This window comes from Lampetra planeri, chromosome 79, assembly GCF_965212315.1.
Source record: "Lampetra planeri chromosome 79, kcLamPlan1.2.h2, whole genome shotgun sequence".
NCBI lineage: Eukaryota > Metazoa > Chordata > Hyperoartia > Petromyzontiformes > Petromyzontidae > Lampetra > Lampetra planeri.
The window spans coordinates 493,758-564,803 of NC_136184.1; the positions used below are offsets into that span (position 1 = coordinate 493,758).

Sequence of the window (71,046 nt, forward strand, 5' to 3'; positions counted from 1 at the left end):
GTTTGTGGTTGGAGGCACGGAGAAGGTGGTGGTTATGTTTGTGGTTGGAGGCACGGGAGAGGTGGTGGTGGTGTTTGTGGTTGGAGGCACGGGAGAGGTGGTGGTGGTGTTTGTGGTTGGAGGCACGGGAGAGGTGGTGGTGGTGGTGTTTGTGGTTGGAGGCACGGGAGAGGTGGTGGTGTTTGTGGTTGGAGGCACGGGAGAGGTGGTGGTGGTGGTGTTTGTGGTTGGAGGCACGGGAGAGGTGGTGGTGGTGGTGTTTGTGGTTGGAGACACGGGAGAGGTGGTGGTGGGTGGTTGTGGTTGGAGGCACGGGAGAGGTGGTGGTGGTGTTTGTGGTTGGAGGCACAGAGAGGTGGTGGTGGTGGTGTTTGTGGTTGGAGGCACGGGAGAGGTGGTGGTGGTGTTTGTGGTTGGAGGCACGGGAGAGGTGGTGGTGGTGTTTGTGGCTGGAGGCACGGGAGAGGTGGTGGTGGTGTTTGTGGTTGGCGGCACGGGAGAGGTGGTGGTGTTTGTGGTTGGAGGCACGGGAGAGGTGGTGGTGGTGTTTGTGGTTGGAGGCACGGGAGAGGTGGTGGTGGTGGTGGTTTTTGTGGTTGGATACACGGGAGAGGTGGTGGTGGTGTTTGTGGTTGGAGGCACGGGAGATGTGGTGGTGGTGTTTGTGGTTGGAGGCACGGAGAAGGTGGTGGTGGTGTTTGTGGTTGGAGGCACGGGAGAGGTGGTGGTGGTGTTTGTGGTTGGAGGCACGGGAGAGGTGGTGGTGGTGTTTGTGGTTGGAGGCACGGGAGAGGTGGTGGTGGTGTGTGTGGTTGGAGGCACGGGAGAGGTGGTGGTGGTGTTTGTGGTTGGAGGCACGGGAGAGGTGGTGGTGGGTGGTGTTTGTGGTTGGAGGCACGGGAGAGGTGGTGGTGGTGGTGGTGTTTGTGGTTGGAGACACGGGAGAGGTGGTGGTGGTGTTTGTGGTTGGAGGCACGGGAGAGGTGGTGGTGGTGTTTGTGGTTGGAGGCACGGAGAAGGTGGTGGTGGTGTTTGTGGTTGGAGGCACGGGAGGAGGTGGTGGTGGTGTTTGTGGTTGGAGGCACGGGAGAGGTGGTGGTGGTGTTTGTGGCTGGAGGCACGGGAGAGGTGGTGGTGGTGTTTGTGGTTGGAGGCACGGGAGAGGTGGTGGTGTTTGTGGTTGGAGGCACGGGAGAGGTGGTGGTGGTGGTGTTTGTAGTTGGAGGCACGGGAGAGGTGGTGGTGGTGTTTGTGGTTGGAGACACGGGAGAGGTGGTGGTGGTGTTTGTGGTTGGAGACACGGGAGAGGTGGTGGTGGTGGTGTTTGTGGTTGGAGGCACGGGAGAGGTGGTGGTGGTGTTTGTGGTTGGAGGCACGGAGAAGGTGGTGGTGGTGTTTGTGGTTGGAGGCACGGGAGAGGTGGTGGTGGTGTTTGTGGTTGGAGGCACGGGAGAGGTGGTGGTGGTGTTTGTGGCTGGAGGCACGGGAGAGGTGGTGGTGGTGTTTGTGGTTGGAGGCACGGGAGAGGTGGTGGTGTTTGTGGTTGGAGGCACGGGAGAGGGTGGTGGTGGTGGTGTTTGTGGTTGGAGGCACGGGAGAGGTGGTGGTGGTGGTTTTGTGGTTGGAGACACGGGAGAGGTGGTGGTGGTGTTTGTGGTTGGAGGCACGGAGAAGGTTGGTGGTGGTGTTTGTGGTTGGAGGCACGGGAGAGGTGGTGGTGGTGTTTGTGGTTGGAGGCACGGGAGAGGTGGTGGTGGTGTTTGTGGTTGGAGGCACGGGAGAGGTGGTGGTGGTGTTTGTGGTTGGAGGCACGGGAGAGGTGGTGGTGTTTGTGGTTGGAGGCACGGGAGAGGTGGTGGTGGTGTTTGTGGTTGGAGGCACGGGAGAGGTGGTGGTGGTGGTGTTTGTGGTTGGAGACACGGGAGAGGTGGTGGTGGTGTTTGTGGTTGGAGGCACGGGAGAGGTGGTGGTGGTGTTGTGGTTGGAGGCACAGAGAAGGTGGTGGTGGTGGTGTTTGTGGTTGGAGGCACGGGAGAGGTGGTGGTGGTGTTTGTGGTTGGAGGCAACGGGAGAGGTGGTGGTGGTGTTTGTGGCTGGAGGCACGGGAGAGGTGGTGGTGGTGTTTGTGGTTGGCGGCACGGGAGAGGTGGTGGTGTTTGTGGTTGGAGGCACGGGAGAGGTGGTGGTGGTGGTGTTTGTGGTTGGAGGCACGGGAGAGGTGGTGGTGGTGGTTTTTGTGTTGGATACACGGGAGGAGGTTGGTGGTGGTGTTTGTGGTTGGAGGCACGGGAGATGTGGTGGTGGTGTTTGTGGTTGGAGGCACGGAGAAGGTGGTGGTGGTGTTTGTGGTTGGAGGCACGGGAGAGGTGGTGGTGGTGTTTGTGGTTGGAGGCACGGGAGAGGAGGTGGTGGTGTTTGTGGTTGGAGGCACGGGAGAGGTGGTGGTGGTGTTTGTGGTTGGAGGCACGGGAGAGGTGGTGGTGGGTGTTTGTGGTTGGAGGCACGGGAGAGGTGGTGGTGGTGGTGTTTGTGGTTGGAGGCACGGGAGAGGTGGTGGTGGTGGTGTTTGTGGTTGGAGACACGGGAGAGGTGGTGGTGGTGTTTGTGGTTGGAGGCACGGGAGAGGTGGTGGTGGTGTTTGTGGTTGGAGGCACGGAGAAGGTGGTGGTGGTGTTTGTGGTTGGAGGCACGGGGAGAGGTGGTGGTGGTGTTTGTGGTTGGAGGCACGGGAGAGGTGGTGGTGGTGTTTTTGGCTGGAGGCACGGGAGAGGTGGTGGTGGTGTTTGTGGTTGGAGGCACGGGAGAGGTGGTGGTGTTTGTGGTTGGAGGCACGGGAGAGGTGGTGGTGGTGGTGTTTGTAGTTGGAGGCACGGGAGAGGTGGTGGTGGTGTTTGTGGTTGGAGACACGGGAGAGGTGGTGGTGGTGTTTGTGGTTGGAGGCACGGGAGAGGTGGTGGTGGTGTTTGTGGTTGGAGGCACGGAGAAGGTGGTGGTGGTGTTTGTGGTTGGAGGCACGGGAGAGGTGGTGGTGGTGTTTGTGGTTGGAGGCACGGGAGAGGTGGTGGTGGTGTTTGTGGCTGGAGGCACGGAGAAGGTGGTGGTGGTGTTTGTGGTTGGAGGCACGGGAGAGGTGGTGGTGGTGTTTGTGGTTGGAGGCACGGGAGAGGTGGTGGTGGTGTTTGTGGTTGGAGGCACGGGAGAGGTGGTGGTGGTGTTTGTGGTTGGAGGCACGGGAGAGGTGGTGGTGGTGTTTGTGGTTGGAGGCACGGAGAAGGTGGTGGTGGTGTTTGTGGTTGGAGGCACGGGAGAGGTGGTGGTGGTGTTTGTGGTTGGAGGCACGGGAGAGGTGGTGGTGGTGGTGTTTGTGGTTGGAGACACGGGAGAGATGGTGGTAGTGTTTGTGGTTGGAGGCACGGGAGAGGTGGTGGTGGTGTTTGTGGTTGGAGGCACGGAGAAGGTGGTGGTGGTGTTTGTGGTTGGAGGCACGGGAGAGGTGGTGGTGGTGTTTGTGGTTGGAGGCACGGGAGAGGTGGTGGTGGTGTTTGTGGTTGGAGGCACGGGAGAGGTGGTGGTGGTGGTTTTTGTGGTTGGATACACGGGAGAGGTGGTGGTGGTGTTTGTGGTTGGAGGCACGGGAGATGTGGTGGTGGTGTTTGTGGTTGGAGGCACGGAGAAGGTGGTGGTGGTGTTTGTGGTTGGAGGCACGGGAGAGGTGGTGGTGGTGTTTGTGGTTGGAGGCACGGGAGAGGTGGTGGTGGTGTTTGTGGTTGGAGGCACGGGAGAGGTGGTGGTGGTGTTTGTGGTTGGAGGCACGGGAGAGGTGGTGGTGGTGTTTGTGGTTGGAGGCACGGGAGAGGTGGTGGTGGTGGTGTTTGTGGTTGGAGGCACGGGAGAGGTGGTGGTGGTGGTGTTTGTGGTTGGAGACACGGGAGAGGTGGTGGTGGTGTTTGTGGTTGGAGGCACGGGAGAGGTGGTGGTGGTGTTTGTGGTTGGAGGCACGGACAAGGTGGTGGTGGTGTTTGTGGTTGGAGGCACGGGAGAGGTGGTGGTGGTGTTTGTGGTTGGAGGCACGGGAGAGGTGGTGGTGGTGTTTGTGGCTGGAGGCACGGGAGAGGTGGTGGTGGTGTTTGTGGTTGGAGGCACGGGAGAGGTGGTGGTGTTTGTGGTTGGAGGCACGGGAGAGGTGGTGGTGGTGGTGTTTGTAGTTGGAGGCACGGGAGAGGTGGTGGTGGTGTTTGTGGTTGGAGACACGGGAGAGGTGGTGGTGGTGTTTGTGGTTGGATACACGGGAGAGGTGGTGGTGGTTTTTGTGGTTGGATACACGGGAGAGGTGGTGGTGGTGTTTGTGGTTGGAGGCACGGGAGATGTGGTGTTGGTGTTTGTGGTTGGAGGCACGGAGAAGGTGGTGGTGGTGTTTGTGGTTGGAGGCACGGGAGAGGTGGTGGTTGTGTTTGTGGTTGGAGGCACGGGAGAGGTGGTGGTGGTGTTTGTGGTTGGAGGCACGGGAGAGGTGGTGGTGGTGTTTGTGGTTGGAGGCACGGGAGAGGTGGTGGTGGTGTTTGTGGTTGGAGGCACGGGAGAGGTGGTGGTGGTGGTGTTTGTGGTTGGAGGCACGGGAGAGGTGGTGGTGGTGGTGTTTGTGGTTGGAGACACGGGAGAGGTGGTGGTGGTGGTGTTTGTGGTTGGAGGCACGGGAGAGGTGGTGGTGGTGTTTGTGGTTGGAGGCACGGAGAAGGTGGTGGTGGTGTTTGTGGTTGGAGGCACGGGAGAGGTGGTGGTGGTGTTTGTGGTTGGAGGCACGGGAGAGGTGGTGGTGGTGTTTGTGGCTGGAGGCACGGGAGAGGTGGTGGTGGTGTTTGTGGTTGGAGGCACGGGAGAGGTGGTGGTGTTTGTGGTTGGAGGCACGGGAGAGGTGGTGGTGGTGGTGTTTGTAGTTGGAGGCACGGGAGAGGTGGTGGTGGTGTTTGTGGTTGGAGACACGGGAGAGGTGGTGGTGGTGTTTATGGTTGGAGACACGGGAGAGGTGGTGGTGGTGGTGTTTGTGGTTGGAGGCACGGGAGAGGTGGTGGTGGTGTTTGTGGTTGGAGGCACGGGAGAAGGTGGTGGTGGTGTTTGTGGTTGGAGGCACGGGAGAGGTGGTGGTGGTGTTTGTGGTTGGAGGCACGGGAGAGGTGGTGGTGGTGTTTGTGGCTGGAGGCACGGGAGAGGTGGTGGTGGTGTTTGTGGTTGGAGGCACGGGAGAGGTGGTGGTGTTTGTGGTTGGAGGCACGGGAGAGGTGGTGGTGGTGGTGTTTGTGGTTGGAGGCACGGGAGAGGTGGTGGTGGTGGTTTTTGTGGTTGGAGACACGGGAGAGGTGGTGGTGGTGTTTGTGGTTGGAGGCACGGAGAAGGTGGTGGTGGTGTTTGTGGTTGGAGGCACGGGAGAGGTGGTGGTGGTGTTTGTGGTTGGAGGCACGGGAGAGGTGGTGGTGGTGTTTGTGGTTGGAGGCACGGGAGAGGTGGTGGTGGTGTTTGTGGTTGGAGGCACGGGAGAGGTGGTGGTGTTTGTGGTTGGAGGCACGGGAGAGGTGGTGGTGGTGGTGTTTGTGGTTGGAGGCACGGGAGAGGTGGTGGTGGTGGTGTTTGTGGTTGGAGACACGGGAGAGGTGGTGGTGGTGTTTGTGGTTGGAGGCACGGGAGAGGTGGTGGTGGTGTTTGTGGTTGGAGGCACAGAGAAGGTGGTGGTGGTGGTGTTTGTGGTTGGAGGCACGGGAGAGGTGGTGGTGGTGTTTGTGGTTGGAGGCACGGGAGAGGTGGTGGTGGTGTTTGTGGCTGGAGGCACGGGAGAGGTGGTGGTGGTGTTTGTGGTTGGCGGCACGGGAGAGGTGGTGGTGTTTGTGGTTGGAGGCACGGGAGAGGTGGTGGTGGTGGTGGTGTTTGTGGTTGGAGGCACGGGAGAGGTGGTGGTGGTGGTTTTTGTGGTTGGATACACGGGAGAGGTGGTGGTGGTGTTTGTGGTTGGAGGCACGGGAGATGTGGTGGTGGTGTTTGTGGTTGGAGGCACGGAGAAGGTGGTGGTGGTGTTTGTGGTTGGAGGCACGGGAGAGGTGGTGGTGGTGTTTGTGGTTGGAGGCACGGGAGAGGTGGTGGTGGTGTTTGTGGTTGGAGGCACGGGAGAGGTGGTGGTGGTGTTTGTGGTTGGAGGCACGGGAGAGGTGGTGGTGGTGTTTGTGGTTGGAGGCACGGGAGAGGTGGTGGTGGTGGTGTTTGTGGTTGGAGGCACGGGAGAGGTGGTGGTGGTGGTGTTTGTGGTTGGAGACACGGGAGAGGTGGTGGTGGTGTTTGTGGTTGGAGGCACGGGAGAGGTGGTGGTGGTGTTTGTGGTTGGAGGCACGGAGAAGGTGGTGGTGGTGTTTGTGGTTGGAGGCACGGGAGAGGTGGTGGTGGTGTTTGTGGTTGGAGGCACGGGAGAGGTGGTGGTGGTGTTTGTGGCTGGAGGCACGGGAGAGGTGGTGGTGGTGTTTGTGGTTGGAGGCACGGGAGAGGTGGTGGTGTTTGTGGTTGGAGGCACGGGAGAGGTGGTGGTGGTGGTGTTTGTAGTTGGAGGCACGGGAGAGGTGGTGGTGGTGTTTGTGGTTGGAGACACGGGAGAGGTGGTGGTGGTGTTTGTGGTTGGAGGCACGGGAGAGGTGGTGGTGGTGTTTGTGGTTGGAGGCACGGAGAAGGTGGTGGTGGTGTTTGTGGTTGGAGGCACGGGAAAGGTGGTGGTGGTGTTTGTGGTTGGAGGCACGGGAGAGGTGGTGGTGGTGTTTGTGGCTGGAGGCACGGAGAAGGTGGTGGTGGTGTTTGTGGTTGGAGGCACGGGAGAGGTGGTGGTGGTGTTTGTGGTTGGAGGCACGGGAGAGGTGGTGGTGGTGTTTGTGGTTGGAGGCACGGGAGAGGTGGTGGTGGTGTTTGTGGTTGGAGGCACGGGAGAGGTGGTGGTGGTGTTTGTGGTTGGAGGCACGGAGAAGGTGGTGGTGGTGTTTGTGGTTGGAGGCACGGGAGAGGTGGTGGTGGTGTTTGTGGTTGGAGGCACGGGAGAGGTGGTGGTGGTGGTGTTTGTGGTTGGAGACACGGGAGAGATGGTGGTAGTGTTTGTGGTTGGAGGCACGGGAGAGGTGGTGGTGGTGTTTGTGGTTGGAGGCACGGAGAAGGTGGTGGTGGTGTTTGTGGTTGGAGGCACGGGAGAGGTGGTGGTGGTGTTTGTGGTTGGAGGCACGGGAGAGGTGGTGGTGGTGGTGTTTGTGGCTGGAGGCACGGAGAAGGTGGTGGTGGTGTTTGTGGTTGGAGGCACGGGAGAGGTGGTGGTGGTGTTTGTGGTTGGAGGCACGGGAGAGGTGGTGGTTGTGTTTGTGGTTGGAGGCACGGGAGAGGTGGTGGTGGTGTTTGTGGTTGGAGGCACGGGAGAGGTGGTGGTGGTGTTTGTGGTTGGAGGCACGGAGAAGGTGGTGGTGGTGTTTGTGGTTGGAGGCACTTTTACGTAATCAAAATGCTCCCTTCCTGAATTCCTCACTCACCTCACCCTTCCACTCACTCACCTCCTCACTTATTCTCCATCTCATTCACTCACTCACTCCACCCTCACCCTGCCATCCACTCCCTCCCCTCCATTACCCGGCACTCACCGCCTGTCCGTGACCACCTCTCCCGTGCCTCCAGCCACAAACACCACCACCACCTCTCCCGTGCCTCCAACCACAAACACCACCACCACCACCTCTCCCGTGCCTCCAACCACAAACACCACCACCACCTCTCCAGTGCCTCCAACCACAAACACCTCCTCTCTCGTTCCTCCAACCACAAACACCACCACCACCTCTCCCGTGCCTCCAACCACAAACACCACCACCACCACCTCTCCCGTGCCTCCAACCACAAACACCACCACCACCACCTCTCCCGTGCCTCCAACCACAAACACCACCTCCTGCTGCTGCTGTCGCGGTCTCCACGTGGCACCGCGGCTCCCCCCCTCCCGCTCCTGGCCCCTCCCTCTGGTCCCTCCTCCTCCTCCCGCTCGCGACGTGGGGTGGACTCAGCCCTGCCCCCAGCGTCCCCCCCCCCACCCATGTTACTAAAATATGGGCCGTTACCATCAGCCCTACAAAAACAAATCACCTCCCTGGGCATTTTACGTAATCAAAATGCTCCCTTCCTGAATTCCTCATGTATTTGGGGCAGTTGTGGAGAGAGTGGAGAAATTTCAATACTTGGGCAGTGTGCTGATGACCAACTCCGTTTTGGGAGCCGAGGTCTCACTTCAAATCATTCGAGCAGCATTATATTTGCATCAGCTGCTGAACACTGTGTGGAAGCTACCTGGCATGTCACTCCATACAAATCTTCATGTCTTCTCGGCCACAGTTATACCCTCCCTAATCTCTCTGGAAAGGAGCATCTGCGTTGGTTCGAAACCTTTAGGTTAGCTTGCCTACGATCTATCCAGGGTTTTACCAGACTGGACTGTGTGAGGAGCTCACAGATTCCTGGAATATCTGGACAAATCCTCATCTGTGGGCTCCTCCGGCATGCGAGGCTGCGTTGGTTGTGTCATGTAGTCCGTATGCACAGCCACCGCATCCCCAAGCAGCTTCAATTTGGCTGGATAGATGGCGCTAAATGGGCGCGGTACCGGCTCGAGAAGAGATGGACTGATGTGGTACAGAAGAATGTGGAGCTGATTGTACTTATTGATGACTGGTATCAGCAGTGTCACGATCGGCTTCTGTGGAGGAGGTCCATGAAAGGCGCTGCTGCGGAGGTGGAGGCAGTCGCCCTCCAGCAACAGCATAGAGCAGAGGAGCGAGGCTCAAACAACGAGCAGAACGCCAGAGAACTGAAACAAATAAAGTTGGCACAGTGGGGAGCACGGCTGTTGCATCTGCGAAACATCTTCCTAAGTCAATCCATGGCACCTGCGTCTATTACATGACCTCCTGCCAGCTAGCCTTCGACACTTCACGTGGCCTCAAAATGCACCGAGCATGACACAAGTGCTGTGGTGATGTCACCGCCACATAGGGGTGAACGATAGTTGTTGTGTTTTTGTTGTGCGTGTGTGCACGGACGCATGTACGCCAGTGAGTCTCGTGTATGGAGAGATAGAAAGGCAGCCGGGCGTGGTGCTGGACATTCACCCCGTGTGCCATTCCGGGCTTCATAGGCGCTGCTCGCTAATAGCACTTGCCCCAACATTCTGGTAAGGCTATACGGGGGATGATTGTCGCGGTTGTGTGTGCGGGCGTTCACACCCCTCCCCTTGCCCCCGTGTGCAGTTATAGGGACTCATTATGCCCCCTCCCGACAAGCAGGCAGCATCCGGACTAAAGGTAAGTGAAAATAAAAACGTTTCTTCCCATTTACGTAGCTGAATGTTTTGTTTACGATACAGTATTTATAACAGTGTTGCATGCAAATGTACAATATTTTGTCTTCTTTATGACTGACAATGCTTCCATTTTTTGGTGAACCGTAATACATCTTACAAAGCGTAGAGAATGTGGATTTAAATACAGTACACTTGTATTCAGACTTATGAACCGTTTGACTTACAGTTCTCAGGAATGGAAACCACAAGTTGTACTATTCGCTAACAGCACCTCCCATTAGTATGGTTGACTACATATGATGCAAAGTAAGTTCAACATAGATACATATATTGTACAGCACTTTCCCCAATGGTCTGTTGATGCTCTATGGGGTACGTGTGTCTTTGTGAGAAATGTTTTAATTGGGGCGGTGTCATTTTCACAATTTCCCCAATGTTTTTAAATGGCCGACTTGCGCTTCAACCATTTTCGGACCCAATGGATACATCTCTTCATCTTCTTGGGCTTGGTGGCAGAAGTGGTGGTGGAAACGGTTGCTATGGTGGAAGCTGTGGCAGCGATGGTGGAAGTGGCGTCGGTGGTGGTGGCATCATTGTACATTTGAGACACGGCGCATTTCAATTCTTTCAGCTGGCTACGGAGATGCAGGTTCTCTTCGTGCAGCCTCTCTTCCCCATGCCACATGTCCTCGTGATGCACCAGCTTCCCACGCAGCCTAAACTGTTCCTGCCCTCTCTGCGGATTCAGGAAGTTCAATTTCCTCAGGTGGGCGTGCAGCGACCTACGGAGATCTGCGTTTTTACAGCGCAGCGACATTTGCCACTGCGCTGCATTGCAGTCTCGGAGAAAATCCGCACAGAGACACGCACGCTCCCAGCAAGGCACTCTCGTGGACTCCAGCTCCAACTGGCGCTCTTTAAGCTGTTGATCCAGGCCCCTGTTCTCTCTCTGGAGAGTCTCTCGGTTCTCTATCAACTCCTCCTGCTGATGCTGTAGCTTCAGATGGAGCGTCTTGTTCGTCTGACAGAGCTCCACATTCTGCTGGCCCATCCTCTCCGTTTGCAGCGTCGTGGTCTCGCGGTAAAAGTCTGAGATGGAAAGGGTAAAACGACGTAAAATGAAGATCTCCATCCAAAGCAGGGCCAAGACCAGAACGCCAACGATCAGCAGCGCCATGCTCAGCTCGTGTTGACGGCACGCGGGACAGAAGCAAGTGTGAGGCACGTCACGAAGGGGCGTGTCATTTATCGTGGCGTCATCACCGGATGTGACGTACACTATGACGTACCAGCCTTCCCTGCCCGCACTTCCTGTCAATCATTGTGCACCACGTGACTCCACAGCCCTATCCAGAACCGCACAGCTCCTCCCCCTACTCTTCCTCAGTCTTCCCCACGTGACGGGAAGCGAGCCAATCACGTGAGAGGCGGCGCGCGGTAGGCCCCGCGTCCGTTTCCCGCCATTCTTGCAATGGGCGGCGGGGCCGCGCAGGGTGGGGGGGACCGAGGGTGGGGGGACCGAGGGGGGGGGGGGACCGAGGGGGGGGGGGGACCGAGGGGGGGGGGGGGGACCGAGGGGGGGGGGGGGGACCGAGGGGGGGGGGACCGAGGGGGGGGGGGGGGACCGAGGGGGGGGGGGGGGACCGAGGGGGGGGGGGGGGGACCGAGGGGGGGGGGGACCGAGGGGGGGGGGGGGACCGAGGGGGGGGGGGGGGACCGAGGGGGGGGGGGGGGACCGAGGGGGGGGGGGGACCGAGGGGGGGGGGGGGGACCGAGGGGGGGGGGGGACCGAGGGGGGGGGGGGGGGACCGAGGGGGGGGGGGGGACCGAGGGGGGGGGGGGACCGAGGGGGGGGGGGGGGACCGAGGGGGGGGGGACCGAGGGGGGGGGGGACCGAGGGGGGGGGGCTGAGTACACCCCACGTCGCGAGCGGGGAGGAGGAGGGACGAGCGGGAGGGGGGGGCGCCGTGGCGCCACGCGGAGACCGCCACAGCAGCAGGAGGAGGTGGTGTTTGTGGTTGGAGGCACGGGAGAGGTGGTGGTGGTGTTTGTGGTTGGAGGCACGGGAGAGGTGGTGGAGGTGTTTGTGGTTGGAGGCACGGGAGAGGTGGTGCTGTTTGTGGTTGGAGGCACGGGAGAGGTGGTGGTGGTGTTTGTGGTTGGAGGCACGGGAGAGGTGGTGGTGGTGTTTGTGGTTGGAGGCACGGGAGAGGTGGTGGTGTTTGTGGTTGGAGGCACGGGAGAGGTGGTGGTGGTGGTGTTTGTGGTTGGAGACACGGGAGAGGTGGTGGTGGTGGTGTTTGTGGTTGGAGGCACGGGAGAGGTGGTGGTGGTGTTTGTGGTTGGAGGCACGGAGAAGGTGGTGGTGGTGTTTGTGGTTGGAGGCACGGGAGAGGTGGTGGTGGTGTTTGTGGTTGGAGGCACGGGAGAGGTGGTGGTGGTGTTTGTGGCTGGAGGCACGGGAGAGGTGGTGGTGGTGTTTGTGGTTGGAGGCACGGGAGAGGTGGTGGTGTTTGTGGTTGGAGGCACGGGAGAGGTGGTGGTGGTGGTGGTTTGTGGTTGGAGGCACGGGAGAGGTGGTGGTGGTGGTGGTTTTTGTGGTTGGAGACACGGGAGAGGTGGTGGTGGTGTTTGTGGTTGGAGGCACGGAGAAGGTGGTGGTGGTGTTTGTGGTTGGAGGCACGGGAGAGGTGGTGGTGGTGTTTGTGGTTGGAGGTGTAGTGGTGGTATTGACGTGCGCCGACTGTGACAGTGATGGATCACGGGGCGGCGCGGGGTGCGGGGTTGGGCACGCGTTGTGGGCGTGGTGTGGACGCGCGCGCCGGGAGTGACAGATGACGAGGCGGCGCGGAGTGAGTGGTGAGGCACGATGAGATGTGGGAAAAGAGGATCGTAGCCAGCACCCGGCGATTGGTCGAATAAGTGGGTGCTCGCAGCGACGTCCGCAGGTGGGGTATAAAGGGGGACGCGCGAGAGCACTCGGGGAGGGTTACCCAGTTGAAGACCCGAAGACGGAGCTGAAGACCTAGTGAAGCCGAGTAGCTCAGTGGCGTTAGTCGCCGAGTAGCTAAGTGGATGTTGGTCATCCGAGTAGCTCAGTGGCGTTAGTCGCCGAGTAGCTAAGTGGATGTTGGTCATCCGAGTAGCTCAGTGGGCGTTAGTCGCCAAGTAGCTAAGTGGGTGTTTGTCACCCGAGTACTAAGTGGATGTTGGTCATCCGAGTAGCTCAGTGGCGTTAGTCGCCAAGTAGCTAAGTGGGTGTTTGTCACCCGAGTACTAAGTGGATGTTGGTCATCCGAGTAACTCAGTGGGCGTTAGTCGCCAAGTAGCTAAGTGGGTGTTTGTCACCCGAGTACTAAGTGGATGTTGGTCATCCGAGTAACTCAGTGGGCGTTAGTCGCCAAGTAGCGAAGTGGGTGGTTGTCACCCGAGATACAAAGTAGGTGTTAGTCACCTGTAACCAAGTTTGATAAAATAAAGAGTGTGTTACCCGTGAAGTCGTCTCCCGTGGAGTTACTACATTACAACTGGCGTCAGAAGTAAACCTGTCTTCAAGAAGTATGGACACAAGGAAGACTACCCGTACCCACGAGCGAGGTCGGGATGACGACTGCGTACCGGGGACACCGACCTCGGGAGTAGAGGACGAGGAGTTGCCGCCGATGCAGCACTTCGCGGTGTTGGCCGACGCTCCGCTTGCCTCCGACACCGGCCTCCAGGACGCGCACGCCCGCTTGGCGGAGTTGCTACTCGCCGCCGCCGCTGTCTTGGCCGACATCTCCGTTCCGGCGAGCGGAAAAAACGGCTGCGGGGGTCGTGGAGGAAGCGACGGTGGAGGATTCCCGCCAAAGGGCGCTTCGCGCCAAAAGCCTGGAAGTTGCCGCCGTTTTTGGGGGGCCGCCACCGATTGGCGGGAAAGACGGACGCCACGTGGCCGGACACCTCCGCGCAGCGCAGCCCACGTCATCGGCGCGCGCCGGAGCCCTCCATTTTGCGCCTGACAACCGAGCCGACATTTTACACAACTCCAGCGGAGCGCGGGAAAATCTCTCCGACGTCGACGACGATCGGGTCCTCCAGCAAAGATTGCCCGCGCTGTCGGCGTTCAAGGCGGATGGGGGCGACTGGGGAGCCTTCCAACGAAGGTTCCTCGCTCATCAGGAGATGTCGGGGTGGTCCGACACCACTGCCCTGCGTGCGTTGCCAGCGATGCTTGACGACGACGCGCTTGCAGCCTTCACATCTGCTGCAAGGTCGTCCCGCTCTACGCTCCAGGCCGCACTACACCTGATGGCGAAGGTGTTCGGGCCGCCCTCCACGTGCCGCCACCAGTTCTACGATCGGCGGAAGGTGGCTGGGGAAACGACGCTAGCCTACCGCACGGCACTGCTCGCCTTGGCGGACGCGGCTTTTCCCCGCATGGATAAGGAGGGGAAGGACGCCATGGTGACGGAGCAGCTGCTGGTGTTGGCCCACGAGTTGGGGGTCCCCATCAACGTGGCAGACGAGATGGAGATCTGCTCCCTGGCGATCGCCACGAGCATTCACGCGTACGAGGTCCTCAAACGCAAGCCGGGGGTCGTCTGCAAATGGCCGGGGAATGCGGCACTGGCCGCCACGATCGCCGAACCTCAGCCAGCTGCGGTGCAGGAGTGGGCCTTCGCTGCACCGTGTCCGGGGGAGTGGAGAACGGGAGGTCGTTCACCCACACGTTCGCCCCGCAAGCTGGAGCAACCAAAACCTACGACGTCCGTCGTCTGCTACAACTGCGGCCTTCGGGGTCACGTCGCAGCCGGGTGCCGGGCCCCGCGTCCGCGCACCGCAGGACCACGTCGGGACGACGACCAGGGCCACAAGTCATCCCAACAAAACCCGGCAAGTCGCGGCACCTCACACGTTCGGTCCACAAACACGGCACATTCGGGTCGCCGCTTCGCGGTGGGGGGTTCGCGGCTGGGTGCCGGGGGTTCAATTCGGCGGGGGGGGTCCGTACGCGGCCCGCAAGCAGTCGAGTGGTCCGAATTGGCCCACAGGATCGTGGCTGCGTCAGCCGGGTCGTCCGTGGTAACGGGGTTCATTGACGGGGTTGAGGTCCGGGTGCTTGTTGACACGGGTGCGTCGGCCACCATCATCTCGGACCTTATTTATAACATCCTTCCCGTCCAAAGTAGACCCCTTCTGCCGGTAGACGTGCCATTTTATGCGGCGAATGGGGGATCCCTGGGGATCATCGGCCAGATTCGGGCGACTATTTGCATTGGGGACATTAAATTAGCGGGCCCTATTTTTGTATCATCATCGCTGGCCGTTCCCTGTTTGCTAGGTACGGACTTTTTGTCAAAAATGCCCATCAAAATTCTTATTGATCAGGCCTGCATAGAGCTTCCGTCAGGTCGGCGGGTTGCCTTCTTGTCGAGCCCTATCAAAGTGCGCACGGTTTGTGCGACGGTGCAGGCGCTGGCGACTCACACTGTACGGGTACCCCCGGGATCGCAAATGTTAGTACCCCTTCGGTTCAGGAAGCCACTCGAGGTGGGTGCGGAGGCACAGGGGGTGCTGTTGGGGCCGTCAAACAGAGCCAGTAAGGGCCTCGACTTAGCGGTTGCTCAAACCATGGTGAGAGGGGACAGTGAGCCGTTCGTAATGGTCCTGAATACGGGGTCGCGGCCGGCCGTAATTGCGCAGGGAACGGTGCTGGCTCACGCCGCGCCGCTGCCCGTTGAGGAACGGCTCGTGGCTCAAGCAGATTTTACTGTCGAGTCGCATCCTCAAAGTGATGAGGGGACTGAGTGGTTGGACTCGCTGTGTGCGGGTTCTGCTAACTTGTCCGGGGTGCAATTGGGAGCATTGAGGGGTTTGCTCATCGAGTTTGCTGACGTGTTCAGCAAACATAAGTACGATATCGGCTGCACTGACCTGTTGCGCCACCACATAGCTACAGGGGACGCGGCCCCTATTCGTCAGAATCCTTTCCGGCTCAGCCCGGCCGAGAAGGAACATGTGCAATCGGCGGTTAATGATATGTTGGCGGCCGATATCATTTCGCCCTCTTCTAGTCCGTAGGGTGCTCCTATTGTCCTAGTAAAGAAACAGGACGGGTCCTTGCGGTTTTGTGTCGATTTCCGCCGCTTAAACAAAATCTCGATGACGGATGCGTATCCGCTCCCCAGGATGGATGAGTCGCTGGATGCCTTGGCGGGAGCGCAGTTTTTTTCCACACTCGATCTGCTTTCTGGATTTTGGCAATTGCCACTCGATAACGAGTCTAAACCTAAAACTGCTTTCCGCACACCTGGGGGCCTTTTTGAATTCAACCGTTTGCCCATGGGCTTACATTCCGCCCCCGCCACGTTCCAGAGACTCATGGAATTGGTTTTGTCAGGCCTCCAATGGGATACCTGTTTGATTTATCTTGACGATATTATCGTCTTTAGTCGGACTTTCGAGGAGCACCTCCAGCGACTGAGAGCGGTGTTCCTCAGGATGCGTTCCGCTAAGCTAAAATTTAAACCGGCTAAATGTTTTCTGCTTCGGGAATCTGTCAGGTATTTGGGCCATATCGTGAGTCGTTCAGGGATCTCGACGGACCCTGCTAAGACGCATTGCGTCAGCTCATGGCCAACGCCAACCTCGGTCACGGAGGTTCGTAGTTTCATTGGTTTTGCCTCCTATTACCGTCGTTTTGTCAAGCAATTTGCCACCATAGCCAAGCCCCTGCACGCTTTGACGGCTAAGGGTGTGAGGTTTCACTGGGGGGCAGAGGAGGAGGATGCGTTCTGCTCCCTCCGTGACGCTTTGGTGCAGGCTCCCCCCTTGTGTTACCCCGATTTCACACAACCGTTTTTGCTTGACACGGACGCCAGCAATACGGGTATCGGGGGGGTGCTCTCACAGTTGGTCGGGGGGGTTGAACGGGTGGTCGCCTACGGTAGTAGGGTTCTTTCCCCCGCAGAACAACGCTATTGCGTAACTCGTCGTGAATTGTTAGCCATTGTGTTTTTTACACAGCAATTCAGGCCGTATCTTTACGGCCGTCATTTTACGGTCCGGACGGACCATGCGGCTCTACAATACGCTATGCGCGTGGCGCAGCCATCGGGCCAATTGTCCCGATGGTTGGAGGTCCTTCAAGACTACCAATTCACGACGATTTACCGAAAAGGGTTGCGGCACTCAAACGCGGACGCCTTGTCGCGGTTGCCGCCGTGCACGGACTGCACATGTTTGTTGGGATCAGCGCGGTGCAAACCCCCGGTCGCCGGCGCCCCGGGAGTTGCGCTCGCCGCCACTGACACCCCGGGAGAGGACGCCCCCACGGGGAGGGATTCGCTGTTGTCGTTGCCCCTCATTGAGTGGGGCCGCCTCCAGATGTCCGACAGCTCCCTACTTACGCTGCGTCGGAAAGTTGGCGCTCCCGAACAAGGGGAGGCGCGGGTCGGTTCCTGGGTGTGCAGACAGGGCCTGTTGATGAGGTGGGACAACATGTCCCGGCGTCACGTGCTCGTGGTGCCTGTTGCTATGCGGGGTAGGATTGTTCTGGCAGCTCATGAACGGCTCATGCATCTGGGTTTTCACAAAACGCTCGCCCTAATCCAGCGAGACTATTATTGGCCGGGGATGGGTAACGACGTGGCGAATATTCTTAAGGGATGCGTAGAGTGCGCCAAAAGGAAACCGCCACCATTGGCGGCTAATCCACCGCTGCAATCCATTCAGGTTTCGCGTATAAACGAATTGGTAGCGTTGGACATCTTGGGGCCCTTTCCGGTTACACCAAGGGGAAATAGGTTCCTGCTGGTTGGCGTGGAATACTTCACCCGATGGCCTATGGCATGGCCGCTCGCCAACCAGTCGGCTGCGGCGGTGGCGGACGCCTTTGTCCAGGGTTATGTGTTGGACAAGGGCGCCCCCGAACGCTTGCTGACGGATCAAGGGAAGAATTTTTCGAGCGTTTTGTTGCGCGAGGTGTGCGACCTGTTGGGTACAAAGAAAGTGCGTACTTCCCCCTACCACCCGCAGACTGACGGGATGGTTGAGCGTCTGAACAGAACGATTACGTCTATGTTGTGCCAACAGGTCTGCGACGATCAGGTTGATTGGGACTTACAGGTGCCGGGGGTACTCGCGGCCTATCGAATGGCCCCTCATGCGGCGACAGGGTTTTCCCCATTTTTTCTTATGTATGGGCGGGAGGCCGATCCGGCCATGGACGTCCAACTGGGGATTTCCCAGCCACGTGCAAAATCTAAATTGGCAGACCACATCAAATTTAATATCGCCAAATTGACTGAAGCGCGGGAGGGGGCAAGGTTGAATTCGCGGTCGCGGCAAATTGCAAACGAGAAATTGCATGAGCGGAGGGTGCATACGCATGATTGGAAACCAGGCGATAAGGCCTGGCTGCATTGTCCACATGCACCGTTGGCTACGTCCCCCAAGTTGTTGAGACCTTGGAGGGGACCGGTGGAAATTGTGCGGGTTGCACGGCCCCAGAGTATACAGATTAAATGGGGGAAACGCCGTTGGTATGTGCACCCCTCCCGACTGAAGCCCTATGCGGCACCGTGTGACCCCGTTCTGTGCCGTGACGACCGGGCGTGTGATGTGACCGTCGACGCGGGGAGGGAGGTGTCGCAGGCTGATCCTCACGTGTCTCCACCTGACCCACCCCCAGGTGCCTCGGGCTTGACGGCTGCTGACCATCGAGAGCCTGAACCCCGGGGCACGCACGAGTCCTCGATGCCTGGCCGATGTCTTCCTGAACCGCCGGCACCACCGGACGTTCAACCGCGTCTGGTGCCGTACGACGGACCGGCAAGGCGGACTCGGGCTAGGTCTCAACAATTTTCATGAGGACGGGTTTTTTTTGTGCTCTACACCGAGCTCGCCCGGTGTTCCCCTCTGCCGGGATAATGTCCCGTTGTAGGGACGCTCGGAAGAAAAGGGGACACTGCACGAGTCGAAAGAAAAAAAAAATAAAATTTCCATTTATTTTTTTTTGTATACACATTGCTATTGTCACTCGCCGGTTTGTATATATTGTTCTGTTGTCGCGGTGGCATTGGTTGAGGGTTGCGGATGGTGGTGTTCGCGTCGTGTTGTGTTGTTAGCTTAGTGTTGTTCTTGTTGTTGTGTTGTGTTACGGGGCACACAGGGAGGGTTTGTAATTTTTGTAGCAGCCGGGGCGGCTGCGAGCTATGTGGTAGGGGGTGATGTAGTGGTGGTATTGACGTGCGCCGACTGTGACAGTGATGGATCACGGGGCGGCGCGGGGTGCGGGGTTGGGCACGCGTTGTGGGCGTGGTGTGGACGCGCGCGCCGGGAGTGACAGATGACGAGGCGGCGCGGAGTGAGTGGTGAGGCACGATGAGATGTGGGAAAAGAGGATCGTAGCCAGCACCCGGCGATTGGTCGAATAAGTGGGTGCTCGCAGCGACGTCCGCAGGTGGGGTATAAAGGGGGACGCGCGAGAGCACTCGGGGAGGGTTACCCAGTTGAAGACCCGAAGACGGAGCTGAAGACCTAGTGAAGCCGAGTAGCTCAGTGGCGTTAGTCGCCGAGTAGCTAAGTGGATGTTGGTCATCCGAGTAGCTCAGTGGCGTTAGTCGCCGAGTAGCTAAGTGGATGTTGGTCATCCGAGTAGCTCAGTGGGCGTTAGTCGCCAAGTAGCTAAGTGGGTGTTTGTCACCCGAGTACTAAGTGGATGTTGGTCATCCGAGTAGCTCAGTGGCGTTAGTCGCCAAGTAGCTAAGTGGGTGTTTGTCACCCGAGTACTAAGTGGATGTTGGTCATCCGAGTAACTCAGTGGGCGTTAGTCGCCAAGTAGCTAAGTGGGTGTTTGTCACCCGAGTACTAAGTGGATGTTGGTCATCCGAGTAACTCAGTGGGCGTTAGTCGCCAAGTAGCGAAGTGGGTGGTTGTCACCCGAGATACAAAGTAGGTGTTAGTCACCTGTAACCAAGTTTGATAAAATAAAGAGTGTGTTACCCGTGAAGTCGTCTCCCGTGGAGTTACTACATTACAGAGGCACGGGAGAGGTGGTGGTGGTGTTTGTGGTTGGAGGCACGGGAGAGGTGGTGGTGGTGTTTGTGGTTGGAGGCACGGGAGAGGTGGTGGTGTTTGTGGTAGGAGGCACGGGAGAGGTGGTGGTGGTGGTGTTTGTGGTTGGAGGCACGGGAGAGGTGGTGGTGGTGGTGTTTGTGGTTGGAGACACGGGAGAGGTGGTGGTGGTGTTTGTGGTTGGAGGCACGGGAGAGGTGGTGGTGGTGTTTGTGGTTGGAGGCACAGAGAAGGTGGTGGTGGTGGTGTTTGTGGTTGGAGGCACGGGAGAGGTGGTGGTGGTGTTTGTGGTTGGAGGCACGGGAGAGGTGGTGGTGGTGTTTGTGGCTGGAGGCACGGGAGAGGTGGTGGTGGTGTTTGTGGTTGGCGGCACGGGAGAGGTGGTGGTGTTTGTGGTTGGAGGCACGGGAGAGGTGGTGGTGGTGGTGGTGTTTGTGGTTGGAGGCACGGGAGAGGTGGTGGTGGTGGTTTTTGTGGTTGGATACACGGGAGAGGTGGTGGTGGTGTTTGTGGTTGGAGGCACGGGAGATGTGGTGGTGGTGTTTGTGGTTGGAAGCACGGAGAAGGTGGTGGTGGTGTTTGTGGTTGGAGGCACGGGAGAGGTGGTGGTGGTGTTTGTGGTTGGAGGCACGGGTGAGGTGGTGTTTGTGGTTGGAGGCACGGGAGAGGTGGTGGTGGTGTTTGTGGTTGGAGGCACGGGAGAGGTGGTGGTGGTGTTTGTGGTTGGAGGCACGGGAGAGGTGGTGGTGGTGGTGTTTGTGGTTGGAGGCACGGGAGAGGTGGTGGTGGTGGTGTTTGTGGTTGGAGACACGGGAGAGGTGGTGGTGGTGTTTGTGGTTGGAGGCACGGGAGAGGTGGTGGTGGTGTTTGTGGTTGGAGGCACGGAGAAGGTGGTGGTGGTGTTTGTGGTTGGAGGCACGGGAGAGGTGGTGGTGGTGTTTGTGGTTGGAGGCACGGGAGAGGTGGTGGTGGTGTTTGTGGCTGGAGGCACGGGAGAGGTGGTGGTGGTGTTTGTGGTTGGAGGCACGGGAGAGGTGGTGGTGTTTGTGGTTGGAGGCACGGGAGAGGTGGTGGTGGTGGTGTTTGTAGTTGGAGGCACGGGAGAGGTGGTGGTGGTGTTTGTGGTTGGAGACACGGGAGAGGTGGTGGTGGTGTTTGTGGTTGGAGACACGGGAGAGGTGGTGGTGGTGGTGTTTGTGGTTGGAGGCACGGGAGAGGTGGTGGTGGTGTTTGTGGTTGGAGGCACGGAGAAGGTGGTGGTGGTGTTTGTGGTTGGAGGCACGGGAGAGGTGGTGGTGGTGTTTGTGGTTGGAGGCACGGGAGAGGTGGTGGTGGTGTTTGTGGCTGGAGGCACGGGAGAGGTGGTGGTGGTGTTTGTGGATGGAGGCACGGGAGAGGTGGTGGTGGTGGTTTTTGTGGTTGGAGACACGGGAGAGGTGGTGGTGGTGTTTGTGGTTGGAGGCACGGAGAAGGTGGTGGTGGTGTTTGTGGTTGGAGGCACGGGAGAGGTGGTGGTGGTGTTTGTGGTTGGAGGCACGGGAGAGGTGGTGGTGGTGTTTGTGGTTGGAGGCACGGGAGAGGTGGTGGTGGTGTTTGTGGTTGGAGGCACGGGAGAGGTGGTGGTGTTTGTGGTTGGAGGCACGGGAGAGGTGGTGGTGGTGGTGTTTGTGGTTGGAGGCACGGGAGAGGTGGTGGTGGTGGTGTTTGTGGTTGGAGACACGGGAGAGGTGGTGGTGGTGTTTGTGGTTGGAGGCACGGGAGAGGTGGTGGTGGTGTTTGTGGTTGGAGGCACAGAGAAGGTGGTGGTGGTGGTGTTTGTGGTTGGAGGCACGGGAGAGGTGGTGGTGGTGTTTGTGGTTGGAGGCACGGGAGAGGTGGTGGTGGTGTTTGTGGCTGGAGGCACGGGAGAGGTGGTGGTGGTGTTTGTGGTTGGCGGCACGGGAGAGGTGGTGGTGTTTGTGGTTGGAGGCACGGGAGAGGTGGTGGTGGTGGTGGTGTTTGTGGTTGGAGGCACGGGAGAGGTGGTGGTGGTGGTGGTTTTTGTGGTTGGATACACGGGAGAGGTGGTGGTGGTGTTTGTGGTTGGAGGCACGGGAGATGTGGTGGTGGTGTTTGTGGTTGGAGGCACGGAGAAGGTGGTGGTGGTGTTTGTGGTTGGAGGCACGGGAGAGGTGGTGGTGGTGTTTGTGGTTGGAGGCACGGGAGAGGTGGTGGTGGTGTTTGTGGTTGGAGGCACGGGAGAGGTGGTGGTGGTGTTTGTGGTTGGAGGCACGGGAGAGGTGGTGGTGGTGTTTGTGGTTGGAGGCACGGGAGAGGTGGTGGTGGTGGTGTTTGTGGTTGGAGGCACGGGAGAGGTGGTGGTGGTGGTGTTTGTGGTTGGAGACACGGGAGAGGTGGTGGTGGTGTTTGTGGTTGGAGGCACGGGAGAGGTGGTGGTGGTGTTTGTGGTTGGAGGCACGGAGAAGGTGGTGGTGGTGGTGTTTGTGGTTGGAGGCACGGGAGAGGTGGTGGTGGTGTTTGTGGTTGGAGGCACGGGAGAGGTGGTGGTGGTGTTTGTGGCTGGAGGCACGGGAGAGGTGGTGGTGGTGTTTGTGGTTGGAGGCACAAGAGAGGTGGTGGTGTTTGTGGTTGGAGGCACGGGAGAGGTGGTGGTGGTGGTGTTTGTAGTTGGAGGCACGGGAGAGGTGGTGGTGGTGTTTGTGGTTGGAGACACGGGAGAGGTGGTGGTGGTGTTTGTGGTTGGTGGCACGGGAGAGGTGGTGGTGGTGTTTGTGGTTGGAGGCACGGAGAAGGTGGTGGTGGTGTTTGTGGTTGGAGGCACGGGAGAGGTGGTGGTGGTGTTTGTGGTTGGAGGCACGGGAGAGGTGGTGGTGGTGTTTGTGGCTGGAGGCACGGAGAAGGTGGTGGTGGTGTTTGTGGTTGGAGGCACGGGAGAGGTGGTGGTGGTGTTTGTGGTTGGAGGCACGGGAGAGGTGGTGGTGGTGTTTGTGGTTGGAGGCACGGGAGAGGTGGTGGTGGTGTTTGTGGTTGGAGGCACGGGAGAGGTGGTGGTGGTGTTTGTGGTTGGAGGCACGGAGAAGGTGGTGGTGGTGTTTGTGGTTGGAGGCACGGGAGAGGTGGTGGTGGTGTTTGTGGTTGGAGGCACGGGAGAGGTGGTGGTGGTGGTGTTTGTGGTTGGAGACACGGGAGAGGTGGTGGTAGTGTTTGTGGTTGGAGGCACGGGAGAGGTGGTGGTGGTGTTTGTGGTTGGAGGCACGGAGAAGGTGGTGGTGGTGTTTGTGGTTGGAGGCACGGGAGAGGTGGTGGTGGTGTTTGTGGTTGGAGGCACGGGAGAGGTGGTGGTGGTGGTGTTTGTGGCTGGAGGCACGGAGAAGGTGGTGGTGGTGTTTGTGGTTGGAGGCACGGGAGAGGTGGTGGTGGTGTTTGTGGTTGGAGGCACGGGAGAGGTGGTGGTTGTGGTTGGAGGCACGGGAGAGGTGGTGGTGGTGTTTGTGGTTGGAAGCACGGGAGAGGTGGTGGTGGTGTTTGTGGTTGGAGGCACGGAGAAGGTGGTGGTGGTGTTTGTGGTTGGAGGCACGGGAGAGGTGGTGGTGGTGTTTGTGGTTGGAGGCACGGGAGAGGTGGTGGTGGTGTTTGTGGCTGGAGGCACGGGAGAGGTGGTGGTGTTTGTGGTTGGAGGCACGGGAGTGGTGGTGGTGGTGTTTGTGGTTGGAGGCACGGGAGAGGTGGTGGTGGTGTTTGTGGTTGGAGGCACGGGAGAGGTGGTGGTGGTGTTTGTGGTTGGAGGCACGGGAGAGGTGGTCACGGACAGGCGGTGAGTGTCGGGTAATGGGGGGGTGGTGAGTTAATGAGGATAATTAATAGGTGAGGAGGGTGAGTGAGTTCACGAGGATAATTAATAGTTGAGGGTGAGTGAGTGAGTTCATGACGAGAAGTAATAGGTGAGGAGGGTGAGCGAGTCAGAGGGTGAGGGGCAGTGCACGAGAGGGAGATTGGGGGCTGAGTGAGGGGACGGTAAAGAGAGACGTGATAATAGCTGGAAGCTCATTTGTGGAAAGTTTATGGTGCTTGCTTTATGTTAATTCTATGTATTCTTTATTCGAATATGCTGCTACTTATAACAGAGATAATTTTTATCAGATTTTTTTCACGTTTTACTTGGAACGGAAACTTATGACAGATGCGTTTTCTATTTTCAATCAATAACAGAGATAACAGCACGAGAATAACAGACAAGGTGGTCGCTCGTGTAAATTGGAAGGGTCTAAGTTTAGTTCCAATTTAATTTGTAAACAGGCGAGACTAGGATAATGTAATTTATGAGAGCAACCTGGGGCATCAGTCTGCCATGCCAGGGGTGATTGTTGCTGCGTTAGTCTGTCTCTACGTGTGAGTCTGTGTCATGCCGCCGCCACGAAGCCGTTCAGCAGGCGCCCCATCTAAGACCTCGCCACCACCAAGCGACGGAGCCGACCCCGCGTCCCCCTCACCTCACCTCACACGAACACACCCGCACGCATTCCCCCACCCCCCCATAGAGCTCCGTGGGGAGGTCACCTGGCCGACCGGTTTTTATCCGAGAAGCCCTTATCGGGATTAAACTTTCACGGTTTCCGGCAACCAGGGAATTGGACGACCTCCCCCGACGCTACTTTGCACCGCGGCGCTGCGACCGGCCTTAAGGTTGCAAGGTCGCAGCGAGGGGCCACTCGGCCACCGCGGGGGAAACGCATCTCACACACCCCACACACGCAAGTATCGACGGGGCAGGCAGAGGGAATAAGCATTGTGATGGAGGAGCATCATTAGAAAACACGCAGGCACCATTGTTAGGGGAGTTAAAGGATAAGGCTGTTAGTATGAGTAATCGGGAGAGCGGGGTCACGCGGGGATCCGTGCACAAATTCCCACGGCGCACCTTTGTGACGGACGCCGCCGCATAAACTGCGATAATGGGGGGGGGGGCCTGCGTGAGAAAGGGATTGATTGGAATTTGCGCCGCGCAGGTTGAGCATTAATTAGCATATCAAAAGCAGATTGATTGGAATTTGCGCCGCGCAGGTTGAGCATTAAGTAGCATATCAAAAGCGCCCGGAACGGCGGTGCGCATGCGAGAGGGTCGCGAGCCTATTGTCCAGAGTCGCATTCCCTTTGAGGTAGGGAGGGTAAATGGGGAGCGCAAAGGGGAAATCGCTCTCTTGCTCCGAGAAGCCAACGTCCAGGACTGCCCCAGCTCTGCCCTCCGGACGTCCGTGCGACGTGTCGAGGCAAGCAGCGAGGAAAACCCACGGAACGTCGAGTGCCTCAAACCGTGAGTAAGGAGGTAAAAGTGTTTCGTGAACGATAAATAGGGAATAGGTTCCGGGTTAGTAGAGTAGGCAGCCTCGTCGATTCATACTGACTCAACAACCAGTCCCACGTAGCAGACAATAAATCATTAATAGCTGATCGTGGCCTCGTGTGATCTCGTGTTATAAGTGTGAACGCGTGTGGTACTGTGTATGCGTAAGCTCGCGGCGTGCGTAATCAGCGTACCCCAGGTGCGCGATCATAACGGGAGCGGCGAGCGCGGCGCGGAGCGGCGAGCGCGGCGCGGAGCGGCGCAAGAGTGGGTATCGCGTGTGGAGCTGTATGCGTGTGTGCGCGCACGTTCACGACGTGTATAATACAGGTGCGCGATCCTAGCGTGAGTGGTCAGGGTTGAGTGAGTGCCGCGCAGAGCTGTGTGTGGGTGTGCGCGTACGTAATTAAACATGCCTACTACGCGGACCCGCGGGGGAGGGGAATCCTGGAGCGACGGCTCTCACCCCATGGGTGAAGAACGCAGCAGCGGTTCGCCTAGCAGCGAGGGGGCGAGTAATGAGGTTAACCCGGCCGTTAGGGGTACCGAGGGAGGGATCGCGGGGGCTAGCGACCCTCACATATTGGTGTCAGAAACGGGACGATCCCCCGCACCCCCAAGGGAAAGAGGCCCCCCAACCCAGATTAAAATCAAATGCACATTTACGGGCAAAGGAATTCCATCATGGAAATCGTTTGCCCGCAGCATCAGAGGGGCTAAAAAAGTTAATGGGTGGTCAGATGAGGAGGCGTTGCAGCAGTTAGAGTTACATTTAGATGGGCGGGCAGCTGACTTTGTGGAAGCTTTGCCCGCAAGCGCACAAAATCAGTGGGAAAAATTAATGTGCGAACTCGAACGGCGCTTCGGCGCCTATGACGAGGAGGATGCGCAGGCGGCCTTAGAGGCACGCCGTCGTCAACCCGGCGAGGATCTGCGAGATTACGCCGAGGATGTACGCATCTTCTTGGTTCTTTCGGTAAAGTCACGTAGAAGGGAAGTAATAAAATAATAAAAATAAAACATAATAAAACAATTCTCACGACGTTTCGGCCACAACGCAAGCAGCCGTCCTCAGGCGAAGAATGAGAACATTATCAAGCTAGGAGCTTATATAGGTGTAGCGAGGAGGAGCGCCTTAACAAAAGAATGTGCATATGAAGAGGAATTTAGCATACCAATGGGCAATGCATAGGAGGTGGGCGGAGGGGTTTCAAAGTCCCATTATGCCCATGCATTATGCAGGATCAACAGCACCACGGGGGGGCGCAAGGAACAGCGTTAATAAAGGAAAGGAATGTTAGTGATATGTAGCTGCATTTGCCAAACAACCACGTAGAAAACCAAAGTGAAAACTACATAAAAAACTAAAATATAAACTGATACTTACTATACTCTACAATAAGCTGAGTTACTAACAACAAATAATAAATTACAATTCTACGTCGTAAGAAGTATATAATATACTTCCATCTAAACTTTATTCTCTTAGCATATACAGTACTATATACTGCCATAGATAAACCCAACATTAAATTATATACTGTATTGCTGTAAACCACCCTATACTTTATACATTTTAATATAACACTATGTATTATTCAACTCACCCTAATGTGTATCGAAATGGTTTATTACGTCCTTCCAATGATTGCTAAGCCTGAATCCATCTTCTCGGTTAAAATTGTCTCTGTGTTTGTATATGTGGATCGCCTCATGAACGAATCTCTCATGATAGCCAGATGGCTTGCAGAGAACCTCCGTCTTGGAGAAGTCAATGTCATGTGAGCCCACTGAGTTGTAACAGTGGTCTGCCACGGCTGAGGTGTTTGTCCTACCGTGTTTTAGATCAGCTTTATGTTCACAAATGCGGTCTGAGACGTGTCGTTTGGTTTCCCCAATGTAACTGCTACCACAGAGGCAACTTAGTTTGTAGACGCCAGGGTACTGTATGTCTGGAATCACATCTTTTTCAGACGGTACCAGATCACGGATTTTATGTACTGTGTTGAATCGGACCTGGATCTTGTGTTTAATCAGGATTTTGGAGATCTTTTTTGTGACCCCAGCAATGTAGGGTAAGGTGATGGTCTTGAAAGGCTCCTCAACAGGATCTTTCTTGATGGTTGGAGTGATGGCTTTGCGGATTGTGTAGTCGGAGTAACCATTAGCTTTAAGAGCTTGGCGTACGTGTTTGAGTTCACTGGAAATGTGTTCATGGTCGGAGATGCATTGGGCTCTATGATATAGAGTCTTGATGAGGGAATTCTTCTGGGATGGATGGTGGTGGGAATCCGGTTTTAGATAAGCATCCGTGTGGGTGGCTTTCCTGTAGACAGAGTGGCTCATTGAACCATCAGGTCTCCTTTTGATTAGGACATCCAAAAAGGGTAGCTTGCCATCATTTTCGACTTCCATGGTGAATCTGATGGCTGGGTGTATGGAATTGATGTGGTCGAGAAATTGGTCTAGAGCAGGCCGGCCATGTGGCCAGATGACAAAAGTGTCGTCTACGTATCTCTTCCATAAGGTCGGGCGTAGAGTGGCAGTCTGGATGGCGTCCGTCTCAAATTTCTCCATGAAGATGTTGGCTACAACCGGAGATAGGGGGGAGCCCATTGGGGTGCCCTCAATTTGCTTGTAGAAGGTTCCATTCCAGGTGAAGTATGTATTGGTTAAGCAGTGTCTCACCAGGGGGGGTACCCCAGCATTTAGTCCTTGATGAACCAAGTCTTCAATGATTGCGATGGTGTCAGGCACAGGCACCTTGGTGAACAAGGAAACCACATCAAAACTGACAAGCAGGTCGTCTGGGGACAGGGCAATCCCCTTGATTGTCGATACCAGGTCAGTAGAGTTTAGTACTGCAGAGGTGGTTTTTCCAGTGAAAGGCCGTAGGATTTCGGACAAAAAACGAGCCAGTTTGTAAGTGGGGGAGTTGATAGTAGAGACAATGGGACGAAGAGGTGTATCTTCTTTATGTATCTTTGGCAAGCCGTACAATCTTGGTGGCCTGGCTGCAGAAGGTTTCAACGAGAACTGTTTGGTCTGATCAATTAATGCGGTTGAAGCAGAAATGATGTTGTTGGTTTTGGAGACGAGGCTGTTGGTGGGGTCTCTTTTTATTTTTGTATAGCTGCCATCGTTGAGTAGTTCTTGAATTTTGTTGTTGTATTCTATTTTGTCCATGATGACAGTGGCATTGCCTTTGTCGGCTGAGAGGATGACAATGTCATCCCTCTTTTTTAATTGAGCTAATTCAAAACGCTCATCTTTGCTGATGTTGCTAGCTGGCATCTTAGCGTTTTTGAGGGTTACAGAGATTTCAGATCTTGCTACGTCTGCAGCGATGTGACTCAAGCCCTTGAGAGCTACATCTACTCGAGCAATTATATCATTAACTGGTATGTGTCTAGGTGTGACTGCAAAGTTTAGTCCTTTAGCTAAAACGGATTTCAAACCTTCAGAAATAGGACTGTTACTGCGATTAATTACGACTTTGTTAACATCTAGCTTTTCAATGTGTGGGTCCGGTTTCTTGTTTGAGAGGCGGTTGAATTTGGAAATCAAGTTGTCCTTACATTTAGTCGACATAGCGGCAGCTGAAGAGGCAGTCATTTTTTCTCCACGTGTTCCCAATCCGATGTGGACATTGTTGCACTCAAAGATAAGTGTGATTTGTAGAGTGTCTTGTCTAACTGATCTAGTTCGGTGCGCGTAAGTCTGATTTTCTCTGAGATAAGAGCTAAGCTAGTTCTAGACAGAATTCGTTTCGCATTAGAAGAAGTTACAGCAGCAGATGTTAGTGTAAATGCGTTTGGTATTACCTTAGAGTCGCGGCATCTCTTCAGAAAGGTGAGAGACTCGATTAGCTGAGCCTTCTTATCCCGGAGCTTGTTGAAGGATCTCAAAGTTATGTGGAAACCCTCCCCGTAGAGGCGGTTAAATTTCGATTTAAAGCTTTCGTGACTGCAGGGATTCATCTTCTTGGTTCTTTCGGTAAAGTCACGTAGAAGGGAAGTAATAAAATAATAAAAATAAAACATAATAAAACAATTCTCACGACGTTTCGGCCACAACGCAAGCAGCCGTCCTCAGGCGAAGAATGAGAACATTATCAAGCTAGGAGCTTATATAGGTGTAGCGAGGAGGAGCGCCTTAACAAAAGAATGTGCATATGAAGAGGAATTTAGCATACCAATGGGCAATGCATAGGAGGTGGGCGGAGGGGTTTCAAAGTCCCATTATGCCCATGCATTATGCAGGATCAACAGCACCACGGGGGGGCGCAAGGAACAGCGTTAATAAAGGAAAGGAATGTTAGTGATATGTAGCTGCATTTGCCAAACAACCACGTAGAAAACCAAAGTGAAAACTACATAAAAAACTAAAATATAAACTGATACTTACTATACTCTACAATAAGCTGAGTTACTAACAACAAATAATAAATTACAATTCTACGTCGTAAGAAGTATATAATATACTTCCATCTAAACTTTATTATCTTAGCATATACAGTACTATATACTGCCATAGATAAACCCAACATTAAATTATATACTGTATTGCTGTAAACCACCCTATACTTTATACATTTTAATATAACACTATGTATTATTCAACTCACCCTAATGTGTATCGAAATGGTTTATTACGTCCTTCCAATGATTGCTAAGCCTGAATCCATCTTCTCGGTTAAAATTGTCTCTGTGTTTGTATATGTGGATCGCCTCATGAACGAATCTCTCATGATAGCCAGATGGCTTGCAGAGAACCTCCGTCTTGGAGAAGTCAATGTCATGTGAGCCCACTGAGTTGTAACAGTGGTCTGCCACGGCTGAGGTGTTTGTCCTACCGTGTTTTAGATCAGCTTTATGTTCACGAATGCGGTCTGAGACGTGTCGTTTGGTTTCCCCAATGTAACTGCTACCACAGAGGCAACTTAGTTTGTAGACGCCAGGGTACTGTATGTCTGGAATCACATCTTTTTCAGACGGTACCAGATCACGGATTTTATGTACTGTGTTGAATCGGACCTGGATCTTGTGTTTAATCAGGATTTTGGAGATCTTTTTTGTGACCCCAGCAATGTAGGGTAAGGTGATGGTCTTGAAAGGCTCCTCAACAGGATCTTTCTTGATGGTTGGAGTGATGGCTTTGCGGATTGTGTAGTCGGAGTAACCATTAGCTTTAAGAGCTTGGCGTACGTGTTTGAGTTCACTGGAAATGTGTTCATGGTCGGAGATGCATTGGGCTCTATGATATAGAGTCTTGATGAGGGAATTCTTCTGGGATGGATGGTGGTGGGAATCCGGTTTTAGATAAGCATCCGTGTGGGTGGCTTTCCTGTAGACAGAGTGGCTCATTGAACCATCAGGTCTCCTTTTGATTAGGACATCCAAAAAGGGGTAGCTTGCCATCATTTTCGACTTCCATGGTGAATCTGATGGCTGGGTGTATGGAATTGATGTGGTCGAGAAATTGGTCTAGAGCAGGCCGGCCATGTGGCCAGATGACAAAAGTGTCGTCTACGTATCTCTTCCATAAGGTCGGGCGTAGAGTGGCAGTCTGGATGGCGTCCGTCTCAAATTTCTCCATGAAGATGTTGGCTACAACCGGAGATAGGGGGGAGCCCATTGGGGTGCCCTCAATTTGCTTGTAGAAGGTTCCATTCCAGGTGAAGTATGTATTGGTTAAGCAGTGTCTCACCAGGGGGGGTACCCCAGCATTTAGTCCTTGATGAACCAAGTCTTCAATGATTGCGATGGTGTCAGGCACAGGCACCTTGGTGAACAAGGAAACCACATCAAAACTGACAAGCAGGTCGTCTGGGGACAGGGCAATCCCCTTGATTGTCGATACCAGGTCAGTAGAGTTTAGTACTGCAGAGGTGGTTTTTCCAGTGAAAGGCCGTAGGATTTCGGACAAAAAACGAGCCAGTTTGTAAGTGGGGGAGTTGATAGTAGAGACAATGGGACGAAGAGGTGTATCTTCTTTATGTATCTTTGGCAAGCCGTACAATCTTGGTGGCCTGGCTGCAGAAGGTTTCAACGAGAACTGTTTGGTCTGATCAATTAATGCGGTTGAAGCAGAAATGATGTTGTTGGTTTTGGAGACGAGGCTGTTGGTGGGGTCTCTTTTTATTTTTGTATAGCTGCCATCGTTGAGTAGTTCTTGAATTTTGTTGTTGTATTCTATTTTGTCCATGATGACAGTGGCATTGCCTTTGTCGGCTGAGAGGATGACAATGTCATCCCTCTTTTTTAATTGAGCTAATTCAAAACGCTCATCTTTGCTGATGTTGCTAGCTGGCATCTTAGCGTTTTTGAGGGTTACAGAGATTTCAGATCTTGCTACGTCTGCAGCGATGTGACTCAAGCCCTTGAGAGCTACATCTACTCGAGCAATTATATCATAAACTGGTATGTGTCTAGGTGTGACTGCAAAGTTTAGTCCTTTAGCTAAAACGGATTTCAAACCTTCAGAAATAGGACTGTTACTGCGATTAATTACGACTTTGTTAACATCTAGCTTTTCAATGTGTGGGTCCGGTTTCTTGTTTGAGAGGCGGTTGAATTTGGAAATCAAGTTGTCCTTACATTTAGTCGACATAGCGGCAGCTGAAGAGGCAGTCATTTTTTCCACGTGTTCCCAATCCGATGTGGACATTGTTGCACTCAAAGATAAGTGTGATTTGTAGAGTGTCTTGTCTAACTGATCTAGTTCGGTGCGCGTAAGTCTGATTTTCTCTGAGATAAGAGCTAAGCTAGTTCTAGACAGAATTCGTTTCGCATTAGAAGAAGTTACAGCAGCAGATGTTAGTGTAAATGCGTTTGGTATTACCTTAGAGTCGCGGCATCTCTTCAGAAAGGTGAGAGACTCGATTAGCTGAGCCTTCTTATCCCGGAGCTTGTTGAAGGATCTCAAAGTTATGTGGAAACCCTCCCCGTAGAGGCGGTTAAATTTCGATTTAAAGCTTTCGTGACTGCAGGGATTCATCTTCTTGGTTCTTTCGGTAAAGTCACGTAGAACGGAAGTAATAAAATAATAAAGATAAAACATAATAAAACAATTCTCACGACGTTTCGGCCACAACGCAAGCAGCCGTCCTCAGGCGAAGAATGAGAACATTATCAAGCTAGGAGCTTATATAGGTGTAGCGAGGAGGAGCGCCTTAACAAAAGAATGTGCATATGAAGAAGAATTTAGCATACCAATGGGCAATGCATAGGAGGTGGGCGGAGGGGTTTCAAAGTCCCATTATGCCCATGCATTATGCAGGATCAACAGCACCACGGGGGGGCGCAAGGAACAGCGTTAATAAAGGAAAGGAATGTTAGTGATATGTAGCTGCATTTGCCAAACAACCACGTAGAAAACCAAAGTGAAAACTACATAAAAAACTAAAATATAAACTGATACTTACTATACTCTACAATAAGCTGAGTTACTAACAACAAATAATAAATTACAATTCTACGTCGTAAGAAGTATATAATATACTTCCATCTAAACTTTATTCTCTTAGCATATACAGTACTATATACTGCCATAGATAAACCCAACATTAAATTATATACTGTATTGCTGTAAACCACCCTATACTTTATACATTTTAATATAACACTATGTATTATTCAACTCACCCTAATGTGTATCGAAATGGTTTATTACGTCCTTCCAATGATTGCTAAGCCTGAATCCATCTTCTCGGTTAAAATTGTCTCTGTGTTTGTATATGTGGATCGCCTCATGAACGAATCTCTCATGATAGCCAGATGGCTTGCAGAGAACCTCCGTCTTGGAGAAGTCAATGTCATGTGAGCCCACTGAGTTGTAACAGTGGTCTGCCACGGCTGAGGTGTTTGTCCTACCGTGTTTTAGATCAGCTTTATGTTCACAAATGCGGTCTGAGACGTGTCGTTTGGTTTCCCCAATGTAACTGCTACCACAGAGGCAACTTAGTTTGTAGACGCCAGGGTACTGAATGTCTGGAATCACATCTTTTTCAGACGGTACCAGATCACGGATTTTATGTACTGTGTTGAATCGGACCTGGATCTTGTGTTTAATCAGGATTTTGGAGATCTTTTTTGTGACCCCAGCAATGTAGGGTAAGGTGATGGTCTTGAAAGGCTCCTCAACAGGATCTTTCTTGATGGTTGGAGTGATGGCTTTGCGGATTGTGTAGTCGGAGTAACCATTAGCTTTAAGAGCTTGGCGTACGTGTTTGAGTTCACTGGAAATGTGTTCATGGTCGGAGATGCATTGGGTTCTTGTCAGTTTTGATGTGGTTTCCTTGTTCACCAAGGTGCCTGTGCCTGACACCATCGCAATCATTGAAGACTTGGTTCATCAAGGACTAAATGCTGGGGTACCCCCCCTGGTGAGACACTGCTTAACCAATACATACTTCACCTGGAATGGAACCTTCTACAAGCAAATTGAGGGCACCCCAATGGGCTCCCCCCTATCTCCGGTTGTAGCCAACATCTTCATGGAGAAATTTGAGACGGACGCCATCCAGACTGCCACTCTACGCCCGACCTTATGGAAGAGATACGTAGACGACACTTTTGTCATCTGGCCACATGGCCGGCCTGCTCTAGACCAATTTCTCGACCACATCAATTCCATACACCCAGCCATCAGATTCACCATGGAAGTCGAAAATGATGGCAAGCTACCCTTTTTGGATGCCCTAATCAAAAGGAGACCTGATGGTTCAATGAGCCACTCTGTCTACAGGAAAGCCACCCACACGGATGCTTATCTAAAACCGGATTCCCACCACCATCCATCCCAGAAGAATTCCCTCATCAAGACTCTATATCATAGAGCCCAATGCATCTCCGACCATGAACACATTTCCAGTGAACTCAAACACGTACGCCAAGCTCTTAAAGCTAATGGTTACTCCGACTACACAATCCGCAAAGCCATCACTCCAACCATCAAGAAAGATCCTGTTGAGGAGCCTTTCAAGACCATCACCTTACCCTACATTGCTGGGGTCACAAAAAAGATCTCCAAAATCCTGATTAAACACAAGATCCAGGTCCGATTCAACACAGTACATAAAATCCGTGATCTGGTACCGTCTGAAAAAGATGTGATTCCAGACATACAGTACCCTGGCGTCTACAAACTAAGTTGCCTCTGTGGTAGCAGTTACATTGGGGAAACCAAACGACACGTCTCAGACCGCATTCGTGAACATAAAGCTGATCTAAAACACGGTAGGACAAACACCTCAGCCGTGGCAGACCACTGTTACAACTCAGTGGGCTCACATGACATTGACTTCTCCAAGACGGAGGTTCTCTGCAAGCCATCTGGCTATCATGAGAGATTCGTTCATGAGGCGATCCACATATACAAACACAGAGACAATTTTAACCGAGAAGATGGATTCAGGCTTAGCAATCATTGGAAGGACGTAATAAACCATTTCGATACACATTAGGGTGAGTTGAATAATACATAGTGTTATATTAAAATGTATAAAGTATAGGGTGGTTTACAGCAATACAGTATATAATTTAATGTTGGGTTTATCTATGGCAGTATATAGTACTGTATATGCTAAGAGAATAAAGTTTAGATGGAAGTATATTATATACTTCTTACGACGTAGAATTGTAATTTATTATTTGTTGTTAGTAACTCAGCTTATTGTAGAGTATAGTAAGTATCAGTTTATATTTTAGTTTTTTATGTAGTTTTCACTTTGGTTTTCTACGTGGTTGTTTGGCAAATGCAGCTACATATCACTAACATTCCTTTCCTTTATTAACGCTGTTCCTTGCGCCCCCCCGTGGTGCTGTTGATCCTGCATAATGCATGGGCATAATGGGACTTTGAAACCCCTCCGCCCACCTCCTATGCATTGCCCATTGGTATGCTAAATTCCTCTTAATATGCACATTCTTTTGTTAAGGCGCTCCTCCTCGCTACACCTATATAAGCTCCTAGCTTGATAATGTTCTCATTCTTCGCCTGAGGACGGCTGCTTGCGTTGTGGCCGAAACGTCGTGAGAATTGTTTTATTATGTTTTATTTTTTATTATTTTATTACTTCCCTTCTACGTGACTTTACCGAAAGAACCAAGAAGATGAATCCCTGCAGTCACGAAAGCTTTAAATCGAAATTTAACCGCCTCTACGGGGAGGGTTTCCACATAACTTTGAGATCCTTCAACAAGCTCCGGGATAAGAAGGCTCAGCTAATCGAGTCTCTCACCTTTCTGAAGAGATGCCGCGACTCTAAGGTAATACCAAACGCATTTACACTAACATCTGCTGCTGTAACTTCTTCTAATGCGAAACGAATTCTGTCTAGAACTAGCTTAGCTCTTATCTCAGAGAAAATCAGACTTACGCGCACCGAACTAGATCAGTTAGACAAGACACTCTACAAATCACACTTATCTTTGAGTGCAACAATGTCAACATCGGATTGGGAACACGTGGAAAAAATGACTGCCTCTTCAGCTGCCGCTATGTCGACTAAATGTAAGGACAACTTGATTTCCAAATTCAACCGCCTCTCAAACAAGAAACCGTACCCACACATTGAAAAGCTAGATGTTAACAAAGTCGTAATTAATCGCAGTAACAGTCCTATTTCTGAAGGTTTGAAATCCGTTTTAGCTAAAGGACTAAACTTTGCAGTCACACCTAGACACATACCAGTTAATGATATAATTGCTCGAGTAGATGTAGCTCTCAAGGGCTTGAGTCACATCGCTGCAGACGTAGCAAGATCTGAAATCTCTGTAACCCTCAAAAACGCTAAGATGCCAGCTAGCAACATCAGCAAAGATGAGCGTTTTGAATTAGCTCAATTAAAAAAGAGGGATGACATTGTCATCCTCTCAGCCGACAAAGGCAATGCCACTGTCATCATGGACAAAATAGAATACAACAACAAAATTCAAGAACTACTCAACGATGGCAGCTATACAAAAATAAAAAGAGACCCCACCAACAGCCTCGTCTCCAAAACCAACAACATCATTTCTGCTTCAACCGCATTAATTGATCAGACCAAACAGTTCTCGTTGAAACCTTCTGCAGCCAGGCCACCAAGATTGTACGGCTTGCCAAAGATACATAAAGAAGATACACCTCTTCGTCCCATTGTCTCTACTATCAACTCCCCCACTTACAAACTGGCTCGTTTTTTGTCCGAAATCCTACGGCCTTTCACTGGAAAAACCACCTCTGCAGTACTAAACTCTACTGACCTGGTATCGACAATCAAGGGGATTGCCCTGTCCCCAGACGACCTGCTTGTCAAGTTTTGATGTGGTTTCCTTGTTCACCAAGGTGCCTGTGCCTGACACCATCGCAATCATTGAAGACTTGGTTCATCAAGGACTAAATGCTGGGGTACCCCCCCTGGTGAGACACTGCTTAACCAATACATACTTCACCTGGAATGGAACCTTCTACAAGCAAATTGAGGGCACCCCAATGGGCTCCCCCCTATCTCCGGTTGTAGCCAACATCTTCATGGAGAAATTTGAGACGGACGCCATCCAGACTGCCACTCTACGCCCGACCTTATGGAAGAGATACGTAGACGACACTTTTGTCATCTGGCCACATGGCCGGCCTGCTCTAGACCAATTTCTCGACCACATCAATTCCATACACCCAGCCATCAGATTCACCATGGAAGTCGAAAATGATGGCAAGCTACCCTTTTTGGATGTCCTAATCAAAAGGAGACCTGATGGTTCAATGAGCCACTCTGTCTACAGGAAAGCCACCCACACGGATGCTTATCTAAAACCGGATTCCCACCACCATCCATCCCAGAAGAATTCCCTCATCAAGACTCTATATCATAGAGCCCAATGCATCTCCGACCATGAACACATTTCCAGTGAACTCAAACACGTACGCCAAGCTCTTAAAGCTAATGGTTACTCCGACTACACAATCCGCAAAGCCATCACTCCAACCATCAAGAAAGATCCTGTTGAGGAGCCTTTCAAGACCATCACCTTACCCTACATTGCTGGGGTCACAAAAAAGATCTCCAAAATCCTGATTAAACACAAGATCCAGGTCCGATTCAACACAGTACATAAAATCCGTGATCTGGTACCGTCTGAAAAAAATGTGATTCCAGACATACAGTACCCTGGCGTCTACAAACTAAGTTGCCTCTGTGGTAGCAGTTACATTGGGGAAACCAAACGACACATCTCAGACCGCATTCGTGAACATAAAGCTGATCTAAAACACGGTAGGACAAACACCTCAGCCGTGGCAGACCACTGTTACAACTCAGTGGGCTCACATGACATTGACTTCTCCAAGACGGAGGTTCTCTGCAAGCCATCTGGCTATCATGAGAGATTCGTTCATGAGGCGATCCACATATACAAACACAGAGACAATTTTAACCGAGAAGATGGATTCAGGCTTAGCAATCATTGGAAGGACGTAATAAACCATTTCGATACACATTAGGGTGAGTTGAATAATACATAGTGTTATATTAAAATGTATAAAGTATAGGGTGGTTTACAGCAATACAGTATATAATTTAATGTTGGGTTTATCTATGGCAGTATATAGTACTGTATATGCTAAGAGAATAAAGTTTAGATGGAAGTATATTATATACTTCTTACGACGTAGAATTGTAATTTATTATTTGTTGTTAGTAACTCAGCTTATTGTAGAGTATAGTAAGTATCAGTTTATATTTTAGTTTTTTATGTAGTTTTCACTTTGGTTTTCTACGTGGTTGTTTGGCAAATGCAGCTACATATCACTAACATTCCTTTCCTTTATTAACGCTGTTCCTTGCGCCCCCCCGTGGTGCTGTTGATCCTGCATAATGCATGGGCATAATGGGACTTTGAAACCCCTCCGCCCACCTCCTATGCATTGCCCATTGGTATGCTAAATTCCTCTTCATATGCACATTCTTTTGTTAAGGCGCTCCTCCTCGCTACACCTATATAAGCTCCTAGCTTGATAATGTTCTCATTCTTCGCCTGAGGACGGCTGCTTGCGTTGTGGCCGAAACGTCGTGAGAATTGTTTTATTATGTTTTATTTTTATTATTTTATTACTTCCCTTCTACGTGACTTTACCGAAAGAACCAAGAAGATGAATCCCTGCAGTCACGAAAGCTTTAAATCGAGATGTACGCATGTTGACCCAGCTCGCGTACCCAGAGTACGAGGCCAAAATAATTGAGGGCCTCGCCGCCGGTAAAATCCAACGATATTTGGCACGCACCCCGTGGTGGCAGCCAAATGTAGACGGTGCACGCCTCTCCTTTAACACCCTCGTCGAGCGCGCGCGAAAATGCGAGAAACTCTCAGGTGAGCGCGCGCAGCCTCGAGGGAGGGGACGAGAGTGCGCCGTGGCGAGCCTACTCTCCGACGAGGAGGAAGAGATCGCCATCGCAGTAAGGGGACGGGCAAGGGAGCCCCAGAGACCCAGCGAGACCACCCCAGGGTGGGTAGCCGGGTTACAGGCTGGCATAGGAGATATACGCGAGGAAGCGAATAAAAATATGACCAAGCTGCAGTCCTCCGTTGAGGCCATCCAGTCCGAGATGGGGGAGCTGCGCGCCACGGTGGGAGGGCTAACGGGAAGGGTAACCCAACTAGAGGTGGAGTCCAGGCAGTGACAAACTGGGAGAGGGAGCGGGCAGGGGGCCCACTACGGAGCCGCCCCCCCTCCCCGGGCATGTTATATGTGCGATCGCCGAGGGCATCTAGTGAGGGACTGTCCTGAAATCACCCGAGCTAGGCAGACGCGGGGGTTAAACTCCAACGCCCCCTAGAGAGCGGACCAACTAGGGGTGCAATCGACGCGGTCCCGATACAAATAGACGATGATGAGAATAATGGCGAGCGAGTGATCTCCACACAGGTTCCAGCAACAACGCCCACGGAAACGGTGACTCCTGGCGACTGGCTACGGGAGCTGGTGGCAGGGATCACGGGGGCCACGTCGCTGGTGGAAGGGGAGGTAAACGGAGTGTGTACCCGAATCCTGCTGGACACGGGGGCGGTGGCCTCGCTCGTGAGCGCAGCGCATTGCAGCGCGATCGGGGTCGACGTGCGTCACCTGCAGGCACCGGACCGCGCGCTGCACACGGCGAGCGGAGCCGGAATGGGGCTGCTGGGGAGAGCCACCCTAGAGGTCCGCATAGGCAGTCAGGTGTGCACCCAGGAGTTCTACGTGTCGAGTGCGTTGTGTCACGAGTGTATCGCAGGTACCGACCTCTTAGAACGGCTAGGACTCAACGTACAACCCCGCCAGCGATGCGCCACCATGGAGAGCAACGGCGAGCGGATACCGTTCTTGGGACGAGAACCGACGCGCCCCCGCTTCGCACCTGTGGCCGCTATCCTGGCGACGGCAGTCACCATCGGCCCGCTCACCGAGATGCTGGTGCCGGTGGCAACATCCCCCACCGACCCCACGCTCCGACCATCAGGAGAGGTAATGCTAACTCCTCACCCGGAGTTGGCAAAACGGTATGGGGTCGTGGGATCCGCCACGTTGGTAAACGCAGATGGGGACCGATTGTTTATGCGGATGTTTAACCCCCACAGTACCCCAGCGATACTGCGGCGGCGCACCCCGATAGCCACCGTACACCCCCTGCACGCACGCCACTCTAACGACTCGGTGTTCGCACTCTGGGCTGAGGACCCCGGTCGTTCTGAGGGTGACCAGGACCTGGCCTGGCGAGTCGGCCCGACTCCCCGAGCCGAGGTCATTCCCCTGCTCGACGCGTTACATGTACCATGGGCGGATTTACCTAAGGGAGAGGCCGATCGGCTGCGCGAGTTACTGCGGGAGTACGCCGACGTATTCAGTGAACACGACTCGGACGTGGGTCGGACCGATCTTGTTAAGCACCAAATTGACACCGGTGCAGCCCGACCCATCAAACTCCCTGCGTACCGAGTGGGCGCACCCGAACGCGCCCAAATCAAAGAGGCAGTTGGGGACATGCTTCGCGATAACATAATTCAGCCCTCGGCGAGCCCCTGGTCAGCCCCAGTGGTACTAGTGACGAAAAAGGATGGGTCAACCCGGTTCTGCGTCGATTACCGTAAACTAAATGCAGTCACGCTCGGCGATGCCTTCCCCATACCCCGCATCGACGACACCTTCGACAGCCTCGCTGGAGCGCGATATTTTTCCACCCTCGATCTCGCGTCCGGGTACTGGCAGGTGGAGATGGCGGAGGAGGATCGGCCGAAAACCGCATTCACCACCCCGATGGGGCTATTCGAGTTTCGAGTACTCCCGTTCGGACTCACCAATGCGCCCGCGACGTTCCAGCGGCTGATGGAGTTGGTGATGCGGGGCTTGCAATGGGAACAGTGCCTGATTTACTTGGACGATGTGATAGTGTTCAGTAGATCTTTGTCTGAGCATTGGTCCAGGCTTCGAGAGGTGTTCCAGCGACTGCGAGCGGCTCATCTCAAGCTCAAGCCACGTAAGTGTTACATCGCACAACGCGAGGTGGGGTACCTCGGGCATCGCGTCAGCGAGGCAGGTGTGCACACCGATCCGGAGAAGGTACGCGCCGTAGTGGAGTGGCCACGGCCAAGGAATCTGACGGAGATCAGATCATTTTTGGGGCTCGCCACCTATTATCGTCGATTTGTAAAGGGATTCAGCGAGATTGCACGCCCCCTCACCCAACTCACCTCCCCTAAGCACCCCTACCAGTGGACGGGGGCCTGCCAGACGGCCTTCACCACTCTCAAAGACCACCTCACCCACGCCCCCACCCTCGCTTTCCCCGATTTTACCACCGATTTTATTTTGGACACCGACGCCTGCAGCAGCGGGCTGGGCGCGGTGTTGTCACAGGTACAGGATGGGACGGAACGAGTCATCGCGTACGCCAGCCGGACCTTGAGTGGGGCCGAGCTTAACTATTGCGTGACCCGCCAAGAGTTGTACGCCGTGATTTTCGCATGTAAGCAGTTCCGGCCGTATTTGTACGGCAGGAAATGTCGCGTACGCACTGACCATTATGCTCTGCAGTTCCTTCTTACATTCAAGGAGCCGCGGGGGCAGATGGCCCGGTGGTTGGCGCAGTTGCAGGAGTACAACCTGCAAATCGAGTATCGGGCTGGCCGGACGCATGCAAACGCGGACGCCTTGTCGAGGCGACCCACGGTGGACGCCGAGACAAGGGCGGAGGAGGCCTGCCCGTGCTTCACGGGGGGACGCTGCCGGCAGGCAACGGACCCCCGAGCGGCCGCGGCCACTGACCCCCCCCCAGCGAGAGAGAGTGCAGTGTGCGCCACAGAGGCCCTCACAGGTGGCACCGAGGATCCCGTCGACCGCACGGCAAGCGCGGGACCCGCGGCTCGGGACCCGATCGGACGGATCCAGGAGGACGTCGGCTGCGCCTTCCCGGGCCTGAACGACGAGCAGCTGAGACAGACCCAGCAGCGAGATCCCGATCTGGCGGCAGTGGAGGCGGCACTGCGGGAGGAAAAGAGCGCCCTACCAGGACCCTGGAGCGGTTTGTATGCCCGGTTGTGTGTGCAGAACGGAGTGGTACGGGAGTTAACCGAGGCCGGCCAGCCGGGGTGCATCTGTGTTCCTGCCCAGGTGCGACCCCAGCTGCTTCGGCTGGTGCATGACCACCCACTCGGGGGCCACGATGGGGAACGACGCACTCGAGAAACCCTGCGTCGCCAGTATCTCTGGCCCAAATTGGCACAAGACGTGGCGGCCTGGGTACAGGGCTGCCGCGCCTGTCAGCAGTGCGGGCCGAAACCGGCACGATACCAGGTACCCCTAAGGCCGTTCCGCGTCAGCCGCACGAATCAGCTGGTCGGGATTGACCTACAGGGGCCATTCCCGCGATCCCATCGAGGCAACCGATATATCCTAGTCGCAGTAGAGTATTTCACCCGCTACCCCGTGGCAGTGGCCATCCCTGATAAAACGGCCTTGGTGGTGGCCCGGGCATTCGTGGAACACTACGTACTTAAGCACGGGATCCCAGAACGAGTCCTCACCGACCAGGGTAGCGAGTTCGAGGCCGAGTTGTTCCAGGCACTGTGCCGAGAGTTCGGAATCCAGAAGGACCGAACCACAGCGTACCACCCCCAAGCGAACGGTATGGTGGAGCGCATGAATCAGACCCTAGCGGGGAAACTCAAACGTATGGCGGCCGCAAATCAACGGGATTGGGACGAACACCTCCCCTACGCCCTTTTCGCCTACGCCACCACCGTACACACGTCGGCGGGACAAACCCCGTTTTTAATGATGTTCGGCCGTGAGTCTCGTTTACCCGCAGATCTGCTATTCGGCGTCCCTTCCCCCCAGCCGGAGGAGGGAAGCCGCCCCGTGGAACACCTGTTGGAGACCCTGCGAGAAGCCCGAGGCCAAGCATACCCGCAAGGGGAAGCCGCGCATCGGCGGCAGGAACAGGGCACCCGACCCCGCATGGAACCCCCCTTATTCCTGACAGGCGCTAAGGTGTGGCTACACACCCCTCGCGTCGGGGCCGGGCAGGTGGGGAAACTGACGACCTACTGGCGGGGACCCTGGACCGTGGTGCGACAGATCTCCCCCTGGACGGTACTAATTTATGGCGGGGAGAGGGATCGAGAGACGGTGGTCAACGTCCGCCGCTTAAAACCGTGGAAAGCGGCCCCGGCGAGAGAGAACCCCGTCACTCGAAGGCCCCGTAATCCCGGAGTACCCGCACCCCTCGTGTTGGGGGGTCTCGCACCCTACATGGGCCCCGCCGGGCCCCCGAGACGCCCCGACCCCGCCAGGGGACGGCGCGGACGACGGCCCCTAAACCCCTCCGCTTCTGAGTTTGTACCCCAGCCCGCAGGTACCGAGGTACAGGGAGAGCCGCTGGAGTGGAGGAGGAGGCCGCCGCAGGAGCTGCAGAGGACGGAGCCACCCACCCCGAGACCAGCCACGAGGGCCGGACGGACCCCCCGGACCCCGCAGCGTTTCCTCGTGGGCGCGGCTCAAGCAAGGTGCTCCAGTCAACCCGGGACGGAGACCAGCACCTCAGGGGGCTATGTCATGCCGCCGCCACGAAGCCGTTCAGCAGGCGCCCCATCTAAGACCTCGCCACCACCAAGCGACGGAGCCGACCCCGCGTCCCCCTCACCTCACCTCACACGAACACACCCGCACGCATTCCCCCCCCCACCCCATAGAGCTCCGTGGGGAGGTCACCTGGCCGACCGGTTTTTATCCGAGAAGCCCTTATCGGGATTAAACTTTCACGGTTTCCGGCGACCAGGGAATTGGACGACCTCCCCCGACGCTACTTTGCACCGCGGCGCTGCGACCGGCCTTAAGGTTGCAAGGTCGCAGCGAGGGGCCACTCGGCCACCGCGGGGGAAACGCATCTCACACACCCCACACACGCAAGTATCGACGGGGCAGGCAGAGGGAATAAGCATTGTGATGGAGGAGCATCATTAGAAAACACGCAGGCACCATTGTTAGGGGAGTTAAAGGATAAGGCTGTTAGTATGAGTAATCGGGAGAGCGGGGTCACGCGGGGAGCCGTGCACAAATTCCCACGGCGCACCTTTGTGACGGACGCCGCCGCATAAACTGCGATAATGGGGGGGGGGGCCTGCGTGAGAAAGGGATTGATTGGAATTTGCGCCGCGCAGGTTGAGCATTAATTAGCATATCAAAAGCGGATTGATTGGAATTTGCGCCGCGCAGGTTGAGCATTAAGTAGCATATCAAAAGCGCCCGGAACGGCGGTGCGCATGCGAGAGGGTCGCGAGCCTATTGTCCAGAGTCGCATTCCCTTTGAGGTAGGGAGGGTAAATGGGGAGCGCAAAGGGGAAATCGCTCTCTTGCTCCGAGAAGCCAACGTCCAGGACTGCCCCAGCTCTGCCCTCCGGACGTCCGTGCGACGTGTCGAGGCAAGCAGCGAGGAAAACCCACGGAACGTCGAGTGCCTCAAACCGTGAGTAAGGAGGTAAAAGTGTTTCGTGAACGATAAATAGGGAATAGGTTCCGGGTTAGTAGAGTAGGCAGCCTCGTCGATTCATACTGACTCAACAACCAGTCCCACGTAGCAGACAATAAATCATTAATAGCTGATCGTGGCCTCGTGTGATCTCGTGTTATAAGTGTGAACGCGTGTGGTACTGTGTATGCGTAAGCTCGCGGCGTGCGTAATCAGCGTACCCCAGGTGCGCGATCATAACGGGAGCGGCGAGCGCGGCGCAGAGCGGCGCAAGAGTGGGTATCGCGTGTGGAGCTGTATGCGTGTGTGCGCGCACGTTCACGACGTGTATAATACAGGTGCGCGATCCTAGCGTGAGTGGTCAGGGTTGAGTGAGTGCCGCGCAGAGCTGTGTGTGGGTGTGCGCGTACGTAATTAAACATGCCTACTACGCAGACCCGCGGGGGAGGGGAATCCTGGAGCGACGGCTCTCACCCCATGGGTGAAGAACGCAGCAGCGGTTCGCCTAGCAGCGAGGGGGCGAGTAATGAGGTTAACCCGGCCGTTAGGGGTACCGAGGGAGGGATCGCGGGGGCTAGCGACCCTCACATCTGTGTCTCTGTGAGTGTGTGAGTCAGTATCTGTGCGAGTCGTTGGGTCTCTGATCCTTTTGAATCTGAGTTTATGGTGATAGTCTGCTGCCGGTAGTGAGCGATGATTGCTGCTGTGTGTAACAATCCCAATTGAGTCACTGGCAGTGTAACATTTTTTCTTGACTAACTTGAACTCCGACGCCTGCCCAAAAATGTCCCACTCTTGTGATGGATGTCACAGAATCTTTAACGTCCACTTTGAAGCGCAGAGGGACACGGCATTTTACCATGGTTATTACACCCGCAGTGATAATCAGGACGACACGGCCAAGTTACAAGCGCTAAGTGATGTCGTGACGAGGGGGTGGGGAGGATGAGGTGTACGAGGGGCATTTGGGTAGTGGGTGACAGGGAGGGCGTCTTAGTGGAGAAGCTGTCCCCCCCCTCTCGTTGAGCTCAGTCTGCTAGATGGGGAGAGTGCAGGAATATCCCCGACTGCTCCTACCCAACTCTATTGAATATTGAAGGCGGTGACATCGAAACTGACGTAAATTTGTGAGCGAATGCCAAGGGACATTCACCGCGTAGGACACTTACCACAGGGAACACTTGATGAACTCCTGGAAAGCGCTTTCCTCGCCCTTCTGGAATGTGCTGAGAGGAAAGCAGTAAGGCATCCTGTGGATGCATCCCTCTGGCTGCTTTCTAGTTTCGTCTGAGGAAGGGACGACAGATAACGCAATGGATCACATCATTAGTCTTGGGTGCAACTCAACATTTAGTGGAAAGGCAAATTAAAGAATTATTAAAGCATATATTAAACCGATTTGCAATTACAATTATCAGAGCGATATTAAACCATATTTAAATAAGCAGGCTTGGATGTGGATAGGTGGCTGCAGAAACACACTAAGTGATGGACACTAAAGGGCAATTAAGAAAACCTTTTTCGTAAAATTCCCACTGCAAATACATTCGTGGGTATCGATCGATTCTGGAGTGTGACAAATCCGTTACCTTTTTTGGGGGGGGAGGGGGGTTAAAAAAATTAAAGTTTCTCAGATTATTTCTTTACTATTTTTTTTATCAAACTGGAATGTGATGTTCTATCCCAGCAACACCCCATAGAGAGCAGCAGCATCAGCAATGTGTGTGCCCATGACCACGCAAAACACAAATATCAACATGTGCGTGTGCATTGTAAGGAACACGCAAAACACAACACACAGTGTAAGAAATGTGTTGTTTTGGTGCCGCACGCCTGTAATCCAGCACTGTTGAGGCAGCAGCGACGGTTGGTGGATCAGACAGACGTTGCGATGCTCCCTTTTCTTGTGCATCGAAAAGCCGTACACTGGCTCTGCCAGGATGCAGAGTATGCAGGAGGTCGGGGGTTCGATCCCACCTTTGATGCTTGTACATTTGGAGTTTGATTAGATTTTTTTTCCGGGTCCTACGGGGTTTCTTTCCGCATTAAAAAATATGCATCGAGATTATGTTGCTGCTATAAATTTCCACATGATCAGCCAATTTGCTGAGCTATTATTTGTGGCCAAGTGGCTTCTGAAAAAGAAGCTAATAGATAAATGCGCTTTACCTGGTAAGATAAATAGAGTTTAGTTTAATGTGTATGTGTGTGTCTTTCTCCTAATTTTCAAGCTTGCGTACCGTACCACGTCGTCATCTTGCTTACCGCTGTCTGTTCTCTCTGCCTGTGTCCTCTTTTTGGAATTTTCACACTTAAATTCTAATTTAGCAATCTTTGAAATACGTAATCAACCGGGCTATGCGTTAATTGTGTGTTGACCGACCCTCTGTGTTGTATTACATTACATTTCGATATTTTACTAGGTTATTTAATTTTAGTGTGTCTTTCTCCTGATTTTCAAGCTTGCGTGCCGTGTCATCTTACTTGCAGCATCACGTTGTCGTTCAGTCATTGATATGCTAATTTTTTCTCTGCCCCCTCCCTCTCTCCGCCCCCGCCCCCTCTCTATATTTAAGGCCTCGTCACAGAAACGACCTCTCTTTTTGTGCCGATATGTGCTCTCTCTTTGTGTGTCCTTGTGATGTCTGTCTGCTTGTATGTCTGTCTATAGTTTTCTAGTTAGATTTTTGTTGCTATTTTTTTTTATGCCTGATGATGATTGCTTGTGTTGCAATCGAAACGTCGCTATTATTTAATTTATTATTTTATCTTTAGACGTGACTTAACCGAAAGAACCAAAGAAAAAGGGATGCACTCACAAACTAATAGCCCTGAGTGGATGAGTGATTATAAGAAAAGTAAAAGGAGGAGCAGATTGGGGGGTTAGTGGGAAGGATAAGGGGAGAGGCGAGCATGGACTGAGTGGAGAGGAGTGAGGGAAGTATTTTGTGAACAGTTGTATTCATACGTGGATTCTGCATGACCATGTGGTGATGCATGTGTGGGGTTACATTACACAGTGTGCAGTTACTAAGAGAGAATTCTTATTATAACATACAAAGACACGTACAGTATACATGCAGCATTTGTGAGTTAGTGAATGTGAGGTGTGCGAGTCTTACCATAGCTATTTACATCTGTGCAGTCCAGGCTGGAGTCTCTTCATTTCCTCAGTAATGATACCGCAAGTGAACAGTTTGAGTGTCTCCACAGGTTCCCCTTTGCTGCAGGATCCAGAAGAGGGCAGCGCAGTGCAGCAGTGACATCATTGTGTCTCTCAGGTCTATCTCCGTTATTGATCGAGTGGCATCACTCATGGCTGTCATGTCCTGCAGCTCGTGCACACAGCGCAAGAGACTGCTGAGCCTGTGTTTGTTTCCCTTCTAAGTCTCCATGCTGCGATTGAGCCACTGAATTATTTCCTTTTGAGAATCTACAGACGGAGGATCTAGGACAGCTTCAAATAACTTCCATGAAGTGTTTGATGCCAATCCACAAAAAAAACCTCGAAAATACATCGAACTTCCCATCCTCGCTGTCCTCAAAAGTCTTGATGACATCTCACTGACCGTGTTGGATGCGACAGATGCATGGCTATGGCTGAACATCTGGATGTTTTCCTGAACCCCCTTCAGAGCCATGTTTGCAAGAGAAGATGAGATTTCCTTGACCCCACTGCTGCCACGCCCATTGTGTTCTATCAACCCAAACGCGTACTGTGTGAAAAGGTCGGTCGTTGAAATGAGGCTAATCTCAAGAGTTGTCAGGTTTTTGTAAAATTTTCTCAGTATAATGGCTGCTATATGACAGAATGCAAGGTTATGCCATAATGTATTAACTGTATCACTTTCCTGTAGTTGCTTGAGTGCTTTCTGTTAGACTCCTTTCTTTGTAAAATGTGTTATATAATTTAATTTTAATCTTGATTTGAAGCTTTCGTGACTGCAGGAATCCATACTTTTTGGTTCTTTCGGTAAAGTCACGTAGGTATAAAATAAAATAAATCACGTTTCGGGTGCAACAGAAGCGTCCGTCATTTCCCACCTGATGACGGACACTTATGTTGCACCCGAAACATCGTGATTAATTTTATTTTATACCTACGTGACTTTACTGAAAGAACCAAAAAGTATAATAAAATTGTATCTTCCTTGGAAAACCCAGTGATTTCAACAGCTCGATCAACGAGGTTTCCATTCACTAGAGCAGCTATGATTGCTTCTAATGTTGTCGTCTTATGTGAATCAGTGAAAACATTGGCGTCGTCAAGGTGCTTTCCAAACTCGTCCAACCCATCCATCAGGAAGAGGGTTCTCTTTTTGATTGTCGAAAATCTTATCACCCTCTCACCCAAGCATGAGTGCAGCACACAAAACAGCTCTGCGAGTGACATCTCTCCAACATCATTTATCTCCCGGAAAGTTATGACCACAATGTCCTTGAAGCGTCGTAAAAACACTTCTCACCTGGCAGTAGGCTGTGCACAATGAATTTGCTCAACATGGTTTTACCGCTGGCTGGTGTCCCCTGGACAACAACCAGTCTGGGGTGATTTTTCTTTCCCATTGAACCAATGGGATGAAATAGGTTCTTGTAAGTCATCCCTTCTCTTGTTAGGGTCGCTGGCCCCCAGGTCCCCTCCCGACGAGGGGCCGGCCAGAGGGGGCCCGCTGTTCCCGGACTGCTCACTCGCATGAGAGCTGCCGCTGCGCAGGTCCTCGCTGGCGGAAGAAGGGCTGCCGCTCGACGGCTCTCCCTGAGCCGCATCCCCGCGAGTCCGCGGATCCTGCCTGTGAGGCATAGCTCGGGGCTGGCGCACGGCCGCCTGGAAACACTTTGTTGCTTCCCCAGCCAATCAAACGCGACGTCTCCGCTCGCACAATCCTGCGCACCAATCACACGCGCTGAACAGAGGGTCAGGGGTCGGAGGGCAAATGACGTCACTCGCGCACGTGTGGCCACCGGGGGTGTATTACAGCTCGTTTAAAAGGCCGTGGGACAGGTGTTCGCGGTGGGTGTGAACCCTCACGCAGCACGGGTATCCACAGCCACAGAACAGAGCGCGCACCCGCGAAAGCACCGACCACCCACGTTATGAGCGCACACACACACAGCACCACGCGCTTTCCACATGCTCGCCGAACCCACACGAGGCTGTGAGCAATTACTAAGCGTGCACCCGCGGAAGCACTGACTGTACACGTACGAGCGCACACACACAGCACCATGCGCTTTCCACACGCTCGCAGAATTCACACGAGGCTGTGATCAATTACTCAGCGTGCACCCGCGGAAGCGCCGACCGCACACGTACGAGCGCACACATACACAGCACCACGCGCTTTCCACACACTCGCCGAATCCACACGAGGCTGTGATCAGTTACTAACGATTTATTATCGGCGCGACTGCGAGCCACTCTCACCGAATAAGTCGGAATCGGCAAGGCAGGATTAAACTATCTCCCGATGGTCTGTACCCGATTTACCTAGTTTGTTAGGACTTAAGCTGCTTTCACTTTTAGGCTAAATCTCAACGCTCTCTCTCTTACAGTTTTGTTACGTACGGCGCTCCGGAGGCCCGTCCTCTCTGCACACCTCGACTCGTCGCACGGACGTCCAAGTGGCCGAACTGAAGAGCGTCCCGATGGCTGACTTGTGGAGCAAGAGGACCTCTTTCCCTTTCTACGGCCCCTTTTATTGTTACTAAATCAAAACGTAACCCGGCGCCGACTCACTGGCCAACCGGCTTGCTGGGAGTTCCCAGCCGCATTTCGCTGCTTTGTCCGTGCACCGGTTGGCTGCCGAGTGCCCGGCCAATCAGAGGGGCGACCCTGCTTTCCCGCCGTTCGTGGCTCCGCCCCCTATCTGCCTGCCTATCGGTGTGTGTGGTGTGTGTTAACCGCGGTGGCTGGGCAGCCCCGTCGTGATCATGTAATGTCAACCCAAGTCAGGAAGCTGCGGTGCAAGTTAGCATCGGGGGAGATCGCCCAATTCCCTGGCCGCAGGAAACCTTGAAGATTATCCCTATGAGAGGGCTTCTGGGTGAAAACCTGTCGGCCAGATGACCTCCCCTCAGAGCTCTATGTGGGGGGAAATGTGTGAGGGTGTGTTTATGTGGGGGGTGGTGAGGGGAAAGCAGCAACGGCCCCGTCGCTTGGTGGTGGTGAGATCGTCGGTGGGCGCCTGCAGGGCGGCATCGCGGCGGTGGCATCACATAGCCCCCCGAGGTGCCAGTCCCCATCCTGGGTTGACTGGAGCACCTCGCCTGGGCTGCCCCCACGAGGTAGCGCTGCGGGGTCCGGGGGATCCGTCCGGACCTCGTGGCTGGTCTCGGGGCGGGTGGCTCTGTCCTCTGGGGTTCCCGCGGCGGTCTCCTCCTCCACTCTAACGGTTCCCCCCGTCCCTCGGTACCTGCGGGCTGGGGCACAAACTCAGCGGCAGAAGGGTTTAGGGGCCGTCACCCACGCCGTCCCCTGGCTGGGCCGGGACGTCTCGGGGTCGGGGGCTCGGCAGGGCCCATTTAGCGTGTGAGGCCCCCAAGCACGGGGGGTGCGGGTGCCCCGGGATTTCGGGGCATTCGGGCGGCGGGGTTCTCCCTCGCTGGGGCCGCTTTCCATGGTTTTAAGCGGCGAACGTTGACCACCATCTCTCAGTCCCTCTCCCCGCCCTGGATTAGTACCGTCCAGGGGGAGATCTGCCGCACCACGGTCCAGGGTCCTTGCCAGTAGGTCGTCAGTTTCCCCACCTGCCCGGCCCCGACGCCAGGGGTGTGTAGCCACACTTTAGCGCCGGTCGGGAACAAGGGGGGTTCCATATGGGGTCAAGTGCCCTGTGCCTGTCGCCAATGCGTGGCTTCCCATTGCGGGTAGGCTCGGTACCGGGCCCCTCGCAGGGTCTCCATCAGGTGCTCCACGGGGCGGCTCCCTTCCTTCGGTTGGGGTGGAGGAACGCCGAACAGCAGGTCTGCGGGTAAATGAGCCTCAAGGGCGAACATCATTAAGAACGGGGTTTGTCCCGTCGACGTGTGTACGGTGGTGGCGTAGGCGAATAGGGCATAGGGGAGGTGTTCGTCCCAATCCCGTTGATTTGCGGCCGCCATACGTTTGAGCTTCCCAGCTAAGGTCTGATTCATACGTTCCACCATACCATTCCCTTGGGGGTGGTATGCCGTGGTTCGGTCCTTCTGGATTCCAAACTCTCTGCACAGCGCCTGAAACAGCTCGGCCTCGAACTCGCTACCTTGGTCGGTAAGGACTCGTTCCGGGATTCCATGATAAATACATAATGCTCCACGAATGCCCGGGCCACCACAAGGGCCGTTTTATTGGGGATGTCCACCGCCATGGGATAGCGGGTGAAATACTCCATCGCTATGAGGATATACCGGTTGCCTCAGTGGGATCGTGGAAATGGACCTTGTAGGTCGATCCCAACCAGCTGGTTTGTGCGGCTGACGCGGAACGGCCTTAGGGGTACCTGATATTGTGCCGGTTTCGGTCCGCACTGCTGACAAGCGCGGCAGCCCTGTACCCAGGCGGCCAGGTCTTGCACCAATTTGGGCCAGAGATACTGGCAACGCAGGGTCTCCCGAGTGGGCCGTTCCCTGTCATGGCCCCCGAGTGGGTGGTCGTGCACCAACTGTAGCAGCTGGGGTCACACCTGGGCGGGAACACAGATGCACCCCGGCTGGCCGGCTTCGGTTAGCTCTCGCATCACCCCCTTCTGCACACACAACCGGCCGTACAAGCCACTCCAGGGTCCTGGCAGGGCGTCCTTCTCCCATAGGGCCGCTTCCACCGCCGCCAGATCCGGATCCCGCTGCTGGGTTCGTCTCAGCTGCTCGTCGTCCAGGCCTGGGAAGGCGCAGCTGCCGTCCTCTTGGATCCGTCCGATCTGGGCGGGGTGGTCTGTCGGGTCCTGAGTCGTGGGCTCTGCGATCGCCGGGCGGTCCGCTGGGCCCCCGGCTTCCTCTGTGGGGGTCTCAGTGGCGCGGCCTCCCGGGGGTCCGTTGCCCGCCGGCAGCATCCTCCTGTGAAGCACGGGCAGGCCTCCTCCGCCCTCATCTCGGCGCACACCGCGGGTCGCCTCGATACGGCGTCCGCGTTCGCATGCATCCGCCCACCCCGGTACTCCATTTGCAGGTTGTACTGCTACAGCTGCGCCAGACACCGGGCCATCTGCCCCCGCGGCTACTTGAATGTAAGGAGGAACTGCAGAGCATAATGGTCTCTGCGCACGGGACATTTCCTGCCGTACAAATACGGCCGGAACTGCTTACACGCAAAAATCACAGCGTACAAATCCTGATGGGTCACGCAATAATTCAGCTCGGCTCCACTCAGGGTCCAGCTGGCATATGCGATAACCCGCTCCGTCCCATCCTGCACCTGCGACAACACCGTGCCCAGCCCGCTGCTGCAGGCGTCGGTGTCCAAAATAAAATCGGTGGTGATATCGGGGCAAGCCCCACATCACCAGTAGATATCTCAGACAGAGATCTACTGAACACTATCACATCATCCAGGTAAATCAGGCACTGTTCCCACTGCAAGCCCCACATCACCAGCTCCATCAGCCGCTGGAACGTCGCGGGCGTGTTGGTGAGTCCGAACGGGAGTACTCGAAACTCGAATAGTTCCATCGGGGTGGTGAAGGCGGTTTTTGGCCGATCCTCTGCCGCCATCTCCGCCTGCCAGTTTCCGGACGCGAGATCGAGGGTGGAAAAATACCGCGCCCTGGCGAGGCTGTCAAAGGTGTCGTCAATACGGGGTATGGGAACGGCGTCGCCGAGGGTGACCGCGTTCAATTTGCGGTAATTGACGCAAAACCAGGTTGACCCATCCTTTTTCGTTACTAGTACCACCGGGGCTGACCAGGGGCTCACCGAGGGCTGGATTATGTTATCGTGGAGTATGTCCCCGACTGCCTCTTTGATCTGGGACCGTTCGGGTGCGCCAACTCTATATGCGGGGAGTTTGATGGGTCGAGCTGCACCATTGTCAATTTGATGCTTAACAAGGTCTGTCCGACCCACGTCCGAGTCGTGTTCACTGAACACGTCGATGTACTCCCGCAGTAACCCGCGCAACTGATCGGCCTCCCCCTTAGGTAAATCTGCCCAAGGTACGTGTAACGCGTCGAGAGGGGAACGACCTCGGCTCGGGGAGTCGGGCCGACTCGCCAGGCCAGGTCCTGGTCACCCTTGGGGCGACCAGGGTCCTTAGCCCAGAGTGCAAACACCGAGTCGTCAGAGTGGCGCGCGTGCAGGGGATGTACGGTGGCTATCGTGGTGCGCCGTCGCTGTATCGCCGGGGTACTGTGAGGTTTAAACACCTGCATAAACAATCGGCCCCCATCTGCGTTTACCAACGTGGCTGAACCCACAACCCCGTACCGTTTTGCCAATTCCGGGTGGGGGGTTAGCATTACCTCACCCGATGGTCGGTGCGTGGGGTCGGTGGAGGGTGTTGTCACCGGCACCAGCATCTCGGCAAGTGGCCCGATGGTGACGGCCGTCACCAGGGTAGCGACCACGGGTGCGAAGAGGGGTCGATTCGGCTCTCGTACCAGGAATGGTATCCACTCCCCGCTGCCCTCCATGGTGGCGCACCGCTGGCGGGGTTGCACGTTGAGTCCCAGCTTTTCCAGGAGGTCGGTACCTGCAATACACTCGTGGCACAACACACTCGAGACGTAGAACTCCTGGGCGCACACCTGGCTGCCTATGCGGACTTCCAGGGTGGCCCTCCCCAGTAGCCCCATTCCAGCTCCGCTCGCCGTGTGCAGTGCGCGGTCCGGGGCCTGCAGGCAGCTCACATCGACCCTGATCATGCTGCAGTGCGCCGCGCTCACGAGTGAGGCTACCGCCCCCGTGTCCAGCAGGATCTGGGTACGGTGCCTGTTGACCTGCCCTTCCACCAGCGACGTGGCCCCCGTGATTCCCGCCACCAGCTCCCGCAGCCAGTCGCCAGGAGTCACCGCGCCCTTGGGTGTTGTTGCTGAGATCTGTGTGGAGGTCACTCGCTCGCCATTATTCTCATTATCTATTTCTATCGGGACCGCGTCGATTGCACCCATAGTTGGTCCATTCTCTAGGGGGCATTGGAGTTTAACCCCTGCGCCTGCCTAGCACGGGCGAGCTGAGGACAGTCTCTCATGAGATGCCCTCGACGGTCGTACAGGTAGCATGCGCGGGGGAGGGTGGCGGCTCCGTAGTGGGCTCCCTGCCTGCTCCCTCTCCCTCTCCCAGTACGCAGTTGTCCAACGTCAGACTCTAATTGGGACACCTGCCCGGCCAGCCCCCCTACTGTGGAGTGTAGCTCACCCATCTCAGACTGGATGGTCTTCATATTTCTATTCCCTTCCTCGCGTACGTGGGCCACCTGGCCGGCGATATCTCTTATGCCGGTCTGTATCCCGGCTACCCACCCTGGGGTTGTCTCGCAGGATCTCTGCGGCTCCCTTGCCCGTCTCCTTATTGTGCATGCGAGCTCATCCTCTTCTTCCTCGTCTGGGAGCAGGCTCGCGACGACACACTCCCGTCCCGACCCCTGAAGTTGTGCGCACTCGCCGGAGAGCTCCTCACACTCAAGCGCGCGCTTGACCAGAGTATCAAAGGAGAGGCCTGCACTACCCACTTTGGGCTGCCACCACACGGTGCGAGATAAATATCTGAGGAGTTTGTCTGCTGCTAGCGCGTTAATGACCTCAGTTGCAAACTCTGGACGGGCAATCCGGGTCAGCGATCGCACGTCCTCGTCGTAGTCATGAAAGTCCTCGCCGGGTTGGCCGTCTTCACCTGTATAATATTGCGCGTGCCGAAGCGTAGGTTGAGTCGGTGGATTAACCCCTCTAGATCGGTTTGCGTGCTTGCGGGTAGCGCCTCTACGAAGTCCGCTGCCCGCCCATCCAGGTTCATCGTAAGTTGCTGTAATGCCTGCGCGTCCGTCCAGCCATTAAACTCCTTAGCCCCTATGATGTTGCAGGAAAATGCTTTCCATGTCGGAGTCCCCTGGCCAGTGAACACATACCTTACCTTTGCATGGAGTAACACGTCTCTCCCTCGTGGGGATGCGGAGGTTCATATGCCTTCTGACACCATGTTGTTAGGGCCGCTGGCCCCCGGGTCCCTCCCGACGATGGGCCGGCCAGAGGGGGCCCACCATTCCCGGACTGCTCACTCGCATGAGAGCTGCGCAGGTCCTCGCTAGCGGAAGAAGGGATGCCGCTCGCCAGCACCCCCGCGAGTCCGCCGATCCTGCCTGTGAGTCATAGCTCGGGGCTGGCGCACGGCCGCCTGGAAACACTCTGTTGCTTCCCCAGCCAATCAAATGCGACGTCTCCGCTCACACAATCCCGCGCACCAATCACACGCGCTGAATGGGGGGTCAGGGGTCAGAGGGCAAACGACGTCACTCGCGCACGCGTGGCTGCCGGGGGTGTAATAGAGCTCGTTTAAAGGGCCGTGGGACAGGTGTTCACGGTGGGTGTGAGCCCTCATGCAGCACGGGTATCCACAGCCACAGAACGGAGCATGCAACCGCGGAAGCACCGACCACCCACGTTACGAGCGCATACACACACAGCACCATGCACTTTCCACACGCTCGCCAAACCCACACGAGGCTGTGAGCAATTACTAAGCATGCATGCGCGGAAGCACCGACTGTACACGTACGAGCGCACACACACAGCACCACGCGCTTTCCAAACACTCGCAGAATTCACACGAGGCTGTGATCAATTACTCAGCGTGAACCCGCGGAAGCGCCGACCGCACACGTACGAGCCCACACGTACGAGTGCACACACACAGCACCACGCACTTTCCACACGCTCGCAGAATTCACACAAGGCTGTGATCAATTACTCAGCATGCACCCGCGGAAGTGCCGACCGCACACGTACGAGCGCACACACACACAGCTCCACGCGCTTTTCACACGCTCGCCGAATCCACACGAGGCTCTCACCGAATCAGTCGGAATCGGCAAGGCAGGATTAAACTATCTCCCGATGGTCTGTACCCAATTTACCTAGTTTGTTAGGACTTAAGCTGCTTTCACTTTTAGGCTAAATCTCAACGCTCTCTTTCTCTTACTCACAGTTCGTTACGTATGGCGCTCCGGCAGCCCGTCCTCTCGGCACACCTCAACTCGTCGCACAGACGTCCGAGTGGCCGAACTGGAGAGCATCCCAATGGCTGACTTGAGGTGCAAGAGTACCTTTTTCCCTTTCTATGGCCCTTTTTATTGTTACTACATCAAAAGGTAACCCGGCGACGACTCACTGGCCAATCGGCTTGCTGGGAGTTCCCAGCCGCATTTCATTGCTTTGTCCATGCACCAGTTGGCTGCCAAGTGCCCGGCCAATCAGAGGGGTGACCCTGCTTTCCTGCCGTTCGTGGCTCCGCCCCCTATCTGCCTGCCGATCCGTGTGTGTGGTGTGTGTGTGTTAAACGCGGTGGCTGGGCAGCCCCGTTGTGACCATGTAATGTCAACCCAAGTCACGGCGCCGCGGTGCGAGTTAGCATCGGGGGAGATCGCCCAATTCCCTGGCTGCAGGAAACCATGCAGATTATCCCTATGAGAGGGCTTCTGGGTGAAGTGACCTCCCCTCGGAGCTCTATGTGGGGGGAAATGTGTGAGGTAGTGTTTATGTGGGGGGTAGTGAGGTGAAAGCAGCGTCTGCCCCATCGCTTGGTGGTGGTGAAATCGTCGTTGAGGTGCCCGCAGGGCGGCTTCGCGGCAGCGGCATCACATAGCCCCCCGAGGTGCCAGTCCCCGGCCCGTGTTGACTGGAGCACCTCGCCTGGGCTGCCCCCACGAGGTAGCGCTGCGAGGTCCAGGGGATCCGTCCAGACCTCGTGGCTGGTCTCGGGGTGGGTGGCTCTGTCCTCTGGGGTTCCCGCGGCAGTCTCCTCCTCCACTCTAACGGTTCCCCCCGTCCCTCGGTACCTGCGGGCTGGGGCACAAACTCAGCGGCAGAAGGGTTTAGGGGCCGTCGCCCACGCTGTCCCCTGGCTGGGCCGGGACGTCTCCGGGGTTCGGGGACCCAGCGAGGTCCATGTAGCGTTCGAGGCCCCCGACCACGGTGGGTGCGGGTGCCCCGGTATTTCTGGGCATTTGGGCGGCGGGGTTCTCCCTCTCAGGGGCCGTTTCCATGGTTTTAAGCGGCGGACGTTGACCACCATCTCTCGGCCCCTCTCCCCGCCCTGGATTAGTACCGTCCAGGGGGACATCTGCCGCACCACGGTCCAGGGTCCTCGCCAGTAGGTTGTCAGTTTCCCCACCTGCCCGGCCCTGACGCCAGGGGTGTGTAGCCACACCTTAGCGCCTGTCGGGAACAAGGGGGGGCTCCATGCGGGGTCGAGTGCCCTGTTCCTGTCGCCGATGCACGGCTTCCCCTTGCGGGTAGGCTCGGCCCTGGGCCTCTCGCAGGGTTTCCATCAGGTGCTCCACGGGGCGGCTCCCTTCCTCCGGTTGGGGTGGAGGAATGCCGAACAGCAGGTCTGCGGATAAACGAGACTCACGGCCGAACATCATTAAGAACGGGGTTTTTCCCGTCGACATGTGTACGGTGGTGGCGTAGGCGAATAGGGCGTAGGAGAGGTTTCGATTTAAAGCTTTCGTGACTGCAGGGATTCATCTTCTTGGTTCTTTCGGTAAAGTCACGTAGAATGGAAATAATAAAATAATAAAAATAAAACATAATAAAACAATTCTCACGACGTTTCGGCCACAACGCAAGCAGCCGTCCTCAGGTGAAGAACAGGTCTGCCCAGAAGATAGAGTCTCGCCAAACCTCCTACGCATTTCACAAGTAGTACTAATCGCATATCTGCATTTCCCATAAATATGCTAAATTCCTCTTGATATGCAAATTATTTTGTTAAGGCGCTCTCCCCCCCCCTCCAACCCAGCTTAAATAAGTATAACCCGTAAAAACAAAGTTTTTCACTATAAATCCTTTATATGCGTGGCGGCTAGAGTCCTCTCGTCCTCTGGCTTGAGATGGCTGCCACCTATGGGTCAGATGATTGTCTGCAGTATTAAACAATTGGTAATTAAATATTGAATTTGTTTTCCTTAAACAGTGTAAAATTTTGGAAAAAAAATTTCACGAACATTAATTGTCTCGCACAACGAGTCTGTGTGCAAAATGTCAGCTCGATTGGATCACGGGAAGTGGGTTAAAAAACGACCGAAAGGTTTGCACGGTCGTAAGCAAGCACGCAAGCAAGCAAGCACGCAAGCAAGCAAGCAAGCGAACTTAATATAAAGGATTTAAAAAGACGCTCCAAGCCTGGGGTTGTCATTCAGACTCTGTCTTCTGGACAGACCTGTTCTTCACCTGAAGACGGCTGCTTGCGTTGTGGCCGAAACGTCGTGAGAATTGTTTTATTATGTTTTATTTTTATTATTTCCATTCTACGTGACTTTACCGAAAGAACCAAGAAGACGTAGGGGAGGTGTTCGTCCCAATCCCGCTGATTTGCGGATTATCTTTCCAAGAAGGAGGATATATTGTCAGAATCAGAATATTTATTTATACTTGAATATGAGGTGCTATGAAACAATTTTTCACAGATGTCCAGCAAGGACAGGTCAGAACGTTACAACAACATACAATACAAAAACATAATAGGAGTGCAAAGTATAAGAGAAATGTAAATAAATCACTGAAAAAATATATACAAATATAATCTTTTTTTTCTTACTCGGTAAAGCCCACTGAGCTATTAGCTTTCTCAGAAGTTACCTGGCCACAATTGATAACTCAACAAAGTGGCTTATCACGTAGACATTTGTAGTAGCAAAATAATCAGAATATTCTAGACCAGTGGTTCTTAACCTGGGTTCGATAGAACCCTAGGGGTTCGGTGAGTCAGTCTCAGGGGTTCGGCGGAGGTTAAGACACACACCCGACTCATATGATTCGTGATGACACGTCCGGCTTGGCCATCATTGGCTGCAAGTGATCACGCTACATCGCTTGGCCTATCTGTGCTGCAGGGAATTTGGTGTGCACGGTAGTCGACTTGTGACTGTCGTGATGGTACGTCGTGTGATTGCTTTCTTAATATTTTAATCCCTTCATATTATGTCGAGCAAAAAAAGAAAGTGGTCGGACTAATATGTACAATATAGATTCACATGTATAACGGAACGTGATGGGAGTCAGCGTCATAACTGCATTATTTGCAATGCCAAGTCGAGCAATTCTAGTCTAGCACCGGCAAAACTAAGGGAACACTTCCTTAAGCTGCATGGAGATGGGGAATACAAGAACACAACGCTCGCTGAATTCAAGGTGAAGAGAGCCAGATTCGATGAAAAGGCTACTCTGCCTGTTCTCGGCTTTGTACCCATCAACAAACCGATCCTCACAGCATCGTACGAAGTTGCTTACCTGATCGCAAAGCAGGGCAAACCACACACCATTGGTGAAACACTCATAAAACCAGCTGTGTTGAAGATGGCGAATATCATGCTGGGAAAAGCGATTGAAGTTAAGTTATCCCAAATTCCTCTTTCAAATGACACCATCAGCGACAGAATAGAGGACATGAGCAAAGACATCTTGGCTCAAGTAGTTGCAGATCTGATTTCAAGCCCGGCAAAATTCAGCCTGCAACTCGACGAGACCACAGACATTTCCAATCTAAGCCAGCTTGCTGTATTCGTGCGCTATGTGAAAGACGACGTGATAAAGGAAGATTTTTTTTATTTTGTAAGCCTCTTACAACAACAACTAAGGCAGCCGATGTGAAGAAACTTGTGGATGACTTCTTCAAAGACAACAATCTTTCGTGGGATATGGTTTCTACAGTTTGTTCGGACGGAGCTCCAGTCATGCTGGTTTTGGTGCGCTAGTGAAAGCCGATGCACCACACATCATTGTTACGTATTGTATTCTGCACAGGCATGCGTTGGCAACAAAAACCTTGCCTCCAAAACTGACAAAAGTATTAAAAATTGTAGTGGAATGCGTGAAATATGTGCGAAATAGTGCTCTGAAGCACCGCATCTTCAGTGAGCTGTGTAAAGAAATGGGCTCTGAATTCGAGGTACTTCTGTACCATTCTAACATTCGGTGGTTATCCCGGGGACAGGTGCTGAATTGTGTTTTTGCCATGCGTGTGGAATTAGCCCTGTTTTTGCAAGAGCACCAACATTGTCATGCAGATTTTGCTTCAAAAATTCTGAGTTCATTCTCATTTTAGCGTACATGGCTGATATCTTCGCAGCTCTCAGTAATCTCAATCAGCAGATGCAGGGCGGTGGAGTCAACATCATTGAAGCAGAAGAAAACCTGAAGACTTTTCAAAAAAAGCTACCGTTATGGAAACGACGAACAGAGAACGATAACTTCGCAAACTTTCCCCTGCTGGACGACTATGTAAGTAAGATCGAAGATATATCTGGAATCAGAAACATTTCTGTACCCGTGGAACTGAAGCAAGCAATTGCCACGCACTTAGATGAGCTTGCAAAGTCTCTCGAGAGATACTTCCCTACAAGAGAGTCATATCCAACATGGGTGAGACAGCCGTTCACGTTTAGTGTTGAGACAGCAGATGTCAATGATGAATACCTCGACGAAATCATTGAAATTCAGCAGAGCCAGGTTCAACAGCAACTCTTCAGAACAACAACGCTCTCAACGTTTTGGTGTCAACAAATGGTAATGTACCCTGTTATTGCTAAGAAAGCCCTGGAGATTTTCATACCGTTTGTTACAACATATCTTTGCGAGCAATCCTTTTCGAGGATGCTGGACATAAAAACGAAGAAAAGGAACAGACTTTGTTGTGAAAATGATATGAGAGTGGCACTTGCCAAGGTGAAGCCGCGCATTTCTGAACTGGTCTCTGAAAGGCAACAGCAGAAGTCACACTGATTTGCAGTAAGTATTCATTATTTTGTTTTTGTGTGAAAATCATGTTTTGCTGGTTTTGTTCTTTGAACACAGTGATGTTGATGCACGGTTCATTTTGTGCACCAGTAAAGCATATACCTATGTTTTGAATTTGAAAAAATCACATTTTATTTTTACAATTAAGAAGGGTTCGGTGAATGCGCATATGAAACTGGTGGGGTTCAGTACCTCCAACAAGGTTAAGAACCACTGTTCTAGACACATGTTTCTAAATGTGGAGGGAAAAATCGAAGGACCTGGAGAAAAAAACCCACGTGCCCACGCAGAGAAAACATCCAAACTCCAAATTTGCAGCCGTCAGGGTCGGGATTGAACCCACGACCTCCTGCATACCAGGAGAGGAAGAGAACATCACACCACCATGGCATCCCTTAAATACATAATATATCAATAAAGTATATATAAGTATTTTTTTACTGAGAAGAGCAGATGGCCAAGGACTCACCCACCATGAACATTATAGAATTGGGTTTTCTGAACAGAAGGCAGTTCTTGCATGTGTTGAGGTGCAATTTATGACTCCGAGGCAGGTTCCTGTTAGGGGCTCACGCCACGTTTATTTAGGGGCTTACGCCAAGTTGTTCAGGGCTTACGGCAGGTGGCCAAGGCTTACGCCGAACCAGCACCCCCCTAGCCAATAACTCCCCCAGGGGACAGGGTACTGGGATCCCTACACCCCGGGTAACTCGCCTCTCCACCCTGCCCCGGCCCGGGACCACCCCCAACTTCGGCCGGTCGGGCGGAGCAGGCTCCCCCACTCCTACCCCCGACGAACCCCGGTTCCATCCCGGGTCCCCCTTTAAATACCCCCGTGGGGCATGATGTCATCGTCCTCCACGGCCTTCCTGACGTCACGTTCAGCGACGCCACTCTCTCCGAGGGCGCGCGTGATGTGATGTCACTCACTACACCTCTACATCACTCCCCCCCCCCCGTGAAAAAAAACAGCTGACCCGGCTGCGATCAACCTGAGAGCGGGGACATGCGTGCACCCACTCGGACCCCATAACCTTAGGGCAGTGCGTCACATAATAAAGCAAGGACAGGGCACCCCCCCCCCGCCCCGGACCATGGAAACAGGCCCCGAGGGTCAGGGATGGAGAAGCCGGCCCGCCCCCGGCCGTCAGTGGATGCGCATGCCCCTCGAGCGCGTGTGAGCCGCCGGCCCGCCCCCCCACGCAGCCCCGGCCATTGGAACCGGCAGTGTGCCGGCAGAAAGCGGCTGCGCCGCTGGCACATCCACCAGTGTAGGCACCCCTGGCACCACCGTCGGTGGGGGCCCTGGCGCCGCACCTGCGGGCAGGCCACTACTCCCCGCGGCCTCAGCCGTTGGAATAGGTGGACCGCCTGCCAGACCTAGGTCCGTTGCAGGAGCCCCCCCCCCCCCGCACGGCCCGACGCCGCCGGCTTCACCTGCGGGGGCTCTGCGGGCTCACACACGGGCAGGGCATCGCCCTCATCCCCAGACCCCACATGGCCCGGCATATCGCGTGCATCAATCGGCGGCTGCTGCAAAAGTGGGGATGAATCCGGGAGGCTTGGCGGTACAACCCGCTTGAGCCTAGCCGAGTGAACAATCCACTGGTGGCGACCCTACTTAATATGCACACATTGTGGCTGACGAACCTCCACCACCTCGACGGGACTCTGCCAAGGGCAATGCAATTTCGGGGACGTGCCAACAGCCACTTGAGGGCAGTGCAGCCATGCCAACTGGCTCCTCTCCCACGGAAGGCCGGCAGCCTGGTTAGCTGCCTGCCGGCTGGCCGAATTTTCCACCACCGCTTGCCACGCCTCGCGCAGCCGATCGAGCGCGACCCTCATCGGCGCAGGGACAGGCGAGCCCTTCCTGGAAAGCCCCAGGTCCAACTGGACGTGCATCGGGGGCTTGGGTTCCCTCCCGTACATGAGATAAAACTGGGAGAACCCCGTCGAGGCATGAGGAGCCAACCTCTACGCGGCCAGCACCCCCGGGACGAACAGGTCCCAGTCCGATTGGGACGCGCTCATGTGATAGCACAGCATAGACGTGAGCGTACGGTTCAGTCGCTCTACCATCCCGTCGGACTGGGGGTGGTAGGGCAAGGTGCGGACCTTCTTCGTCTGGAAAGGCCATCCGCATTCCCATTCAGAGTCCCGTTCCTATAGATGACATCGAAGATGTACTCCTGGAGCGCCTCGAGACAGCGGGACAGCTGACCCGAGGGCTGGTCAATTCAGAGGGAATATTGCAGGGCTGCACGGTCGGTCCGGACGATAAACTGGCGACCATAGAGATATGACCTATATAATTGGACAAAGAAGACAATGGCCAGCAGCTCTCTCCTGGTCACACAGTACCGCTGCTCAGTGGGGGACAAAACACGGCTACCATAGGCCACCACCCATTCCACCCCGTCGACAACCTGAGCCAGGACAGCCCCGATGCCCGTGTCGCTGGCGTCGGTGCCGAGGTGGAATGGCCGGGAGAAATCCGGGTACCCCAGAGGCGGCGCGTCCGCCAAGGCCGTACGAAGCACCGCAAAAGCGGCCTCCTCCTCTTTCCCCCAGCGAAATTTCTGTCCTTTGGCAGAGAGTGCATCCAGTGGCTTCGCAATGGTCGCAAAATTCCAGACGAACCGGCGATAGTAGGATGCGAAGCTCACAAAGCTACGCACCTCCGCGACAGATGTAGGAGTCGGCCACGTCCGGACACAAGCAGTCTTTTCCGGATCCATGGCCACACATGATGCACTCAAAATGTGGCCGAAATACTTCACCGATGGTTGCAGCAGATGGCATTTCTGGGGTTTGAATTTCAAGCCCGCGGTGCGCACTTTGGCGAACACTGCCTCCAACCGCTGCAAGTGTTCGTCAAACGTACGACCAAAAACGATCACGTCGTCCAAGTAAATTAAGCAAGACTCCCACTGCAGCCCTGCCAGAACCAATTCCATGAGGCGCTGAAAGATGGCCAGGGCCGAATAAAGACCCATAGGAAGCCGATTGAATTGAAACAGTCCCTGGGGTCTGCGGAACGCAGTTTTGGGTTTGGAGGCCTCATCCAGCGGCAATTGCCAGAAGCCCGAAAGCAAATTGAGGGTCGAAAAGAACCGCGAACCCGAGAGAGCGTCGAGGGAATCGTCCATGCGAGGCAAAGGGTACGCATCAGCCACCGAACCCTTGTTTAACTTACGAAAGTCGATGCAGAATCGGAGACTCCCGTCCCGTTTCTTGACTAGCACGATGGGGGCTCCCCAGGGGCTAGTGGAAGGGGAGATAATGTCCGCCGCCAACATGTCATCAACTGTGGAGAGGACATGATATTTTTCCACTGGGCTAAAGCGGTGTGAATTCAGCCGAATAGGGGCGGAGTCGCCCGTGTCTATGTGATGTTCCAGGAGAGTGGTACGTCCTAGATCGAATTTACCCTGGCTTAACACATCGGTGAACCTGATGATGAGATCACGGAGCTGCTGGCGCTCCCTGGAGGACAACGAGACATTCTCATTGCACAATGCATCGATCCATAATGCGTCGGTCCCCCCTTTGGGCAGCACGCCAGCCACAATCCCTCCCGACGGCCTAGTGCCGTCAGCCGGAGGACCCGGGATGGCGTGCGCCAACACCACACCCACTGGAACAACGACCGTCGAGGGCCCCAAATGCAGAACCTGTAAAAAGGGGTCCCGGCTCGCCGACACGGCTGTCAAGACGCCCACCAACCCATCGGACCTCGAGAAATAATTGGAGGGAGACAAAAGGACACCTGTCCCTGGGGACTCCAATTTCAATGAACTGTGCAGCCTGAGGGGTAGCAAGAATTGAGGTGGAACGGTGACAGACCTCGTGGTCAGAGCCCGCACACTCGCGGCCAAGGGTGGAAACCCAGAGGGGGGTTGCAGAAAATGCAACCGCCCTCCCGACGGCATCTCCACGCACCCCTTGTCGACCCGAATCCGCACGGGCATCCTGGCCAAAACATTCGTCCCCAGAAGGTACGGCACTGCCAAGGTTTTTGAGACCAAAATGGGCCCCACCAACTCAATGTCGCCAAGTGCGATGGAAACGACGACGTGACCCACAATACCCAGGCTGCCCCCGTTCGCGGTCACACAAACCCCGCGAACCAGGCGCAGCGGGCCGATGCTGCGTGGCAGCAACCGAAAAATGGCCTCCGAAACTATGGTGGAAGACGCACCCGTATCCACGAGGATCCGCACGTCCACCCCCTGCACGTGTCCCGCAACGGCCGACGACCCCGCAGCGGCAGCCACAATGCGATGCGCGAGGGCCCTCCACTGGTGGGTCCGTTTGGGCCACCCAACCAACATGCCCGACCGCGCGGCCCCCGAGCCCGACCCCCCAAGATGACCCCCTGAGGATGGACCCTAACCCCGCTAGGTCCGTGAGGTGAAGGGAGCGGCCGCGCGATTGATGCGTCGCGACTTGCCTGTGGGCGCGCAGGCCCCACCGTCGGAGACCTGGTGGCAGAAGGGGAGGCCCGCACGAAGGCCTCGGGGGCGTTATTACAGCCCCGTTCGAAGTCTCCCTGCTGGCCACACCGGAAGCAGGTGACCTGCCCCGTGCCTTGCGGACGAGGAGGTCCCGCCCGCCACCACCACTCCGTCTGGCGAGCAGCGGCGCCCCTCCCGCGGCGGTCAAAGGTGGCCACCGCTGCAAGGGTGCCCTCACCCTGGGGCGCGACCCCCGCCGCAGCTGCGGCCCCCACGGCAACCCACTCGGCCGCCACTCACCTTCAGCCCTACCCGACGCAGTCCCCACGGCAGCAGCAGCGACGCCGGACCCCCGGGTCGCCTCCGGCCCCGCGTCCCGCCAGAAAGCTGCAGCGAATTGCGGAGCCGCGGTTGCGTACGCGGCAGTTGCGGTGCACCACGCATCCGCGCTTGTACTGGCGGAGCTGGCCGGTGCCCCGGTGCCCATGGGCGTGGACATGACAGCGCCCGCCGATGAGCTGGTGCGAACTCCGGATTGGCCGGCGTGGGACCCCGTGGCCGGCGTGGGTGCGCGACTCCCCACCTCGGCCATGGTGATGACAAGCTGGCCCAGCGTGTGCTGGCAACACGTGGTCAGATCTGGAATGAACGGTGGGTGAGGCCACGCAGGAGCGGGGGTCCAGGCCTGCCACGTGGCAGCAAGAGTCTCTCTCTCTCCCTCCCTCTAACGCTGTCTTTCAACAGCGTGAAGGAGTAAGACAGTAGTAGAGTTAATATGAAGAGAGCTGTGAACGAAAGAGAAATAAAGAACCTGATTCCAGAAGTTGCTTCCACGACCTTTATTACATTGGTGTCAGAAGTACTTCTTGAGACTGTTTGGACCACTATTAGAAATGTCCAAGCACCTCAAGAAAAGAAACCCACCGGATCCTCGATCGGACGAAGATGACGATGCGGACGAGGACGAGCTGCTGAGAGCAACGGGACTGCCGCTCTCCCCGACGCCGCGCAATGATGACAGGCCGGTGAGGAGGCGTCTCTGGCTGCGGACGAAGGGTGGCGGCGGGTGGCGGAGCAGACAGAGTCGCTCCGTGCGATTCTGCTGAATCTTGCAATGGCGGTCGCGTCATCTGCGACCCTCGGTCGGCCGCGTGGAACTCACCCAAGGGCCGACGACCAAGATTTTCCGCGGGAAACGCCGTCCGCCATTGCACCTGCCGCGGAGGGAGAGGCCGCCATCTTGGGCGGGGCTGCTGCCACGCGGCCGCCATCTTTACGGAGCCGCGTGCTGCGCAGGTGGCGGGAGCGGACACGCCCGAGGCCTCGGATATTCACCGCGGCCACCGCCTTCCTCAAATTAAAGAGTTCGTCGCCGGGGGCGACTGGAGCGCGTTCACGTGGCAGTTCGAGTCAGCCTTCCGGTCGGTGCGATGGACGAAGGCGGAAGCGCTGGAGGCTCTGCCCACACTGTTGGACAACGTCTCCTTGGCCGTCTTCCACTCCATCCCGGCGAGTAAGAAGAAAACGCTACGTGACGCATTCATGGAAATGGCGGAGTTCTACGAGCCACCAACGGCGGCTACTAGGAAATTCATGCAGCGGCGTCGAGGAGCGGAAAAATCGCCCTTGGCGTACCGTGGGGCGCTGTTGGCGCTTGCTATGGCCGCCTACCCCGATTCCTCTGCCGATCTCCTGGATCCTCTCATCCTTTCTAAGATGATTGAGCTATCCCAAAAACTGAACATATCGTTGCCGGTGTGCGGCCACGAGCCGCTGAAGTCTCAATGGGCGGCGTGCTGTTTGGACGCCAAGTTCAACCTCAAACGCTGGGACCAGATGGCGGCATGGACGGGAGATCCAGAGATAGACGGGCCACCATTGGGATGGACTCCACGTCGTGTCTTCCACATCCCTAACGACTCCAGCGACGATGAGGTGATTGCCGCCGCTCCTCGCTGGGTCCCGAAACGCCGGCTTTATGATTAGCGCGATGGGGTCGGATGTCCACGAGCGGGGACCGGGGCGACCGACCGCCGGGTGGCTGCCACATCTTTCAAGTGTGGCCGACGGGGCCATTTCGCCCATGATTGTCGGTGCCGACTCCAACCTCCTCAGCTCCCGTTGGGCGGACTTCCATCTCCTCCACTGGACGCGGATCCACGGCACCCTCGGGCAAGTTGGCACACATCGGACACCCGGCCCGGTCTTGACACCTCACGCATCCACTTGCACCCATGTTTGCACTCCTGAGGGTAATTGTGGTCCACCTGGGTCGATGCCGCACTCGGTTACACAATGGAAAAAATTGTCTCGAAGGGTGGTGGCAGCCGCGTCGGGGTCCTCGACAGTACAAGGTACTATTGAAGGGATCGATGTCCGTATTTTGGTTGATACCGGCGCGTCTGCAACCATCATTTCCGATGTAATTTTTCATCTCCTGTCCATCCCTACGTCGCGGATCCGACCGGCTAATGATGCATGTGTTGCTGCGAATGGGGGTAGCATGGGTATTTTGGGATGAGTAGATGTACGCATTGCTATAGGGAATATCACCGCGTCGGGACCAGTTCTGATCTCGCGTTCGTTGGCCGTCCAATGCTTATTGGGCACCGATTTCCTTCGTCGGATGCCCGTTAAAATCCTCGTCGATCAAGGTTGTTTGGAAATGCCAGGGGGCCGTAGAATGCCCTTCTTGCCGTCCCTGTTGGGTCAGTCGCCCCCAGGAAACACTGTTAACGCGATTGTTGCTGTCACAGTAGAAATACCCTCGGGTACACAAATGCTTATCCCGCTACGTTACCAGAAGCGGTTGGAGGGCATGGACGGAGCGGCGGGTGTGTTGTTGTCCCCGTCAAACTCCGTGGCTAAATCGTTTTCCCTTGTGGTGGCTCAAACTATCATTCGGCCTGGGCAGGCCCCGTTTATATAGGTGTTGAATGGGGGCCCGGACCGGGTGGTCGTTCCGACTGGTTCAGTATTGGCTCACGCCACTACCGATTTCATCAGCTTTGAGGGCGACCATCCCAGAAAAATGGCCGCTGGCCCGGCACAGCCCAATTGTTCGGACGATCGATGGATCGCCGAATTATGTCGTGAAAATACATCCTTGTCAGCCACGCAGCGGAGAGCCTTGCATTCACTATTGTTGGAATACGCTGACGTTTTCAGTAGAAACGATTTTGATTTGGGCCATACCTCGCTCTTGTCGCACCATATCGACACCGGTGCGATGAGACCGATTTGTATGCACCCGCATCGCATGAGCCCTGCAGAAAGGGCGTGGCGCGGTGGACGACATGTTGGCGGCCGATATCATTTCGCCGTCTAACAGTCCTTGGAGCGCGCCGGTGGTGTTGGTGAAAAAGGATGGCGGGACGAGGTTTTGTGTTGACTTCCGCCGATTCAATAAGATATCCGTGGCGGACGCATACCCCCTGCCACGGATGGATGACTCGTTGGACGCCTTGTCAGGGGCAAATTTTTTCTCAACCCTCGACCTGTCGTCGGGTTTTTGGCAGCTTCCCCTCGATGACACGTCCAGACCGAAGACGGTGTTCCGCACGTCGTAGGGCCTCTTTGAGTTTAACCGCCTACCCATGGGCTTGAATGCAGCACCGGCGACGTTTCAACGTCTGATGGAACTGGTGCTAACGGGGCTGCAGTGGGAAACGTGCCTCGACGATATCATTGTATTCAGTTGCACCTTCGAAGAACACCTCCAATGGCTGGAGGTTGTCTTTCAGAGGATGCGATCGGCTGACCTCAAATTCAAACCAAAGAAGTGCCATCTTTTGCAACGTTCTGTCCGTTACCTTGGACACATCGTCAGCTCTGACGGTGTGTCCACGGACCCTCAGAAAACGTCTTGTGTCCAGGAGTGCCCCACGCCCACTTCAGTGGGCGACGTACGGTGGTTCATAGGGTTCGTATCCTACTATCGCCGATTTGTTAAGAATTTCGCGACACTGGCTAAGCCTCTGCATGTTCTGACAGTAAAGAATCAGAGATTTAAATGGGGCCCGGAAGAAGAGCGGGCTTTTCAGTCTCTCCGGGATCGCCTGGCCACCGCTCCGACACTCGACTACCCAGATTTTTCCCAGCCGTTCATCCTTGACATGGATGCTAGCGACATCGGCATAGGGGCCGTTTTGTCGCAATGGAAAGACGGGGTCGAGCGAGTGGTGGCATACGGCAGCAGGGTTCTGTCTCCTGCCGAGACGCGCTATTGTGTGATGCAACGGGAATTGCTGGCGATCGTCCATTTTGTTCGCCAGTACCGGCCGTACCTGTATGGAAGGAAATTCCTCGTGCGCACTGACCATGCTGCCTTGCAGTATTCATTGAAATTGGAACAACCGTCCGGTCAACTGGCTCGGTGGTTGGAATTGCTGCAGGAGTTTTCCTTCGAGATCACGTACCGCAAGGGTACTCGCCATGGCAATGCGGATGCTCTCTCTAGGTTGCCCTCGACCCCTCCCTGCGCCTGTCTGACAAGTACGCACCGCTGTGCGGTGCTGCCTACCCCGCCCTGTCCAGTTATGGGGGCGATGTCAAAGGATGAAGGCTGGGATATACCCGTTGGGGCCGACGGTACGCTGCATTTGCCGCACTCGGTGTGGCTACGCGAGCAAAAGGCTGATGCCTCATTGGCTCCACTGCAGGATTTGGTCGGGAAACCGAGATCTTATTTGGCGGGATGGAAGTGGCAGTTGTTTCAGGGCCAGGCAGGATTGCTAATGTGTACGGATGGGTTGTCAGACCGTTCACGCCTGGATGTGTCGTCGTCCCTTCACCATGATCTGATCCGCGCGCTGCACGCCAACAAGCTGATGCATCTTGGCGTGCAGAATAAATTGGCCGCGATGCAGCGAGATTTATTTTGGCCAGGCATGACAGCGGATGTCACCAGCTTTATCCGGTCATGCCATGATTGTGCGAAGCGGAAACCGCCACGTCAAAATTATGTCCCGCCCCTGTGATCGATCGAGGTATCCTGTATTAATGAGCTGGTTGCTCTGGATATCTTCGGCCCGTTCCCTCCATCGGCTAGGGGCAATAAATACCTTTTGGTCGGGGTCGAATATTTTTCTCATTGGCCTATGGCCTGGCCTCTACCCGACCAAACGGCCTCATCCATCACCGAGGCTTTCTTGAATGGTTACGTGATGGATAAGGGAGCGCCTGAGGGGCTGCTCACGGATCAAGGACGTAGCTTCTCCTCTAAATTGCTCAGGGACATGTGCTCTGCCTTGGGTACAAAGAAAATCCGCACTTCCCCTTACCATCCGCAGACGGATGGTATGGTGGAACGATTTAACCACACCCTTTTGGCCATACTCTGTCACACGGTGAGTGAAAAACAGACAGATTGAGACTTGCACATCCCTGGCGTCCAGGCGGCGTACCGCATGGTCCCGCACGCGTCCACAGGGTATTCGCCATTTTTCCTTATGCATGGCCGGGAGAATGTACCCCCGATTGATTTGCAACTTGCTGCAGCGGGAAAAGAACCATCCCCTTCCTTGCCTGACCACGTGCGGGAATCGCTTCAACGGGTTACGGAGGCGCGAGAGGCTGCCAGGTGTGCGACGGCCTGTACGCAGGCACGGAACGAGAGGTACGCGCGTCGATCACGAGGTGACATGCCTTGGTCGGTGGGCAATGTGGCATGGCTCCATTGCCCTCAGGTGCCGGTGGGGACGTCCCCTAAACTGCACAGGCCTTGGCGGGGGCCTGTGAGATTGTTGGATATTCGGAATCCCCAGAGTGTTCGCATCCAGTACGGACGACGTCGTTGGTATGGTCACTCGTCACGGCTCAAACCCTATGTTGATCCGCGCACTGGCCCTTCATCCCTACTTGTTGACCTGCCGGGATCTGACGTGCCGAATGTATCACTTGCCTCGCCAATTGATCCCCAGCGGGGCCGTGTT

At 54.9% G+C, this 71,046-nt stretch overlaps 1 protein-coding gene across 1 annotated transcript; it reads right to left on the reverse strand.

Moving 5' to 3' along the window:
* Window positions 1-9,368: 9,368 nt before the first annotated feature.
* LOC144738248 (protein NLRC3-like) lies at window positions 9,369-51,753 on the reverse strand. The gene is given in 9 exon segments (XM_078621239.1): window positions 9,369-10,441; window positions 44,904-45,021; window positions 46,857-46,952; window positions 46,954-47,237; window positions 47,239-47,296; window positions 47,298-47,336; window positions 47,338-47,609; window positions 47,849-48,192; window positions 48,195-51,753. Coding segments are annotated over 7 exon segments (1,395 nt in total). The 5' UTR covers window positions 48,502-51,753; the 3' UTR covers window positions 9,369-10,441; window positions 44,904-45,021; window positions 46,857-46,861.
* Window positions 51,754-71,046: the final 19,293 nt, after the last annotated feature.